Below are 72,089 nucleotides of genomic sequence, written 5' to 3'. Positions count from 1 at the left end.
TCCATACCTACATAACTACCTTAGCAAAAGTCATAAGAGACAACCGCCAGAAAGGAATAATGGAGCAAACAGTCCCCTTGGGATTTCCTATTCATAAAATTGAGCCTGGAGACCACGTGCTGATAAAAACGTGGAAAGAAACATCTCTAAACCCCCGCTGGGAAGGTCCGTTTCTTGTTCTTTTAACTACAGATACAGCCATCCGGACAGCGGAAAAGGGATGGACCCATGCTACTCGGGTTAAGGGACCGATCCACACTTCTCATTGAGAAGTGGCCAACAACTCAGAGGACTTGAAGGTTACTTTGAAAAGAAAGAACCAATGAGTAAACCTGTGACCATCAACTGTGTAAATCTAGATTATAATTGCTAACCATTTTTATGTTATAAGTGTATAGTGTGTCAGGGAAAGTGGTGGAATCATTGCCATTACGGGTATTCCCCCAGAGGGGTTTTGTCAGGAGTGTCACGATCAGGAAAAACAACTGACTAACAAGGCCTTACGCCTAAGGGTTTCCTTAGGGAAAAATTGAGAAGGATTCCACTGAGTGGTAAGAAATATTTGTCAAACTTTGACCTAACGTAACAATAATAACTGACATAAATTGTAGAAAACAGTTGTGGAAATGAGTTGCTACTTGTGTGGGGAAAAAAAAAAAAAAAAAAAAAAAAAAATTTGGAGCGCTTACAAAATAAGACAGGCCAAGCAGCCTAACAAGTGCTCCCCTGAAGAATACATTTGCTGCCGAGAAGATGATACCCCCCGTTGCTCGAAGCAACCGAGTAGACGGAGGAGGCAGAAATGTACTGCTGTGGGGACTGTTAATGACAAGCTGCTTTAAATATGAAGCTACAGACCAAAATAGTAAGCGCTACCAAGTTGAAAACACGCTAACGTTTCCCACTGACCCAACCTCACTCCACAATGACCTAAAGGATTTAAAAATTAAGGACACAAAAAGGCAAAGATCTTGGAGTATAAAAGAGACACCTTACGATGATATATTAAGTTGGGAAAATAATACCCACAATGGTCCATGGATACCACCACTTTTCCCTAAATGTTGGAATCAAGTTCTAGTGCTTTTGCTTTATACAATTTTAGACCCTAAAACTGTAAAATTATTAGTTTTGATATGGATGGGCTCAGTACAAGGGAAAAATCTCCACCAACCATACGAATGAACTCTGTCAAGATGGGGAGATTCCACAATGATCCAAAAGAAAATTACTGCAGGGTCCCCCAGTTTTACCGCCTCACTTTACACTCTAGCTCCCGTAAGTCCATGCTTAGACCTAAGACCCTTTTATTTTTGTCCTAGTTCTAATCCAGGGAAGGGGTATTGCAATACACCTAACCAATATTACTGTGCTTACTGGGACTGTGTTACTATTGCAAACGCTTGAACTCCCCCCACAAAAGACAAATTTTTGAAAGTAGAATGGGGACCGCACTCCTGTAAACCACCTAAGTACGACTGGAGTGGAGGATCAGTTAGTTATGGAGGATCAGTTGGTTACAGTAATTGTAGATATTTAGTCCTAAATGTCATGTTACCAGAAGACCCCGGGTGGTTACTGGGAAAAACTTGGGGAGTCAGGTATTGGGAACCTTGGCCTAGCACAGACAGAGGAGGGCTAATTCTTATTCAAAAAAAAAGAGATTCCGAATTCTCAAGCCATAGGCCCCAATAGAGTTATAAAAAGAACCGAATCAGAACCAAAGAAAGAGCCTAATGGAACTGTATCCAACTTATCCACCTTAGCTCCAGAACCTACCTTAGGGGATATCATTACCAAAGACAGTTATATTGAACCATTATGGAAGTTAGTCCAAGCAGCTTATCAAGCCCTGAACCATACGAACCCTAATGCTACTGTTGCTTGTTGGTTATGCTATGACGCTAAACCTCCTTTCTATGAAGCCATAGGAATAAACACCACTTATAACCTCATGAACCAAACCAACCCCCTACAGTGCCGGTGGGAAGAAAGAAGAATTGGCATTACTTTAAAACAAATAAGGGGAAAAGAAGTATGTTTAGGGAAAATCCCCCGTGAAAAGAAAAAAAGGCTTTGTAGCTCATGGATAGAGAATATAAACAACATGACAGATGATAAGTGGGTCATACCAGGTAAAGGAGGATGGTGGATTTGCTCCAAAACAGGCCTCACTCCATGTCTGTCCCTAAACGTTTTCAACAAAAAAAGAGAATACTGTATCCAAGTTACAGTTATCCCGAGAATACTTTACCATCAGGAAAGTAATCTGTATACCTATTGGGAAGGTAGAAAACATAAAATCAGGAAGAGAGAACCCATAACAGCCATTACTATAGCCACTCTTATTGGCTTAGGAGTAACCGGGGCGACAACAGGGATAACTTCCATTATACAACAAAATCAAGGGTTAACCTCTTTAAGAGCAGCAGTGGATGAGGACCTAGAACGAATTGAAAAGTCAATTTCATATTTAGAAAAATCCCTTACCTCCCTGTCTGAAGTAGTTTTACAAAATAGAAGAGGGTTAGATTTATTATTTTTCCAACAAGGAGGGTTGTGCGCCGCTCTAGGAAAAGAATGCTGTTTTTACACAGACCACACTGGGGTAGTTTGGAACTACCTGGCTAAAGTACGAAAAGGAATTGCCCAGAGGAAGCGAGAAAGAGAAGCCCAACAAGGATGGTTTGAATCATGGTTTAACCAATCACCCTGGATGACCACCCTAATTTCAACCTTGATGGGACCCTTAATAATATTATTACTAACCTTAACTTTTGGTCCATGTATTTTAAATACAGTTATAACCCTTGTTCAAAGTAGGATAGAGTCAATCCGGTTAATGGTATTAAGACAACAATGTAATAACTTAGATGAAGCAAGAGAAATTGAATCAGAATCAGAAATGACTCCAATTAAAAGGACTCTTATTAGATTGGAAACACGAATTAATGCTGGTACCAAAAAGGAAAACGGGGGACTGTAATAGACAGGGAACCAAATTGTTCCCTGACATTGTGTAATTCGTGTTGAATTAAAAAGAAGACAATAAAGCTTACATACCAGTTGGGAAGGGGGAAGACACACATCGTGATTGACTAGATAAGGGGGGAAAAGACCATGGACCAGATAAGGGGATTAACTCTACCAGGACTGCATTCCTCCACAACAAAAGACATTCCACAGACACTCGCCTTTTTGAGAAGATTGACCGAATCTACAAACCTGTGAAGAAAGAAGAAGCAAGACAAGACGGAAATTTACAAGAAAGGGGTGCATGAACTGTATAAAAGGAATGTAACTATAACAGAAAGTGCGAGCCGTTGGTGGAGCGCGGACTCCCCGGCTGCCCAGCGCTGCTTGATTGCTATTCTCAATAAATATATCAATTTTATATAGAATTGGCTCTGTTAGTTTATAACACCAGCGTACAAGGGCACAGCGTCCTTGTCTGCTCCTGCACTTTGTAAACTTATGCTTCGTTCCCACCTAACGGCTGGATTGCTCACATGCCCTCGCCCAGCCAAGAAATCCTCAACAATTCCCCCTTTTTGTTTTTGAGCAATCTAGGCTTGTGTAATAACTTGAGATGCCATTTTTTCTTAACAAGCTGAACAAGGTAAAATTATTACAATAGCTAAAATCACAATAACTACAATAATGCCCATAATTCCTTGAACCAACCCAATACCCCTAGTGACCCAGACCATGAGGACTATGAGGAAGATGAACCATCCATACATTCCTGTGCCATCTTGCTCTGTGAACTCAGCCCAGCAATCGGTAGGTGCCAGCTTTCCGTGGGCGTCCCCACAGAGGCAACGATGGCCTCACCGTACACCAGCCCGATGCTCTTCGGGAAATCCCGGTATCTATACATTTGCAGAGGAACGGATTTCAGCACACGTGGCCAGCGGGTGCCAAAAGTCCGCCTCGGTTGCAATCTATGACGCATGTGCTCGCTGGCCAGGCACGCTGCACGAGTCATAGCCATCTTGTCTATTGGTTCATGGGCTTTACGATACAGTTGCAATGCACAGAGAATCTTGACCTGTTATGTTAGCCAAAGTGACCTATACATTAGTTTTCGGCTGAGGTAGTATTCATATTGCCACATCATCTATGATGCTCCAGATGATGATGGTCATGTAAATCGAACAGGAGTCCGTCGTGGGCCTGTATCTGTCGAAACACAATCAACCTCGTTCCCAGGTTATCAATGGAAATAGACCTTACCCCTGATTTTGGCTTTAACTAACTTTACATTTACCCCACACTGTCTTCCCATAATCACACTATGTTTAATCAAATTATGCTTAACACAATTTTTACCTAAAGCAAGTTCTATATACAATAAGGCACACTGTTCTAAGTCCTCTACGAGCGATACTCTATTAGTCGGAATATGTCGGATCAGTGGCTCCAGCACCCGCCGGTGCCATGCCACTTGCCATTGGGACAATTCCGGGTCCAGCATCAGTGCGAAGCCATGGCTTTACCCACTTAGCCGGGATCTCCCAGTAAGTTTTACTTCTGCTGATCCGCACCATTTCCCGGATTCTGGGTCCTTATACATTACCATGATTCCCATACTTTGTTGCGTCCTTTCTGCCAGTAAAAGAACATGATGCACTACCATTGGTGGGTCTTTGTGATCACCTGTCAATCTAAGATAATTTAGCACAAATAAGGCTTTGGCCAATCGTTCCTCTGGGAGTAAGCCCTGGGTTCCCCCCTTTTGTTTTTGCAGCATGTTCTTTTAGGGTTTGGTTGGCCCATTCGACAATAGCCTGTCCTGTGGGAAGATGTGGAATACCGGTACCATGGTGAATTCCCCACAAATTACAAAATCGAGTAAATCGTGTAGAACCATAGGCTGGGCTGTTGTCCATCTTAATTTCTTTAGACACACCCAGCACTGCAAAAGAAGCGTGAAGATGTCATTCAATATGTAAGGCCTTTTCTCCAGTTCGCGCCGTGGCCCACATGGCAGCAGGATAGGTATCAATACACACATGTACAGAACGCTTTGCACCAAACCACATGACATGGGTGACATCCATTTGCCACGACTGCAATGGCAAAAGACCTCGTGTGTTAACCCCACAGCCCAAGCCCAGCCCTTCCTTTTGACAATCGGGGCATGCTTTAATGATACCTTGAGTGAGTGCCAGTGAGTGGTAAGTGAAATTGCTTTGCTAACATCCTAGCGGGTTGGTGCAAGAACGCATGTGATTGCAGTGCTTTGTTGAAAATGATTCCCTGGAGGAGGCTCCCATTCCGCTGCAACCAATTGGTCGAACTGTTCAGCGTCATCCGGGTGCAAGGGAATGGTGAAAAAAACCAAACTTTTAGATCTATAATTAACAAATCCCATTCTTCTGGAAGCATAACTGGAGATGGCAAACCTGGCTGCAGGGCTCCCATACTGTGCATCACCGCATTCACAGCTCTGAGATCATGTAACAGTCTCCATGTCACATTTTTCTTGGGAATGGTAAATATTGATGTATTCCATGGACTAGTAGAAGGAACAACATGTCCCGCTCTCAATTGGTCCTCAACTAACTCTTGTATTTCTAGCAGCCTTTCAGAGTTTAGCAGCTACTGATCAATCCAAACAGGCTCATCTGTTTTCCAGCTAATTTTCAGGATTGGCTGCCCCTCAGTGACCGCTCCTAAAAGCATGGGTCACTAACATTGCCTTCATTTGGCTCAATAAATCACGGCCTATGAGGCCAAACAATTCAGTTGGGGTAGTCATGACATACGGACGCATTATAATGTATTCACCGTCGGGGAACACAAATTGGTAATGGGTAGCTGACTCACTAAGGTGGCTTGTGTGCCCCCATCCCTGCAATGCCAAAATTTGGATTGATCAATGGCCATGATGGAGGCCAAATGCATCGTGAAATAATCGTAACATCAGATCCTGTATTGATTGTCATCGGTTTATTGATGATAACTCCATCAGGCCCTTCCAATTGCACTACCTTTTCTGGTTTACCTCTTGTGTCCATGGCAAAGTATACCTGTGGTTTCCCTGTGGAGCCGAATCCACCATCTCCACGTTGTACTTCACCTGGGTTCAGAACACACGACCTGAATGGAACTAATTGTGCTATTCTGGTACCTTTAGGAATAGAAACAGGAGGGATTAAAACATGAATCATAATTTTTTCACAGTCCCACAATAATCTGCATCAATAAGCCCTGGGACTACCAGAATTCCTCCTAGAGCTGTTGAAGATCGCCCCATTAAAAATGCACTAAGCCCAAACCCCAATGGTCCCTTTATGTTGAATGTGTACTGCGGTTTCCACATCCACTCCGGAGCTTCATGCGGTGGCGGATCTGGTGGTTGCGAGGCTGCCTGAGGGCTGGCAGCCCAAGCCCTTTGCATTCATGTCGTTGCGTAGGGGCCTTTGCGGTCGGTGTGAATTTTCCCTGCTTCCTGTATTCTTGGTGGTATGGTTATCTTTCTTACACTTGTTGCAGCACTTACTGTTAGCAGTAACTGTACATTTGCTCCTAATGTGACCACGTTTGCCACAGTTAAAACACTTGACCAAGGGTGTCTTACTAGCCTTCTGCTTCTTTGTAGCTCCTTGTAGAACTGTGGCAGCATAGGCTACTTTCTGTGAGTCCACTGATTGATCCATATATTCTATCATATCAACGACATCTGCATTTTTCGGCAAATTACACAATGCTTTGCGTATCTTTTCAGTAGCATTTTCAAAAGCGAGTATTTTGAACATGTTTTCTTTCATGCTCTCGTTCATGTCAGAGTGGTCATAGATTGCCCTATGCAGGCTATTAATAAACTGTGCAAAAGGTTCGTTATACTCCTGTTTGTCGTGGTTTAACCCCAGCCAGCAACTAAGCACCACGCAGCCGCTCACTCACTCCCCCCCATCCAGTGGGATGGGGGAGGAAATTGGGGAGAAAAGTAAAACTCCTAGGTTGAGATAAGAACGGTTTAATAGAACAGAAGAGAAGAAACTAATAATGATAATGATAACACTAATATAATGACAACAGTAGTAATAAAAGGATTGGAATGTACAAATGATGCGCAGGGCAATAGCTCACCACCCGCCGACCGACACCCCGCCAGTCCCTGAGCGGCGATTCACTGCCCCCCCACTTCCCGGTTCCTAAAATAGGTGGGACGTCACATGGTATGGAATACACCATTGGCCAGTTTGGGTCAGGTGCCTGGGTTGTGTCCTGTGCCAACTTCTTGTGCCCTGGCTGGTCATGAGAAGCTGAAAAATCCTTGACTATAGTGTAAACACTACTGAGCAACAACTGAAAACATCAGTGTTATCAACATTCTTCTTCGCATGCTGAACTCAAAACATAGCACTGTACCAGCTACTAGGAAGACAGTTAACTCTATCCCAGCTGAAACCAGGACACTGTTTCACCTGGGTAAAAGCATGGCTGCGCATATTGTCTGGTATGGTAAGAAACGCTTGATACGCCAAGATCTGTGATAGACGATGAACCTCAGTGACACATTGTAACTGAGCGTTCCCTGATGCGAAGGGTCCAGTACCCATCAGCATCTGTGTGGTTACTCCCCATTCAGGGATCTGTTTGTTGTTGTGGCATTGCTTGTACCCTATCACAGAACGTCTCCCACTGCCGGAAAAACACTAACATTTGGGTGGGTGTCAAAACCAACTGTGCTAGCTCTTTAATATCTTGAGGTATCAGCGTATCAGCAGAAAAAATGAATTGCAGTATTTGGTGTGTTAACACAGATTTGATTCCGTACTGACTCACAGCATTCCTTAATTTCTCAATGACCTTCCAGTCAAACGCCTCCCATTTTTTCTGTCCATTTGATGCAATAACTGGGAATGCTTGGAGCATAGTCCCTTCTATAATGGCATCTTTTATTACACCCCTCCAATGTCTCTGCCTTTCTTCTGCAGCGGCTATTACAAGCGGCTCCACGTCTATCGCGGGTGCGGTTGGTGTCACCGTCTCTGGCCCCGAGAGGCGGGATGGATGAACGGGCGGGGGCGGGGGCGCGGACGGTTCTGCCCGGGGGCCGGCCGCTCCATGGCCGGCTGACACGCGCCGCTGTAAACGGGCGGAGGGGTGGGCGGAGAGAGATGGGAGGAGGGAGGGGGCGGGAGGGGAGGGGCCGAGGGAGGGGGCGGTGGAGCGGGGGGAGGGAGTGGGACTGGTATACGGCCAGAATCTTCATTCTCTTGCCTTCTCGGTTCATCCTTTCGGGAGGATCCTTTCTCCCTCACTTCTGGCTCTCCCGACCGTACTGCCATTTTTTGTAATTGGTGCACCACCTCCCTTAGGAGCTCTTCCGACCGTGCTGTCAGTTTTTGTAATTGGTTCACCACCTCCCTCAGCTCTTCCATCGCACTACCCGATGGAGATGGTTCCCTCACCCCCGCAACCTGTTTATCCGCATTAGTCACCCGCGAATCTGTCGAGTTTGGATCTGTCGGGCAACAATCGGTCCCCCTAATTCCCCTGTTTCTTGTGTAGTAACAGATGGGGGAATTTTTTCGGCGCCAACGGCCTGGCTGGGTATAGGCAAAGGCTGTGTCTGTGCAGGCGTCTCAGCGTTAACAGAAATGGATGTCAGGGGGGGTGGAGATAGTTGTGTAGAGAATGTCCCCCCAACTCCAGCGGGGTAGGCTGACGCGGCAGCCCTGGAGGCAGCAGAGGGGGTCATGGCCGCGCGGGCAGCGGCGGCTACCTCCCGGTCCGCCCTCATTGCCTCCAGCATGTCTCGAATTACTTTCCCGAGTGCTGCGTATTTTTTCATCTCCTTCACCTTACCCCCCTTGCAGTTAGCAGCGTCCCACAGTGCCTTGCCTATATTATCCCAGGTCGCTTCTTCAAATGCGACATTTACATTCGGGATAAGTTCTTTCTCCCAGGCCCATAAAAGTAACCCCTTTAACACAGAATTATCAAATTTCAGTCCTCTCTCAGAGAGAAAATTACGAAGGAGCTTTAGGACTGCTTCCTGCCTTTTATCCAACCCCATCTCCTTCTCCGACCGCTCACCTAATCAGGGCGAGATTCAAGCTTCCGCGCGTCTCCTCGTTTTCCCAGCTCAGGGCGAGACTCAAACTTACGCGCGTCCCAACTCAGCTAAAGCTCACGTCGTGCTTCCCAGCTTGGCTGAAGCTTCTGCCGTCCTGCCGGGGCAGCAGGAACACTCTCGGCCAGCTCCTCCGCTTCCTTGTCAGTTCAGCTGCACCAGAAATTCCCATAGAGACAATAAAGTGCTGATCTGAGGGTCCCTGTTCGGGTGCCAAATGTTGCGGAGGATCCACAGGGGAAATCACGCACAGACCAATGTGATCAAGTGAAGCCCTTTTACTACAACTTTTAACACCGTTATATACCTTATGCGCTTGTGCACGCGCCTTATACAATACTCTAATTGGTCTAATACCCCGATTCGTGCGACACTGTCTTATACTCTATTGGCTGTGCAAGCTTCTTCACGAGGTGTCCAGCAGTTACTTATCTCATCCTTCGGCATCCAGGAGTTGTTCGTCGGGGTCTTCTTATCTTCCTTTTTCCCAGCGCACAAGGACACAACGTCCTTGTCTGCTCCTGCACTTTGTAAACTTATGCTTTGTTCCCACCTAACGGCTGGATTGCTCACATGCCCTCGCCCAGCCAAGAAATCCTCAACAGTGGAGGAGATGAGGGAATAGATCTCCCTCTCCCTACCAGGCTCTGATGTGAATGGTTTTATTATGCAGGCTCCCGAGGACCTTGTTCGCCCTTATCTGAGCTGTTCAATACTAATAATTAATACTGGTGGTATATTATGGGTATTGTGGAATCTGGTCTCGTCCTGGTATAAGAGAAGACACGTTCAGGTGAGGCAATACTGAAATGTGCCCTCAAGCGATCGGTCCCTGTGTGGCAGGGTATATGGAAGGATTTGGGCAGATTCCTAGGACGGTTATCACCTCCCATAATCTGGGACTTTACACCCAAACAGGCAAGTAACCCTGGTAAACTGACGTGCCACCTGATAGAAGGGTGCCTTGCCTATCCCAATGAAAACCAGCAGATTCTCACACTGTACTGGGGCCTGGCCTATGCCTATCGAGCCATAGTTCAACACCCTCAGAGGACTGTGCTTGAGGCAGGGACCCAGACTGCATCTGAGGACACCATGCTCAAGATAGGGACCCAAACAACAACAACTACAGTAATTGCCCCAGTAGCAAAAAGAAACAGTGGACAAGGAGATCAACAGCTCCATACCATTGATTAGTAAGGGAAGAAGAAGAGGAAAGGTTTAATGGAGAAGCCGGTCCTTTGACAAAGAAATTGGAGGAAGGAGTGAGAGAACTTACACAGGAAGCAGAAACTACCCGGTCCCTGACCTCCTCAGAACTTCGGGACATGCGGAAAGACTATAGCTGCCAGCCAGGTGAGCGGATTGCTGCCTGGCTGCTCCAATGCTTGAATAACCGGGCCAACAGTCAGCAACTGGAAGGCATGGAAGCCCAACAGCTGGGATCCCTCACTTGAAACAAGGGAATTGAAAGAGGAATTGGAAAAGAGGCAGCAATTTGCAGTCTCTGGAGCCGGCTCCTCTCAAGTGTGAGGGCAAAATATCCATTCAAGGAAGATCTTGTCAATTCCTCAGAGAAGTGGACTACTGCAGATGAAGGCATCCAGTACCTGAGAGAGTTAGCAGTGGTGGAAGTCATCTACAGTGATCTAGATGATGAGGAAGTCTCCAAAGATCCAGAGGATGTTCTGTGCACACAGGCCATGTGGAGGAAGGTGATTCAAGGTGCCCCAGTGTCATGTTCTAAAAGATTAGCAGTGATGTATTGCCCGGATATGGATACACCAACTGTGGAGAGAGTGTCTTCTTGGCTCCAAAACTTGGAAGAAAATCTCTGTATCTCCTCACCCCTACAGGACGATGCCTTGGCTGTCAGGGATGCTCCAAGAAATCAGTCCTCTCCTGCCTCGGTCAGAGGGAAAGGGAGCCCCAGGCATATGCCGCGTGGTGCACTCTGGTGCTTCCTGCATGACCAAGGGGAGGACATGAGGAAGTGGGATGGTGAAACCACCTTTAAGCTGGAAGCCCGCGTACGTGAACTGAGAGGGAAGAGAGCTGTTAAGAAGGGGTCACCCAAGAAGAAGGCTGTCAGCGTAGTTGCTGTAGAGACCAAAGGTGGAAATCAGTGATCTCCCAGGCACAGGTCTGAGATCACCTCCTTTGATCCTGGTGAGGGGACTTCTGGTCTGGCACCGCAAGGGTCAGACAGTGAATACTCCAATGAGGAACAGCAGTAGAGGGTCCCTGCCTTCACCTAGGAGGAGGAAAGGGATGACCAGATATACTGGACTGTTTGGATTCGATGGCCTGGCACATCAGGCCCACAGAAGTATAAGGTGTTGGTAGACACTGGTGCCATAAGGGTACAAGGGCACAGAACCCATCTGGATCTATGGAGTGACAGAAGCCCACTACACCCCGACTGAAAAAGAGATACTAGCAGCATACGAGGAGGTTCGAGCCGTTTCAGAAGTTGTTGGTACAGAAACATATCTCCTCTTGGCACCACAATTGCCCGTGCTACACTGGATGTTCAAAGGAAACATCCCCTCTCCACATCATGCAACCAGCGCTACATGGAATAAGTGGATAGCACTGATCACACAATGAGCTCAAACGGGGAAATCCAACCACCCAGGAATTCTGGAAGAGATCATGTATTGGCCAGAAGGCAGAGATGATGGAGCATCGCCTGAGGAGGTGGCTGGTGCCCAAGAGGCAACACCATATAATGAGTTATCAGAAGACAACAGGCATTATGCTTTGTTTACTGATGGATCCTGTTGTGTGGTAGGGAACCATCAGAAGTGGAAAGCTGCTCTGTGGAGTCCCACATGACAAGTCATTGAGGCCACTGAAGGAGAAGGCGAGTCAAGTCAGTTTGCAGAAGTGAAAGCCATCCAACTAGCTCTAGACATTGCTGAACGAGAAAAGTGGCCGGGACTCTATCTCTATACTGACCCCTGGATGGTGGCTAATGCCCTATGGGGGTGGCTACAGCAGTGGAAGAAGACCAATTGACAGCGCAGGGGTAAACCCATCTGGGCTGCTGCACTGTGGCAGGACATTGCTGCCCGTGTAGAACACATGGCTCTAAAGGTACATCATGTAGATGCTCATATGCCTAAAAGCCGCACCACTGAAGAACATCAAAACAATGAATATGTAGACAAGGCTGCCAAAATAGAAGTAGCTCAGGTGGACCTGGACTGGGAGCGTAAGAGTGAGCTATTTGTAGCTCTATGGGTCCACGAAACATCAGGACATCTAGGGAGATATGCGATATATAGATGGGTTCGTGGTCAAGGGGTGGACCTGACCATGGAGGCCATCACACAGGTCACTCATGAATGTGAAACATGTGCTGCAATCAAGTGATCCACATGAGTAAAGTGTCCCTGGAACAGATGGCAGTGGCTGGGTTTTCGATATGGCGAGGCCTGGCAAATTGACTACTTCAGACCACTGCCACGAACATGCGAAGGCAAGCGCTACATACTCACGATGGTGGAAGCAACTACTGGTGTTATGGATGCACAACTAACCAAATCCAACAGGTGTGAAAACTCAGATTTATTCTTCAGCAAAAGTTAGTTAGAAGTCCGGTAACATTTTATAAAACCACAGGCTCAATCATGTAAAGAGAATTAATACTACACGGCCGACTTAAGAATCCCCAAGATTTAAAGTGATGGCTCAAAATGCGCATATCGCTCACCTAAAAGCTGAGGGCTCTCTCCCTCGAGGAGTTACCTCAGGCGGTGCCCCGACCCGAGGGGGAGTTCCGGACTGCAGACCAGCTGCTCCAAGGAGGACTGCCAACATGTCCTCCAGCGGGACCCCGTTTATACCTGTCATGGTTTCAGCCCTGCCGGTAACAAAGGACCACGCAGCCGCTCGCTCACTCCTCCGCCCCCCTCCGGTGGGATGGGGAGGAGACGGAGGAGAGAAAAGAAAAAGAAACTGGAACCTCGAGGGTTGAGATAAAGGCAGTTTACTGGGACAAACACAAAGAAATTACAAGAACAACAATGGCACTAATGAAAAAAAGTATACAAAAAGAGTGATGCACAGTGCAACTGCTCACCACCCGGGACCCGACGCTCCGCCACTTCCCCCACCGAAAACAGAGACCACCCCCCGGCCCGCTCCCCATTTATATACTGAGCATGATGTCACATGGTATGGAATAGCTCCTTGGCTAGTTCAGGTCAGCTGCCCCGGCTATGCCCCCACCTCCCAGGTTCCTGTAAAAATTAACTCTATCCCATCTGAACCCAGGACAATACCCCTGTCAAATCTGACCTGTGGTCATTTAATTCTATTGGCTAGGAGAGTCACCTCAGTGTACCTGGCACATCTTGATTGGCCAGTTCAAATTTCAACCTGCAGCCTCCAGGATTTCCTTCCCTTCCTCCATTCCGGGAGAAGTTTTGTTTCCTGGTGGCAGGATTGGGGGTGTGTGGAATGTACTGCCACAACTGGTTGGCTAGAAACATATCCTGTAAACCATGCCACTGCCCAAAACACCATCTTAGGCCTTGAAAGGCAAATTTTATGGCGACATGGTACCCCAGAAAGAATTGAATCAGACAATGGGACTCATTTCTGAAATAACCTCATAAGCTCCTGGGCAAAGAAACATGGCATTGAGTGGGTGTACCACATACCCTATCACCTGCAAGCATCTGGAAAAATTGAGAGATATAATGGACTGTTAAAGACTATGTTGAGAGTGCTAGGCAATGGGGCATGGAAGCATTGAGGTACAAATTTAGTAGAAGCCACTTGGCTAGTTAACACCAGAGGATCTGCTAACTGTCCTGGTCCAGCCCAAACAAAACCCCTACATACTGTGGGAGGAGATAAGGTCCCTGTGGTGCACATTGGGAAGTGGCTGGGGAAGGCAGTGTGCATTGCACCTCCCATGGGAAGAGGCAAACCCATTCGTAGGATTGTCTTTGCTCAGGGACCTGGGTGTACTTGGTGGGTAATGCGGAAGAATGGGGAGACCCAGTGTGTGCCTCAAGGACATTTAACCTTGGGGGAAAAATAATCTGTGATGTGAGTTGTATGTTGCAGGAAGTAATGTAGCAGGAATGACCTGAACTGCAGAGGAGTGAACTTCGCAAGGAACCAGACAAGTGCAATGGTGACCCAAACCAAGCCGGTGTTGGTGCTCAACAATTGAACATACTGCTTCTCCTGTCCTGACCACTCATCTTTGACGGATGGGGCCCAAGACATAACCTGTGTGTGAACATCTGGAGGAGTGGAAGAAGCCCATACAACAGGAAAGTAATATCTATCTGTTAAAGTGATATAGAGAATGAACTGCTTATTGCTTAATGATTGTCTTTCTGTAAGTTTACATACCAAGGACTGGTGTTTGTCAAGGATTAAGCCTGTCAGAGACTGGTACTTGGGGGTGATGAGCAAGAAGGAGCCATGAGCAATCACAAAAACTTAATTAAATGTTTGATGAATTTACGATCTTGTTAAGAAGGCACAAGCAGACACCTTGCTTGAATAGATAGGGCCGGAAAAGATAAGAACTCCTGCCTTTATTCTCGTCCTTGTAGATAATTTAGCTTAAACTAACCATATGGTTTTACACCAATAATGAAAACTTAGATAAGAGCACTAACAAGCATTGATGTATCAAAACAAGTAAATGACCATACTGCGCAGAATCACCTGAGGAGGGTCAAGTAGCGGACAAGTGAGGAAGACTATGGAAGACCACCAGAGGACTCCTGAAGACTACCAGAGACCTTCAATGCGCCTGCATAAAGGACATTTGCATATGCTAATAGTTTCCCAGAAAACTAATGAATATGTATAACATTTCTTGGAAATCTAGTGAATATGTAGGTAGAACATGTACTTAACCTGCACAATTAGGCCTGACGGTGTGCACGATAGGTGGAGCAATCCCCCGTGCATCCAGCACTGCCAATAAAGAATACCTACTTAATAGTTAATCAAACTATTGTGTTAGTTTCTTTGAATCAATCGACAGAGCATAGTAGCTAATGAGAATGTATAAATCTATATGTTGGGTGTAAAGGTGGTTTAAGGATGTAGTTTCAGTTGTAAGTGTCAGTAAAAAGGGATTTCAGTAATGAGAATTAAATACAATGGCATGGTATAGAAGATATATGTGTATTAGATTATGTGGGACCTGAGCCTGACGCAAATGGTATGGAATAAGCGGGTAGAGCAGTGTATTGGGTCTGGCTGAGATGGAGTGAATTTTCCCCATAGCAGCCCTCATAGTGCCGTGCTCTGTATTGGTAGCTAGAAAGGTGTTGATAACACACCAGTGTATTGGCTACTGTTGAGCAGTTCTGGCACAGCATCAAGACTGTCTCTCCAACATTACCCCCCCATCTCACTGGCAGGCTGGGGCTGGGCAAGATCTGGGGAGGGGACATAACCAGGACAGCTGACCGAAACTGACCAAAGGGATATTCTATATTATATGACATCAGATCAGCAATAAGAGCTTAGTAAAGGGAGATGGAAGGGGGGGTGGGCATTCGTTATTATGAAATTTGTCTTCTGGAGCAACCACTACATGTACTGAAGCCCCGCTTCCCAGGAAGTGGCCAGACATTGCCTGCTGATGGGAAGTAGCGAATAAAATCTTTTGTTTTCCTTTGCTTTTGCTTGTGACCTTTGCTTTTTCTTTATTAAACTGTCCTTATCTCAACCCACAAGCCTTTCATTATATTTTCTGTCCCCTGTCCAGCCGAGGAGGGGGAGTGATAGAGCAGCTTTGGTGGGCACCTGGCATCCAGCCAGGGTCAACCCACCACGCCTTCCCCCATCAATTCTAGTTTAAAGCCCTCTCAGTCGGTCTCACCAGCTCACAAGCAGACATGTTTCTGTCATTGGGACAAGTGGATCCTGTCAGGCCCCAGCATACCTTGTGCCTCAAAGGCTCTTCCATGGTTATAAAAACCAAAGTTCTGGTGGAGGCATCAGTCCTGGAGCCAGGTATTGATATTTTGGGCTCACCTGTTTCTTCCAAAGTCTCTCCCCATTCTTGGGAGGATTGAGGAAAACACTACCTGTGCTCCTGAATTTGTTTTAGCATTCTTTCCAGGGCCCTGCAATCTCTGAGGCTTTTATTCCTGAGGACAGGGGATAGCAATTTACAATCCTGTCATGGTTTCAGCCCAGCTGGTAACAAAGTACCACGCAGCCGCTTGCTCACTCTTACCCCCTGGCCATGGTGAGATGAGGAGAAAATATAAAGGCAGGCTCCTGGGTCAAGATAAGGACTGGGAGGGATCACTCACCACTTATGGTCACGGGCAAAAGACAGGCTCACCTTGGGGAAGAAACAAAATCAATTTAATTTGCTACAAATCAAATCAAAACAAGGATATTAGGAAGTAAAACCAAACCTTAGAACACCTTCCCCCCACCCCTCCCTCCTTCCTGGCTCAACTCCACTCCCAGTTCTCTCTACCTCCTCCCCCCTGCAGCACAGGGGATGGGGGTTGGGGTCAGCTGACCACACATTGTCTCTGCTCCTCCTTCCACCTCAGGGGGAGGACTCCTCACTATTCCCCTGCTCTAGCCTGGGGTCCCTCCCACGGGAGACAGTCCTCCACAAACTTCTCCAACATGAGTCCTTTCCGTGGGCTGCAGACCCTCACAAACTTCCCTGGTATGGGTCCTTTCTGCAGGCTGATCCTCAGTCACAAACTGCTCCAGTGTGGGCTTTCCCATGGAGTCACAGCCATGTTCGGGGGCCTCTGCTCCACCATTCACCTCCATGGGCTGCAGGGGGACGGCCTGCCATCTCACCATGGGCTGCAGGGGCATCAACCTACTCAGGTGCCCCCCCTCCTCCTTCTTCACTGACCTCGGTATCTGCATAGATGTTCCTCTCACATTCCAATCCCCCTATTTGCTGCAGGTTCCCCTTCTTAAATATGTTATCCCAGAGGCACTACTGACGTGGGGAAACAGACTCCACAATCAGTGAGATTGTAAAGTAGGTATGTTCATTCAGCGCTGGGCAGCACGGGAGGGTAGTCCCACCAAAGTTGTGCGTGCCTGACTCGGCAGTTCGCTTCAAATTTATACAGTCAAGTGTTACATATACATAGAGTTTCACAATATGCCTATACATAGGCATGACCTATCCCCGCTTCATATTAAAATTAGCTTCAAGAAGTCATTTCCATAGTCCCTTCTCAACTGCGCTTGTGCAGTGCCTCCTTATGGTGGTTGTCTGGTGGTCGCAGAGATGAATATAGGTGACTCCTCTTCATCACCGCTAGTAACCTCTTTTCTTGTGCAGGCTCAGTGGTTTCTTGGTATTCACCCAAGCTGCAAGACCAGTCTTGGCTGGTTCTTGGGGCCAGCTCTTCTTATCAGGAACTGTCTCTACCTCAGCTAATTTCAACAATGTAAGCACTAAACATCATTTTTCACCCCCTTTATTATATCTACTGAGATTCTTTTGACTCCCCTTGTCTCACTACCACCATCAGTGATTGGGTTGGCCTGTGCCAGAGGTGGGTCCGACTTGGAGCCGGGGGAGCTTCTAGCAGCTTCTCACAGGAGCCACCCCTGCAGCCCCCTGCTCTGCTACCAAAAAACTGGGTCACACAAACCCATAACAAATCCAGAAAGGCAGATGAAAACATAAGGTTATGTGCTTGATTCTTGTTGAAATTCAGACCGTACTGAAATGTGCTATTGGGATTTTCAGTGATTTTCGTAAGCTGATATTATATTTTAACATGAACATGTCAACCTCAGGCTATTACATTTGGCCCTCACTGCGGGGAGTGTATGAGTCATAGGTTCAAATTGAGCTCTTGCCTCAACACTTCAACCTTACAGCCAAGGTTCAACTAACAGCAGATTAAAGTTGCATGGGCTTGCATTATTGTCGGAATCTGATATATTCTTTTATGAAACACTTAATTATTCTAGTCCAGCATGTCAACAAATACAATTTAAACATGGGCAAGAAGGAGCAGTGCTTCACTTTAAGTTGCTGAATTGATACAAGAATATAAAAATAGTGTTCTGGTTTTGTTTTTTTTACTTTTTCTAATTGATGCTTTTCTGTGTTTTTGCTGTAGAAATGAGGACCTAAAACAAATGTTGGAAAGCAGTAAAAATTCTGCAGTGTTGGATGCTATGAAAAGGATTGTTGGGGTATGTGATTTTTTTTTTTAAAGTATTATTATTATTTTTACTTCTTGGATGTGAATACTGTTTTCACTTTACAGATCCTGTACCAAGTCAGCATTTGATTCTCTAAATAGTGTTTAAAAGCTACTTTTGAAGTCATTAATTTGAATTTTTATATAGAAATTGCTATATTGAAATATATGCAATCATATACTTTTAAAATATTTATGTAACAGTGCCAATATGCCTGTAACTATTTTCAGCAGGGAGATGAGATATTAAATAGGAAATGGTTCCTTCAGAGAAGCTTCAATTGCTGTCTTAATTCAGCAGAATGGAAACAACAGAAATTTGCTGGAATGAAATGACAAATTGTGTTTACTGTTTTTATTTTTTTAGATTACATAAGGATTTCTTTAAATTGAGCATGTTGCCTATATATTTGACTAAGTATTCTGGGTAAACTGTGTACCTGTAGTGGTGATTAAAAGATGTTTTACACCATTGTGTGTTTAAACCTTGTAAGCTAAACATAATGAAGTTGATAAAGGCCCTTTGTTTCTTCTTAAAAGTATTAGAAGAGTGTGCTGTGGAAAGCTGTTCAGTGTCCACTTCACTTATTTTTCTGGGACTTCTGCATGCTTTCTCTCATTGTTCCTTCAGTCTTCTGTGGATGTGGGGTTGTTTTGTTTTGCTTGGTTTTTATGTGGGTTAATCCTTTCTAAGCATATACTAAAGTGAGTAGGTATAGGTTGTATCATGTGATCGTGTTCTTTCCTTTGACTGTAGAGCTAGTGATTTCTCCCTTCATTATCCTATAGTAATGAAGACTTTATTTAAGTTGGTTGTCTTCAGCTTTTGTCTTTATGATCCTAGTCCTGACAGAGACATCAATTACCCATTTTGATCTGGATAACCTATCAACTACCATTTCATACCATTGGCTTTTTTGGTGAAAGGTTTCTTGGTTAATCTTCACCACAGTGCAGGGTTCCTCAGAGTCTGACAAGTGAGAGTCCAGCATGCAGAGGTGCTGTTGCATGTAATCATAGCCTTTAGGAGGGCTGTGGTTTCAACCTATGGTAACTTACTTTCTTCTGCTTCCCTCAGGAAAGAGCTTTCTTTTGGCTATTACTGTGGACAGGAGGGTTGGGGGCAGTTGCCTGTTGCTCACTTAGTTTTCTTTTTCAAAAAAGGTGGCCAGATCTTTATCTGTATTTGGAAACCGTTGCAACTGAATGTGTGTATCTATGTATATGAGGGAATTGGAGACTGTTAAATTGGGTCAGCTTTAAATTTTAAAACAAGGCTTTACTAGATTGATTTTTTTTTTCTCTGCAAGCAATGCACTTTGCTCATTGCGCACTCATAAATGAGTGCGCAATGAGCAAATGCACTCATAAATCACTGCTGCTGCTACATATTCAAAGCAGTTCTTAACAACTGTATCTTTAATTATCTAGAAATATATGCTAACATGGAGCTGGTGACATGTAGTTAGCACTGATTGCTGCAGTCCTTGATGGTCTTAGGCTGAGGTGATCAGGCTCAAGAGCTCTTCAGCGAGGGAAGGCAGAACTGAATTGAGCGCATTCCTTCTTCTGTTGCCCCATTCCCAATTCCAGATTTTACCCTCTTGTAAGATGCTTGAGCTTTTAGACAGTTCCCAGTCCTTGGCTTCTGTCCCTGGTCTACACACTGTGCAATGCTGAAAGAACATTACTTTCCCAGATGGCAGCAGGCAACTTCTGTTTCTTGGTTATCTTTTTACTTGCTCAGCTGTTGCTTCATTTCTTAAAGTGAAAACAGTCTTCTAGCTCATAAGGTTGGCCATTATTTGACTGTCAGTTGTTTGAATTACTGGATCCTCTGTTTTCAATCTGTTCTATATTTTCAAGGTATTTGCTCTTATCCTGTGTTTAAACTGTCTCATAACAAGACACCTGGTACCAACCTCTGGTTCACATAACAAGCTGAAACAATGAGCTTTGCAGGCCAGGACTGGCACCTTGCACAATTAGCGTAAGGCCTGTAGCAGTGGTGATAATGTTCTTGCTGGGCACAAAGATGCTTGTGTGTTATCAGTTGTGTGCTTCTGTTTAGTGAGTTCTCGGGGATGAGATGTGTTTCCAGAGATAAAAGGCTTCCTCTAGCCTTATTAGAGGAGAAAGGAACTCCACTGTCATAGTATTGTTTAACGTGTCTCACCAGAACATTCATTTTCACTAATTTTAGGTGGGGGGGGGGGGGGGGAAAGCTGTGCAAACCAATACTTTTCTTTCTCTTTTAGCAGACTTCCAAGAGGCTGAACCTTCATTTGTCCATATAAGTGTAATGGAAAAGTACCAGGATAGCACTACTTATGGCTCCTTTTGCCGCTTCTTCCTCCTTTAAGGTGGTTTGCAAACTCTTTCCTGGGGAGAAGGAAATTCATTACAAATAAAAACAAGTCTGTCCTGCAGAGAATGACTGTTTTAACAATGTAATTTCAAGCATAGGAATAGCCCGTTTTTGATCTTTCCACTCCTGCTCTTATATGAAGGTGTCTAAGCCTACCTTCAGCTAAAATATGTATGTGTGGTTTTAATGATCAATGAAGTCTTTTTTTTTTTTTGTCAGTATGTTATTTTGTATGTTTCTTCCTTACATGCATACCATAAAATAATAGCAATATATGCAAGATTATGAGCAATACTGCTGGTTTAGAAATAAATTTGAAGTGTATACAGAACCAAGTTATATTCTACTGTAAGCGTGAAAACACAGTATCTGATATTTCTTTTAAAACATACACTGATATTACAATCACTGATATATTCTTGTTGCCAGGTGTTGAAACGTGACCTTTCTGCTCGTCTGAACTTCTCATCTGTAAAAAATCTCAGCAGAATTTCACTCTTGAAGATTTCGGAACATAAATTAAGGAAACAAATTCATGTGCCTGATTTCCCACAGAGAAATTAATGCATGTATGTGTCATTTAAAAAAAGAAAGTTTAGTACACCCTGTCTTATGCACAGCATCTATATTTTGTAGGGACAGAATGACACATAAACTTGTGGATTATGTAGAGCTTCTTCTAGAGTGAAAGTTTCTGTCTGTGCAGGAACTTCAGGTATATAAGACAACATAACTGGAGAATGTCTAGGCATGGCAGCAAAAGTGACATGATAGACCTTAGTCTTGGAAAGAACCATTATGTTCTTTCAGGTTAATGATCCATGGGCTACGGAGGAATTTTGCTAATGATTATGACTTCATGAGTCAAAATACACTCTTTTAAAGCACCCTCAATAAATATTTACATGGTACACTGGAGCTATTATACTTGGTCAGTTAAGTATTGCAAGTAATGCAGAGAGTCATACTGTTACAGCCTATCAGGAAAGCCTAACCTTAAGGCTCATTCTTATTTTTGAATAACATAATGTCATGGTTTAACCCCAGCCAGCAACTAAGCACAAGTCTGCTGCCAGAGGGATTGAGAAAAATGCATTAGCAATGTCAATTCTGGTGTACCACTTGGATTCCTTTGACTCCAATACATATTGAAGTTCTAGCATATCCAGCACAGCAGCTCTCAGTGGTGGCGTGATTCATTCAGGCCACGATAGTCTACTGTTAGTCTCCACTCCCCATTAGACTTTTGCACTGCCCATATGGGACTACTAAAGGGTGAACGAGTTTTGCTGATCACCCCTTAGCTCTCCAGTTGATGAATCAACTTGTGGATGGCAATCAGAGAGTCTCGGTTGGTGCGATATTGCCGCCGGTGCACCGTTGTGGTAGCAATTGGCACTTGTTGCTCTTCAACCCTCAGCAACCCCACAATCGAAGGGTCTTGAGAGAGACCAGGCAGGGTAGACAACTGTTCAGTGCCCTCCGTCTCCAAGGCAGCTATACCGAAAGCCCATCGATACCCCTTTGGGTCCTTAAAATACCCCCTCCTGAGATAGTCTATGCCAAGGATACACAGAGCCTCTGGACCAGTCACAATGGGGTGTTTCTGCCATTCATTTCCAGTTAGGCTTACTTCAGCTTCCAATACAGTTAACTCTTGGGATCCCCCTGTCACACCAGAAATACAAATGGGTTCTGCCCCTTTATAACTTGATGGCATTAGAGTGCACTGTGCGCCCGTGTCTACTAGAGTCTTATACTCTTGTGGGTCTAACGTGCCAGGCCATCGAATCCACGCAGTCCAATAGACCCAGTTATCCTCTTTCCTCCACCTGGCTGGAGGCAGGGCCCCTCTCATTCTGGTCAGAGTATCCAGTACTCACTTCTTGTAAAATTGGCTCAGAATTCCCTTCAAAAGGATCAGAAATAAAATCAGCCCTTCTACTCTGTTTGGAAACTGGAGTGGCTTTTTTCCTGGTAGAATCCCCTTTTGTGGTGGTTTTCCCTTGCAACTCATGTACCCGTGCATTTAGGACCGAGGTAGGTTTTCCATCCCATTTCCTCATGTCCTCTCCGTAATCACATGGGTAAAACCACAGGGCACCTCGCGGTGTGTACCTTCTATATTCTTTCTCTTGGGCAAAGGAACACTCACTCTTAATAGCTGAGACATTGGTCCTTACAGGTGGGGAGTAGGACATATCCTCTCTGAATTGCTGGAAATCCTTGGACAGCTTTGCCACAGCTGAAATGCAAGCTTGTAGGGAAGAAAAGAGATTTTCTTCGTATTGATGGAGTTGGCGAGCCACTTCATCCACTGTTGGTGCCTCTTCGTCTTTCCAGGTCATTATCGCCAGTGAGTTGGCATAGGACGATGGTGCGCTCCGTACAAACTTCCACCACATGGGTCATGTGCATTGGACTTTGTCTGGATCTTTGAGTAATTGTGGGTTGTCCGGGTCACAATGAATCATCTCTAGCACAGCTAATTCCCTCAGATATTGAATACCTCTTTCCATGGTGGTCCACTTGCTTGATTGACATATAACATCTTCCTTAAAGGGGTACCTTTCCTTCACACTTGACAGGAGTCACCTCCAGAGGCTGAGGGCTTGTGTCCCTTTTCCAACTGCCTTGTTAATGCCACCTTCCCTGGCAAGCGATCCCAGCTGCTTGGCTTCCCTACCTTCTAATTCCAAGCTATTAGCCCCATTGTCCCAGCATCGGAGGAGCCAGGTGATAATATGCTCACCTATAAGGAGGCCAAAATCTTTTCGCATATCCTGCAGCTCACTCAGGGATAGGGATTGGGTGATTACCTCTGATTCTGCCTCTTCCTCCTCGTCCCATGATGACCCTGGTTCACCTTCATCCTTTGCTAAGTGAACTGATTTTTTTGTATATTTCTTTTTCTGTACAGGGGCAACTGATACTGGCACGGGTTGGTTCGCTGGTTTAGCTGCAGTGCATATCGCGGGGTTTGGGTAACCGCAGTGCCTGTTGTGTCTGGAGGGGCCACAGTGCCTGTTGCCTTGTTGTTAGATCCAGAGACCTTCTCTTCCCCTTGACTGTCCTGAATGGTGTTGAACAGGGCTTGATACGCATGGGCCAGGCCCCAGCACGTTGCAGTGATTTGTGTCTCTCTGGAGCTGCCTGGGTGACAGCATACCTTTTCCAAATATTTTACTACTTCTTCCGGATTCTGCACTTGTTCAGGGGTAAAGTTCCAAAACATTGGAGGTGCCCACTGTGCTAGGTACTTGCCCATACTCTGCCACTCATCATTATCCAGCCTTGGGGCAGTTCTCTGGGTGATCTTCTTTAATAATTGTTTAACCTGAAACAAGAGCTGAACCACATTCAGGAACATGCTAGTTCCTAGCAAGAGGACCATGCTAGTTTCAACATCCCAAGGGTATTCAAATTTTTCAGTATTCTCAAATTCCATTGTAACTAGACTGGGGGAGAAGGGAAAGGGGAAGAAAGGTGTCTCGCCCATAGATTGGCTCTCAGAGGAGAAAAGGTAAAGGGTGTAAATATTAATACTTTCCCACAGATGGCTCCCGAAGTATATAGGTGACAACAATGCTGAGTGCAAATACCAGATTAGTCCCATGACTGATAATTTTATCATACCATAAACCAGTGTTATACAATACATCCAAGTGAAAACCTTAATCCACCTCCCACGGATGATAAGCAGCAGCACAGGGACAACATACAGTGAGTGAGGTGATACATAACAGAACTCTTAAAACGAACACTGCCACCACTCTAAGAGCCAATAAATCGACATTGTGTTCAGTGACTACTAGACCAATATAATGAATGCTTCTAACAAATTCGTTTTAACAAGCTCTGGTCAAATCTGTCATTATCTCAACCCTTCGTGCCCCAGGTTGTGTGCCAAAATGGACTGTTGTGGTTTAACCCCAGCCAGCAACTAAGCACCATGCAGCCCCTCACTCACTTCCCCCACTCCCCAGTGGGATGGGGGAGAGAATTGGGGAAAAAGAAGTAAAACTCGTGGGCTGAGATAAGAATGGTTTAATAGAACAGAAAAGAAGAAACTAATAATGATAATGATAACATTAATAAAGTGACAATACTAATAATAAAAGGATTGGAATATACAAGTGATGCACAATGCAATCGCTCACCACCTGCTGACCAACGCCCAGTTAGTCCATGAGCAGCGATTCCCCCCAGCCCCACTCCCCCCGGTTTATATATTAGATGTGACATCACATGTAACAGAATATCCCTTTGGCCAGTCTAGGTCAGCTGCCCTGGCTGTGTCCTGTGCCAACTTCTTGTGCCCCTCCAGTCTTCTTGCTGGCTGGGCATGAGAAGCTGAAAAATCCTTGACTTTAGACTAAACACTACTTAGGAACAACTGAAAACATCAGTGTTATCAACATTCTTCTCATACCGAACTCAAAACATAGCACTGTACCAGCTTCTAGCAAGACAATTAACTCTATCCCAGCCGAAACCAGGATACATAACTTCTGTTGCATCAAGATGAGATGATTGATAATATTTTATTCTCTGATACTTCTCTGCAGCACATCTTGCTACTAAGTTCTGCTTGACTGCAGTCGTTCTGAATCTGACATTTATTACAATGACCTCCCAGTCCTGATAGCAGTGGTTTAATTTAGATTCTTAGTTAAAAACCCTTGAAACCCATACAATGTGATTAATTTTTTGTTTGTAACTTCCTGTGCTTAAATACATCTGCAAAAATAGTTGAATATGTTAGGTTGGTGTAGGGTTTGGCCTTCGGAAGATCTCGCGATGTCACTGAAAGATGGAGGGTTAGTCGCAGCCCTATGATGCATCTGTAATCCCACCTACCCTTGTTAGTATAAAAGGAATTAACTGCACAATAAAAGGCGGAAGTTGGCGCTCACACTGTGTGTGTTATCTGTCTCTTTCCCTGGTTCAGGCTGACCAGTGATCTAATCGCGGCACCTTGATATGTAGCAAATGCTACATAGCGGTGACCCTGACGTGATCGGTTGCACAGGTGACGATGGAACTTGCGCAAGTGATTAAGGTATTGAAAGTGTTAGCTGATGAGGTGCGTGTCCGCGGTTCGATTAGGAAGGGCCCCACGGGCGAATACATCCTATAAATGCTGCGCCGGGGAGACATTGGGTCTCCTAGAGAAGTTTTGAGCCCTCCCAAATGGGGAGAGATTCGGGAGTCTTTGCTCCAATCTGCGCTCGCGGGCGAGCGTGGAGCTGCTGAATGATTGCCAAGTTGGTGAAAAGTGGAGAAGCTGATCACGGAAGGACGGAAGGCTGGGGCGTGCTGGTTGGCGATGTGAGCTGCTATGTTTGCGGATGAAGCGCCGCCTCAGGAACAGCGGGAGATAGTGCCCCCAGGGACAGTAAGTCAGACTCAGACGGAGTGGGCGGCCTTGGAGCGCGGTTCACAGAGTGTTCCATCTCTGATTGAGGGCATGGACATGGAGGGTAGAGCAGAGACGGAGGTTTTTCCTGTAGGGGCGGCACCAGTGGGGATGGATGTGCCCCCCCCCGCCGCCCACTTGCAGCGGTGCGTGTCAGCCGGCCATGGAATGGCCACCGCCAGCCACGGCTGGCCCCCGGGCAGAACCATCCGCACCCCCACACCGTCCTTTAATCCATCCCGCCTCTCGGAACCAGAGACGGTGAAACCAACTGCGCCCGCGATAGACGCGGAGCCGCCTGCAGTAGCCGCTGCAGCAGAGAGGGAGAGGCATTGGAGGGGAGTAATAAAAAATGCCCTTGTGGATGGGACTATGCTCCAAGCATTCCCAGTTGTACAAAATAATGGACAAAAAAGATTGGAGGCGTTTGACTGGAAAGTCCTTGAGAAATTAAAGACTGCTGTGAGTCAATACGGAATCTGCTTATTGATAAAGCCAGTAAGAAACCCTCGGTCAAGTGTTTTAATTGTGGTAAACTTGGACACATCAAGAGCCAATGTAGAGTTTCTGCTAACAAACCGATGGTGCAACAGTTGTAAGAAAGATAACCATACCACCAAGAATACAGGAAGAAGGGAAACTTTACACCGACCGCAAAGGCCCCTCATGCAACAACACAAATGCAAGGTGCTTGGGCTGCTGGCCCTCAGGCAGCCTTGCAACTACCAGATCCGCCACTGCAGGAAGCTCCAGAGTGGACGTGGAAACCGCAGTACACATTCAACATAAAGGGACCATTGGGGTTTGGGCTTAGTGCATTTTTAATGGGACGATCTTCAACAGCTCTAGGAGGAATTCTGGTAGTCCCAGGGCTTATTGATGCAGATTATTGTGGGACTGTAAAAATTATGATTCATGTTTTAATCCCTCCTGTTTCTATTCCTAAAGGTACCAGAATAGCACAATTAGTTCCATTCAGGTCGTGTGTTCCGAACCCAGGTGAAGTACAACGTGGAGATGGTGGATTCGGCTCCACAGGGAAACCACAGGTATACCTTGCCATGGACATAACAAGAGGTAAACCAGAAAAGGTAGTGCAATTGGAAGGGCCTGACAGAGTTATCGTCAAGAAACCGATGACAATCAATACAGGAGCTGATGTTACGATTATTTCACGATGCATTTGGCCTCCATCGTGGCCATTGATCAATCCAAATTTTGGTATTGCAGGGATAGGGGGCACACAAGCCACCTTAGTAAGTCAGCTACCTATTACCCATTTGTCTTCCCCGACGGTGAACACGTTACGATGCATCCGTATGTCATGACTACCCCAACTGAATTGTTTGGCCCCATAGGCTGTGATTTATTGAGCCAAATGAAGGCAATGTTAGTGACCCATCCTTTTTAGGAGCGGTCACTGAGGGGCAGCCAATCCTGAAAATTAGCTGGAAAACAGATGAGCCTGTTTGGATTGATCAGTAGCTGCTAAAATCTGAAAGGCTGCTAAAAATACAAAAGTTAGTTGAGGACCAATTGAGAGCGGGACAAGTTGTTCCTTCTACTAGTCCATGGAATACACCAATATTTACCATTCCCAAGAAAAGTGGGAAATGGAGACTGTTACATGATCTCAGAGCTGTGAACGTGGTGATGCACAGTATGGGAGCCCTGCAGCCAGGTTTGCCATCTCCAGTTATGCTTCCAGAAGAATGGGATTTGTTAATTATAGATCTAAAGGATTGTTTTTTCACCATTCCCTTGCACCCAGATGATGCTGAACGGTTCGCCTTTTCGGTACCATCGATTAACAAGGCGGAGCCCTATAAGAGATACCATTGGGTCGTGTTACCGCAATGAATGCGCAATTCCCCCACGATGTGTCAGGTCTATGTGGCCTGGGCATTAAAGCCTCTAAGGAAGCAGTTTCCTCAGTCAATTATTTATCATTATATGGATGACGTTTTGATAGCAGGAAGGAATTTGCCACAGGATGAAATTTTAACTCAATTGCAGGACATCTTAAGCCATCGCGGAGTAATAATCGCTCCTGAAAAGGTGCAAAAGGCAGCACCTTGGAAGTATTTGGGGTGGCACATAGATGCTAGCAATGTTAAACCCCAGAAGGTTCAAATAACATGAGAAATTTCAACGTTACATAATGTCCAGAAGCTTGTGGGAGATATCCAGTGGGTGTGGAATCTTTGCGGTATCACTAATGACGATATGGCCCCTCTGGTAGAACTCTTGGGTACGAGCGCACGTGCAGATGAGAAAGGGGAAATGACAGAGCTGACCAATTGGTTGCAGCGGCATGGGAGCCTCCTCCAGGGAATCGTTTTCAACAAGCACGGCAATCACATGCATTCTTGCACCAACCCACTAGGATGTTAGCAAAGCAATTTGACTTACCACTTACTGATGCCCAAGGTATCGTCAAAGCATGCCCCGATTGTCAAAAGGAAGGGCTGGGCTTGGGCTGTAGGGTTAACCCACGAGGTCTTTTGCCATTGCAGTTGTGGAAAATGGATGTCACCCATGTCATGTGGTTTGGTGCAAAGCGTTCTGTGCATGTGTGTATTGATACCTATCCTGCTGCCATGTGGGCCACGGCACGAACTGGAGAAAAGGCCTTACATATTGAATGACATCTTCACACTTCTTTTGCAGTGCTGGGTGTGCCTAAAGAAATTAAGATGGACAACGGCCTGGCTTATGGTTCTACACGATTTGCTCGATTTTGTAATTTGTGGGGAATTCACCATGGTACCGGTATTCCACATCTTCCCACAGGACAGGCTATTGTCGAACGCACCAACCAAAACCTAAAGAACATGCTGCAAAAGCAAAAGGGGGGAACCCAGGGCTTACTCCCAGAGGAACGATTGGCCAAAACCTTATTTGTGCTAAATTATCTTAGATTGACAGGTGATCACAAAGCCCCACTGATGGTAGTGCATCATGCTCTTTTACAGGCAGAAAGGACGCAACAAAGTACAGGAATCATGGTAATGTATAAGGACCCAGAATCTGGGAAATGGTGCAGATCAGCAGAAGTAAAACTTACTGGGAGATCCCAGCTAAGTGGGTCAAGCCATGGCTTCGCACTGATGCTGGACCCGGAATCATCCCAATGGCAAGTGGCACGGCACCGGCGGGTGCTGGAGCCACTGATCTGACAGATTCTGACTAATAGAGTATTACAGTTTAGAGGACTAGCGGACATTGAGTCCTTCAGAGAGTTTTTTAGAACAGCATGCCTTATTGTATATAGAACTTGCTTTAGGTAAAAATTGTGTTAAGCATAATTTGATTAAACATAGTGTGATTACGGTAAGACAGTGTGGGGTAAATGTAAAAATTAGTTAAAGCCAAAATTAGGGGTAAGGTCTATTTCCATTAATAACCTGGGAACGAGGTTGATTGTGTTTCCACAGATACAGGCCCACGACGGACTTCTGTTGAATTTGCACGACCATCATCATCTGGAACATCCTAGATGGTGCGGCAATATGAATACCACCTCAGTCAAAAACTAACGTATAGCTCACCTTGGCTAACATAACAGGTCAAGATTCTCTGTGCATCGCAACTGTATCGTAAAGCCCACGAACCAATAGACAAGATGGCTATGACTCGTGCAGCGTGCCTGGCCAGCGAGCGCATGCGTCATAGGTTGCAACTGAGGCGGATTTTGGCACCTGCTGGCCACGTGTGCTGAAATCCGTTCCTCTGCAAATGTATAGATACCGGGATTTTCCAAAGGGCATCGGGCTGGTGTACGGTAAGGCCATCATTGCCTCTGTGGGGACGCCCACGGAAAGCTGGTACCTACCGATTGCTGGGCTGAGTTCGTGGAGCAAGATGGCACAAGAATGTATGGATGGTTCATCTTCCTCATAGTCCTCATGGTTCGGGTCATTACGGGTAACGGGTTGGCTCAAGGAATTATGGGCATTATTGTAGTTATTGTGATTTTAGCTATTGTAATAATTTTACCTTGTTCAGCTTGTTAAGGAAACATGGCATCCCTTATAATAGCACCGCCCAGGCCATTGTAGAACAAGCACATTGAACCTTAAAGACCCTGCTCAATCCACTTAGGGAGGGGGAGCAGGTGGAGCCCTCCTGGTTATTGGATAACGCACCTGTTCTCCATACACTGCATCTTCTGTTAACTGTGTTATCTTCATTAAATCAGACAGTTTGAGGGGACCTGGAGCAGACAGTGGCGCAATGACATTTTACGAGCACGGAAGAGAAAGGCCCCTACCCGTTGGTCCGCATGCGTGACCCTCTGACACGCCAATGGGATGGGCCGTTTGAGCTGCGTTGTCTTGGGCGAGGGTATGCCTGTGTACAGATGCCTGAAGGGCTACTGAAATGGGTCCCTAGTCGTATGGTTCGTCCTGCCCTAACCTCGTAGTGTTTGAGTGTTTTTTCCTTACAGATCGCTGTCATCCTTTCCTGGCTTGTGACACCTTGGGTATCTGCTACAAATTTCTGGCAGTGGATGCAAAATCAATTGGGGGGCCCGATGTGTATCTGGATGACATCCCTCTCAGAGCCCATCAATACGTGTCCTTATGGGATCCGGCTGCCAGAGACGGAGCTGAAAACTGTGTACGAACAGGTGTCAACAGAAAAGTCAGAATCGCTCACAGCCGGGAATCTGGATGCCCCAGACAGTAAGCCTTAACATCAGCATACCAACGATAAACTTTATAAAGTAATAGAAGTAATTCTTTCCCAGCCTTAACTTTCCATTTACCACTTGTATGAATTCTCTGTGAAGGAGCTTCTTGCTCTGCAAGGTAAATGGGACATTTATGTGTGTTTAAGATACAGTGTTTCAACTTATTTGTAGAAATATGCTTATGCTCATAGTACTTTACACAGTTATTTCTTTGCGTAGAACTGTTCATAACCATAGAAGTTAGCTAGTCATAGGGAGGGGGAGATGTAGGGTTTGGCATTCGGAAGATCTCGCGATGTCACGGAAAGATGGAGGGTTAGTCGCAGCCCTATGACACATCTGTAATCCCACCTACCCTTGTTAGTATAAAAGGAATTAACTGCGCAATAAAAGGCGGAAGTTGGCGCTCACACCGTGTGTGTTATCTGTCTCTTTCCCTGGTCCGGGCCGACCAGTGATCTAATCACGGCACCTTGATATGTAGCGAACGCTACAAGTTGGTTAAAAGAAAGTGTTATGCTGGACAGCTGCTATTAAACCCTTTTGAAAGGTTCGTTCAGTGACAGCTTGAACTTCAACTACCTTCTTTCTTCTAGCTTCTTTCTTCTAACCTTCTCCAAACATACATTTTGTCAAGGTATTGCCTGGTTTCAGTTTTTCTTGCTTTTTTTGCATGAGACCCTAGTTCTTTATGCCCTTAATGTGTTTTATCCATGAAATACAGATCTGTGAGTTAGGAATGAGAGGTTTAATCAACTGTATAATGTTGAGCAGTGGTGGGAATGACATGGTTATCAAAAGCAGTAACTGCAGTGGCAAAACTCATGTTCCTGTGTTGGATCACTGCATATTTGATTGTCTTAGTGAACTCTTGTCCTTTCCAATTAGCTTGATGTTTGGCTGACTGGATCCTGCCCTTGCCCGTAGCTGGGGGGTGCTCTGTTCTGAGCGAGTCTGTATTTGGCACACAGTAACTTGAAGATGTGTAACATGTTCATGAAGTTCCAGGTTTTCCAACCTGGACATGAATTAAATCTAAGATATGGGAGAGCTTTACAGCTGAAGTGTATGTTGAAGGATTTTGTTCCTTCTAATGTACTTGGTTTTTATAAATAACTTCTTCCTGAAGCTGTTCATACAAGGACTGAAGCTAAACTGACAGATTTGTTTACTACATGCTCTAGTTTCAGATTTCTCTGAGATCAAATATGAAAACTTTCTTGCTTTAAAAAAAAAAAAAAATCACAGTGGGTTGACTGATCTTGCTTTTACCTTTGTTCTTTTTTGTTCTGTATAAACACTCTAAGGCTTTTTGTGTTTAACTTGCTATGGAAAACAACCTTGCTTTGTTTTTAGAGTGTGATGTCTATTTGATTTTTTTTTTCCCCCTCTTCTCCTTGGTTCTATTGCACACCAAAATTGTTCCTGGGAAAAGGAATAGGACTTAAACTTGTATAACTTCTCCTGATTTATTTTTTTTTATAGCAGCTCCCAAAAGGTAACTCTGTAAAGCTTTTCAGATTAGCAAGAAATAAAGTTTGAAATACAGATCTGGAATAAATGTCTGTCTCCTCTTTTTAAAGAAAAAAACAAAAAGCCCTAATAAATGATATTATTACATCATTTTATCTAATTGTATCTGACTTTGACATAAACCATAAAATATCTCTAATTTTTTTACTAGAATTTTTCAGGGTTTAATTTCAATGACAGCATTATGGAAATAGTTTAATGTGTAAATAAAGGAAACCTACTGCATGATTGGGAGGAGAATAATAACTATTTACACTTAAATCGCTTGATTAGAGAGTTTGTGGAAGCATATGGTGGTAATTACATTCTTCTGAAAAAAGGTACTATTGTTTGAGTGGGGATTGTGCTACACTATTTGAAAACATGGATTGCGGATCAAGGCTGAGAGGTAAGGGTTGGGTAAAAAAAAATTCACTGTGTTAGTCATGTAGTATATTTATAAAAATGGAGTCTCAGCATTAAGATTGTAGAGTGAGATCACTAACTCAATTAAACAAGTCTCTGTAGGAATTAATGATTAGATAAAATGTTATGTTACTAATAAAGTGTGTTTAAAATAATCTTTTGTTCCACAATACTTAAATTTTGGTTATTTTGATAATTTAGTTTAGAGTTGGGGTTTTTTTTAATGCTTTATTAATATGAATGCCTGTGATTCCAGAAGATTACAGAAAAGTAGGTTTCAAATATCAGAATCTTTCAGAAAGATGTGGCTATTGGAGGGGGGAAATAGGTCCCATCTTGAGCAGAGAATAAATTTTTGCTAATATGCAGTGTAATTCCAAATCTTTGGGTTACTTTTATTTATGTTTTACAAGATATGGAGACTTTAAACCAAGATCATACATGCATCTTGGGAATATACCCTTACTTATTTATTTTGTATTAAAAATTGTGGAAGGAAATACATGAAGGGGCAGACAAGAACAATTTAAACTTCCTGTAAAAGCAGCTGATGAAGAAGCTGAGTCAGCATCATCTGTGATAGGAGTTAATTTCTTGAGACAAGTTGCTTGACTAAATTTATTCAACTTGCAATGAATTGTGTCATTTTGGATTAATTAAAAGAAGTCTTATTTAATAAGCATTTTCAGTACTTCCATAGATAAAAACAATAGCAGAAATATAAGTTTTCTTTCTGGATGTTTACCATCCGTTTTGTTTTAGCAGCATATGTATCTGGTTTTGCCACAATATCAGGTGTTAGACACAAAGTAGCTTGCTTCTGTATCTTTTTTCCAAATAAGCAAGCAAGAAAAAAATCCATCTTGGACTAGTGATAATAATAATAATATTCCAGGAAGTTAAAAAACAGAGATTGACTGCCTTCAACTATGTGTTTAAATTCATAAGATTACTGTGTGGCTCGAGGAAATCTAAAGCAGCATCTGCACTAGAAAGTTGTACAATCAGAGGCTTCATAAATAAAATGTTACTCTGATGCTCACTGACAGTACTATGCATACACTATCAGCTCTAGTGCAGAGGTGTCAGAGTTATAGATGATTTGACAAATGAAACTTGGTTCAAAATAACATCTGTAAGTTTGCAGCTCCAGATAGTATAGTGACCATCAAGCATCAGTTTGACAATAGCAGAGCAAGCATGCAATGGTATTAGCTAATTCTTACTGCACAGGATCCTAATTCTGGGAAAACGCAAGAAATAATTGTTGGAAAAACTGGGTTTTAAGAAAAGTCAATTGAATGCACGTTCCAGTTCTTCCCTCCTGTCCTGTCCTGGTTTCAGCTGGGATAGAGTTAATTGTCTTCCTAGCAGCTGGTACAGTGCTATGTTTTTTAGTTCGGTATGAGAAGAATGTTGATAACACTGATGTTTTCAGTTGTTACTAAGTAATGTTTAGTCTAATGTCAAGGATTTTTCAGCTTCTCTTGCCCAGCGAACAGGAAGGCTGGAGGGGCACAAGAAGTTGGGAGGGGACACAGCCAGGGCACCTGACCCAAAGTGGCCAACGGGGTATTTCATACCATGTGACGTCACATCTAGTATATAAACTGAGGGGAGTGGAGGCAGGGGAGATCGCTGCTCGGGGTCTAACTGGGCGTCAATCAGCTGGTGGTGAGCAATTGCATTGTGCATAATTTGTATATTCCAATCCTTTTATTAGTACTGCTTTCATTTTATTATTGTTATCATTATCACTATTAGTTTCTTCTTTTCTGTTTTATTAAACTGTTCTTACCTCAACCAATGAGTTTTACTTCTCCTGATTCTCTCCCACGTCCCACTGGGTGGGGGGGAAAGTGAGTGAGCGGCTGTGTGGTGCTTAGTTGCTGGCTGGGGTTAGACCAGAACACCCTTTAATAATCCCATATGTCCAGTGCTAAAGTCTAATGGAGAGTTAAGACTAGCCGTAGGCTTTCGTGGCCTGAATGCCACTGATGAGTGCTGCCGTGCCAGATATGCTAGAACTTCAATACGAGCTAGAGTCAAAGGCAGACAAGTGGTACGCCACAACTGACATTGCTAATGTGTTTTTCTCAATCCCTCTGGCAGCAGAGTGTCGTCCACAATTTGCCTTTACTTGGAGGGGTGTCCAGTACACTTGGAATCGATTACCCTAGGGGTGGAAACACAGCCCCACCATTTTCCATGGACTAATCCAGACTGCACTGGAAAAAGGTGAAGCTCCGGAACACCTGCAATACATTGATGACATCATCGTATGGGGGAACACGGCAGAAGAAGTCTTTGAGAAAGGGAAGAAAATAATCCAAATCCTTCTGAAAGCTGGTTTTGCCATAAAAGAAAGTAAGGTCAAGGGATCTGCACAGGAGATCCAGTTGTTGGGAATAAAATGGCAAGATGGACGTCGTCAGATCCCAATGGACCTGATCAACAAAATAGCAGCTATGTCTCCCCCAACTAATAAAAAGGACACACAGGCCTTCTTAGGTGTCTTGGGGGTTTTGGAGAATGCATATTCCGAATTACAGTTTGATTGTAAGCCCTCTTTATCAAGTGACCAGGAAGAAGAATGATTTTAAATGGGGCCCTGAACAACATCAAGCCTTTGAACAAATTAAATGGGAGATTGTTCATGCAGTAGCCCTTGGACCAGTCTGGACAGGACAAGATGTTAAGAATGTGCTCTACACTGCAGCTGGGGAGAATGGCCCTACCTGGAGCCTTTGGCAGAAAGCACCTGGGGAGACCCGAGGCCGACCCCTGGGGTTCTGGAGTCGAGAATATTGAGGATCGGAGGCTCGATATACTCCCACTGAAAAAGAGATATTGGCAGCATATGAAGGAGTTTGAGCTGCCTCAAAAGTGGTTGGTACTGAAACACAGCTCCTCTTAGCACCCTGCTATGGTTGAAGTTGCTCAGGTGGATCTGGTCTGGCAACATAAGGGTGAGCTATTTATGGCTTGGTGGGCCCATAATACCTCAGGCCATCAGGGAAGAGATGCAACATATAGATGGGCTTGTGATCAAGGGGTGGGCCTGACCATGGACACTATCGCGCAGGTTATCCATGAATGTGAAACATGTGCTGCAATTAAGCAAGCCAAGCGGTTAAAGCCCCTGTGGTATGGAAGGCGATGGCTGAAATATAAATATGGGGAAGCCTGGGAGATTGACTATATCTCACTCAGACAAACCTGCCAAGGCAAGCACCATGTGCTTACAATGGTGGAAACAACCAATGTGTGGCTGGAAACATTTTCTCTGCCCCACGCCACTGCCCACAACACTCTCCTGGGCCTTGAAGCAGGTCTTCTGGTGACACGGCACCCCAGAAAGAATCGAGTCAGACAACGGGACTCATTTCCGAAACAACCTCATAGACACCTGGGCCAAAGAGCATGGCATTGAGTGGGTGTATCATATTCCCTATCATGCACCAGCCTCTGGGAAAATTGAGCGATACAATGGACTGTTAAAGACTACATTGAAAGCAATGGGGGGTGGAACTTTCAAACATTGGGATACACATTTAGCAAAAGCCACCTGGCTAGTCAACACAAGAGGATCTTCCAGTCGGGGTGGCCCTGCCTAATCAGAATTTTTACATACTGTAGAAGGGGATAAAGTCCCTGTAGTGCACATGACAAATATGTTAGGGAAGACAGTCTGGGTTACTCCTGCCTCAGGCAAAGGCAAACCCATTCATGGGAGTTCTTTTGCTCAAGGGCCTGGGTGCACTTGGCGGGTGATGCAAAAGAATGGGAGGTCCAATGTGTGCCTCAAGGGGATTTGATTTTTAGGTGAAAATAGCCAATTAATTTAAACTGTATGATAGTAGTTGCTATATAACCCTGCTACTGTATGTTATCATTACTATGATTGTTATATGCTATATCAGTTGTATTACAGCAAGAATCACTTAGATCAAGCAAGAATGAACTGTGATCAAACTGCGCGAAGTGCAGTAGTGATGGAACCAGAACTGACTCCAGCATGCAACAATCCAACATTACATACATTCCTCCTGCTGAGTCCAATGTCACCCACTCACCGCACCGCACTGAACCGCAGTCTTGCTCTGCCGACTGAAAGGACTTTGCACCATCCCTCCTGCCCAGAAAGACTGGTATCACAGATGGAGCCCAAAGTCGGGGACTAAATGAATTCAACGAACATTTTATGAACATGACCCATAAACTAAGGGAGTGATATCTGTGTGTGTATATATATATCAAAGGACAGGAAAGTTGATGGTGATTAATTGTGATGTACTGGAAAGTATAGGACCTGAACATGACGTCAATGGTATAGAACAGGGGGTGGATACTGTCCTGGTTTCAGCTGGTATAGATTTAATTTTCTTCCTGGTAGCTGGTACAGTGCTATGTTTTGAGTTCAGTATGCCAAGAATGTTGATAACACTGATGTTTTCAGTTGTTGCTAAGTAGCATTTAGACTAAGTCAAGGATTTTTCAGCTTCTCATGCCCAGCCAGCAAGAAGACTGGAGGGGCACAAGAAGTTGGGAGGGGACACAGCCAGGGCAGCTCACCCAAAGTGGCCAACAGGGTATTCCATACCATGTGACGTCATGCCTAGTATATAAACTGGGGGGAGTTGGCCTGGACGGGATTGCTGCTCAGGAACAAACTGGGCATCAGTCAGTGAGTGGTGAGCAATTGCATTGTGCATCACTTGTTTTGTGTATTCCATTTTTTTAATTATTACTATTATAATTTTCTTCCTTTCTGTCCTATTAAACTGTCTTTATCTCATCCATCTAGTTTTACTTTTTTTCCCCGAATTCTCTTCCCCATCCCACTGGGTGGGGTGATGTGAGCAAGGGGCTGTGTGGTGCCTAGTTGCTGGTTGGGGTTAAACCACAAGGGGAGCATTGTCAACTAGAAAATAATTTCTCATTAAGAAAGCATTAGGAAATTTTCTCAGGTAAATATTCTTGTTACTAATGCATTTTGAATGTGTTTTACATTCTGACAATATTCCCCCCCAAAAAAAATGAAAAGCTTAATTTTGGAAAATGCAATAATGGGGAGAGGGGCATGGTCTTAAGCAGTCTTGTGATGTGTGGCAATTCCTGTATTAACTTGTAAATCTGAGGACTCACCACAGGAATAAAATTCTTGTTCATCCTATGCACCTCTTGCATTTCATAATGTATTTTAAAATTTTTCTTAGTATATTTTAAGCATTCACAAGTGACAGCATTCTCAGTGGAAGCTTGAGTAGGTAACTGATGTGAATTGAAATAAGTAATTATTTAGAATTCCTGTATTTCAATATCACTATTTCTTTGTATCGACTTGTTTTACTCACAGTAACTGAACTTTTAAAATGAGAGATGCTCAATTTTAAAAGATCTAAACTAGTTTTATATGTATTATATTATGTCAGCTTTCAAACTGTATCATATCCAAATGAAAGAGAAATGCAGCAAAATGTGTGTGCAGTACTAGTAGTAGTAAAAGGCAAAGGTATCCACTCCAGAATTATAGTTGTACACCAGCATCTGTATTGTCCTTCACCTACAAACCTAAATCGGTATTTTTAAATATTAGGCTGCAACTATTCTTATAGTCATAAATATCTCTCCCTCCCCTCCCCCCCCCCCCCCTTCCCTCCCTCTTTTTCTCCACTTGTATGTCAAACCTGTCAAGGGACCCTATACTGTCTTGTTGTGTGAAAGAGTAGGTGTATTGGGTCTGGCTGAGATGGAGTTAACACTCCCCATAGCAGCCCTCATAGCACTGTGCTCTGCATCAGTAGCTAGAAAGGTGTTGATAGCACACCAGTGTTTTGGCTGCTGCTGAGCAGTGCTGGCACAGCATCAAGGCTGTCTCTCCAACATTTTTGCCCCCCCTCAACGGCAGGCTGGGGCAGGGCAAGATCTTGGGAGGGGACATAACCAGGACAGCTGACCTAAACTAACCAAACAGATATTCCATACCATATGACGTCAGCTCAGATATAAAAGCTAAGTGAAGGGAGATGGAAGGCGGGAATTTTTGTCTTCTGGAGCAACCACTACACGTACTGAAGCCCTGCTTCTCGGGAAGTGGCTAGACATCGCCTGCTGATGGGAAGTAGAGAATAACATCATTTGTTTTTCTTTGCTTTTGCATGCGACCTTTGCTTTCACTTTATTAAACTGTCCTTATCTTGACCCAGGAGCCTTTTGTTATATTTTCTCCCCCTGTCCAGCTGAGAAGGGGGAGTGATAGAGTGGCTTTGGTGGGCACCTGGCATCCAGCCAGGGTCAAACCACCACAGTCCTTTTTGGCACCCAACGTGGGTCTTGACAATGGCAGTTTTGCATTAAGCATGCTATAGCTATTTATTAAGTGGCAAACTCCTGTGCAGGTCACGAAGCTTGTTGGCTGCTTGATTCTATCTATGTTGCTGAGTTTGGGAACATGGTAATGCAAATAATGGTTGTGTGCTTTGTCCTGGCACTGATGGCTTTGCTGTTTTTTGGGAGCTATCTTGTGGAGGAGATGAGGGAACACATCTCCCTCTCCCTACCAGGCATTGATGTGAATGGTTTTATTATGCAAGCTCCCGAGGTCCTTGTTCACCCTTATCTGAGCTGTTCAATACTAATAATTAATACTGGTGGTATATTATGGGTATTGTGGAATCTGGTCTCGTCCTGGTATAAGAGAAGACACGTTTCAGGTGAGGCAATACTGAAATGTGCCCTCAAGCGACCGGTCCCTGGGTGGCAGGGTATATGGAAGGATTTGGGCAGATTCCTAGGATGGATATCACTTCCCATAATCTGGGACTTTACACCCAAACAGGCAAGTAACCCTGGCAAACTGACGTGCCACCTGATAGAAGGGTGCCATGCCTATCCCAATGAAAACCAGCAGCTTCTTGCACTGTACTGGGGGCTGGCCTATGCCTATCGAGCCATAGTTCAACACCCTCAGAGGACTGTGCTTGAGGCAGGGACCCAGACTGCATCTGAGGACACCATGCTTGAGATAGGGACCCAAACAACAACTACAGTAATTGCCCCAGTAGCAAAAAGAAACAGTGGACAAGGAGATCAACGGGTCCATACCATCGATTAATGAGGGAAGAAGAAGAAGAGGAAACGCTTGATCTAGAAGCTGGTCCTTTGATAAAGAAATTGGAGGAAGGAGTGAGGGAACTTACACAGGAAGCAGAAACTACCCGGTCCCTGACGTCCTCAGAACTTCCGGACATGCGGAAAGATTACAGCCGCCAGCCAGGTGAGCGGATTGCTGCCTGGCTGCTCTGATGCTGGGATAATGGGGCTGATAGTCAGCAACTGGAAGGCATGGAAGCCCAACAGCTGGGATCCCTTGCTAGAAACCAGGGAATTGAAAGAGGGATTGGAAAAGAGGCAGCAATTTGCAGTCTCTGGAGCCAGCTCCTATCAAGTGTGAGGGCAAAATATCCATTCAAGGAAGATCTTGTCAATTCCTCAGAGAAGTGGACTACTGCAGATGAAGGCATCCAGTACCTGAGAGAATTAGCAGTGGTGGAAGTCATCTACAGTGATCTAGATGATGATGAGGGCTCCAAAGACCCAGAGGATGTCCTGTGCACACGGGCCATGTGGAGGAAGGTGATCCAAGGTGCCCCAGCGTCGTATTCTAACAGCTTGGCAGCAATGTATAGCCCAGATATGGAAACACCAACTGTGAAGAAAGTGTCTTCTTGGCTCCAAAACTTGGAAGAAAATCTCTGTGTCTCCTCACCCATACAGGACAGTGCCTTGGCTGTTAGGGATGCTCCAAGAAATCAGTCCTCTCCTGCCCTGGTCAGAGTGAAAGGGTGCCCAAGGCATATGCCATGTGGTACACTCTGGTTCTTCCTGCGTGACCAAGGGGAGGACATGAGGAAGTGGGATGGTGAACCCACCTTTAAGCTGGAAGCCCATGTACGTGAACTGAGAGGGAAGACAGCTGTTAAGAAGGGGTCGCCCAAGAAGGCGGCTGTCAGCGTAGTTGCTGTAGAGGCCCAAGAAGGTACTCAGCGATCCTCCAGGCATAGGAGAACTGAAACCACCTCCCTTGATTCTGGTGAGGGGACTTCTGGTCTGGCACCGCAAGGGTCAGACAGTGAATATTCTGATGAGGAACAGCAATAGAGGGTCCCTGCCTTCGGCTAGGAGGAAGGAAGGGATGATCGGATATACTGGACTGTGTGGATTCGATGGCCTGGCACATCAGACCCACAGAAGTATAAGGCTTTGGTAGCCACTGGTGCACAGTGTACGCTGGTGCCATCAGGATACAGGGACACAGAACCCATCTGGATCTCTGGGGTGACAGGGGGATGCCAAGAATTGACTATACTGGAGGCTGAGGTGAGCTTGACAGGGGACAAGTGGGAAAAGCACCCCATTGTGACTGGCCCAGAGGCCCCTTGTATCCTTGGCATAGACTACCTCAGGAGAGGGTACTTCATGGACCCAAAGGGGTACTGGTGGGCTTTTGGTGTAGCCACTGTAAATGCAGAGAAGATCAAACAGCTATCTACCCTGCCTGGCCTCTCGGAAGATCCCTTCACTGTGGGATTGCTGCAAGTTGAAGAACAGCAGGTGCCAATCGCTACCAGGACGGTGCACCGTCGGCAATATGGGACAAACCGAGACTCCCTGGCTCCCATCCATGAGCTGATTCATCACCTAGAGAGCCAAGGAGTCATCAGCAAGACTCATTCACCTTTTAATAGTCCTATATGGCCAGTGCAGAAGTCTGATGGAGGATGGAGGTTAACAGTACATTATCGCGGCCTGAACAAAGTGACACCACCACTAAGTGTTAGAGCTTCAATATGAACTGGCATCAAAGGCAGCCACATGGTATGCTACAATTGATATTGCCAATGCCTTTTTCTCCATTCCTTTGGCAGCAGAGTGTAGGCCACAGCTTGCTTTCACGTGGAGAGGTGTCCAATACACCTGGAATCAACTGCCCCAGGGGTGGAAGCACAGCCCTACCATTTGTCACGGATTAATCCAAATGGCACTGGAACAAGGCGATGCCCCTGAACATTTACAATACATAGATGACATCATCGTGTGGGGCAACAAGGCAGAAGAAGTGTTTGAGAAGGGAAAAAGAATAATTCAGATTCTTCTGAAAGCTGGTTTCGCCATAAAGAAAAGTAAGGTCAAGGGACCTGCACAGGAGATTCAGTTCTTGGGAATAAAATGGCAGGATGGTCGCCGTCATGTCCCTATGGATGTGGTTAACAAGATAGCAACTATGTCTCCACCAGCTAACAAGAAAGAAACACAAGCTTTCTGAGGCCTTGTGGGGTTCTGGAGAATGCATATTCCAGGTTATAGTCAGCTTGTGAGCTCTCTCTATCGAGTAACGCGGAAAAAGAACTATTTTGAATGGGGCCCTGAACAACAACAAGCCTTTGAGCATATCAGACAGGAAATAGCTCGTGCAGTAGCTCTTGGGCCTGTCCGGACAGGACCAGATGTACAAAATGTACTCTACACTGCAGCTGGGGAACATGGTCTCACCTGGAGCCTCTGGCAGAAAACACCAGGAGAAACCCGAGGTCGACCATTAGGGTTTTGGAGTCGGGGGTACCGAGGATCAGAAGCTCACTACACCCCGACTGAATAAGAGATACTAGCAGCATATGAGGGGGTTCGAGCCGCTTCAGAAGTTGTTGGTACAGAAACATATCTCCTCTTGGCACCATGATTGCCCGTGCTACACTGGATGTTCAAAGGAAACATCCCCTCTACACATCATGCAACCAGCGCTACATGGAGTAAGTGGATAGCATTGATCACGCAACGGGCTCGACTGGGGAAATCCAACCGCCCAGGAATTCTGGAAGAGATCATGGAATGGCCAGAAGGCAGAGGTTTTGGAGCATCACCTGAGGAGGTGGCTGGTGCCCAAGAGGCACCACCATATAATGAGTTATCAGAAGACAACAGGCATTATGCTTTGTTTACTGATGGATCCTGTCGTGTGGTAGGGAACCATCGGAAGTGGAAAGCTGCTGTGTGGAGTCCCACACGACAAGTCGTTGAGGCCACTGAAGGAGAAGGCGAGTCAAGTCAGTTTGCAGAAGTGAAAGCCATCCAACTAGCCCTAGACATTGCTGAACGAGAAAAGTGGCCGGGACTCTATCTCTATACTGACCCCTGGATGGTGGCTAATGCCCTATGCGGGTGGCTACAGCAGTGGAAGAAGACCAATTGGCAACGCAAGGGTAAACCCATCTGGGCAGCAGCATTGTGGCAGGACATTGCTGCCCGTGTAGAACACATGACTCTAAAGGTACGTCATGTAGATGCTCACGTGCCCAAAAGCCGTGCTACTGAAGAACATCGAAATAATGAACAGGTATACAAGGCTGCCAAAATAGAAGTAGCTCAGGTGGACCTGGACTGGGAGCGTAAGGGTGAGCTATTTGTAGCTCGGTGGGCCCATGAGACATCAGGACATCTAGGGAGAGATGCAACATATAGGTGGGCTCATGATCGAGGGGTGGACCTGACCATGGAGGCCATCACACAGGTCACTCATGAATGTGAAACATGTGCTGCAATCAAACGAGCCACCAGAGTAAAGTGTCCCTGGAACAGAGGGCGGTGGCTGGGCCTTTGATATGGCGAGGCTTGGCAAATTGACTACATTGGACCAATGCCACGAACATGCCAAAGCAAGCGCTACGTACTCACCATGGTGGAAGCAACTACTGGTTGGCTAGAAACATATCCTGTAAACCATGCCACTGCCCAAAACACCATCTTAGGCCTTGAAAGGCAAATTTTATGGCGACACAGTACCCCAGAAAGAATTGAATCAGACAATGGGACTCATTTCTGAAATAACCTCATAAGCTCCTGGGCAAGGAAACATGGCATTGAGTGGGTGTACCACATAACCTATCACCTGCAAGCATCTGGAAAAATTGAGATATATAATGGACTGTTAAAGACTATGTTGAGAGCACTAGGCAATGGGGCATGGAAGCATTGGTATACAAATTTAGCAGAAGCTACTTGGCTAGTTAACTCTAGAGGATCTGCTAACTGTCGTGGTCCTGCCCAAACAAAACCCCTACATACTGTGGGAGGAGATAAGGTCCCCGTAGTGCACATGGGGAAGTGGCTGGGGAAGGCAGTGTGGATTGCACCTCCCATGGGAAAAGGCAAACCTATTCGTGGGATTGTCTTTGCTCAGGGACCTGGGTGACTTGGTGGGTAATGCGGAAGGATGGGGAGACCCAGTGTGTGCCTCAAGGACATTTAACCTTGGGGGAAAAATAATCTGTGATGTGAGTTGTATGTTGCAGGAAGTAATGTAGCAGGAATGACCTGAACTGCAGAGGAGTGAACTTTGCAAGGAACCAGACAAGTGCATGGGTGACCCAAACCAAGCCGGTGTTGGTACCCAACGATCGAACATACTGCTTCTCCTGTCCTGACCACTCATCTTTTACGGATGGGGCCCAAGACATAACCTGTGTGTGAACATCTGGAGGAGTGGAAGAAGCCCATGGAATATCTATCTTTTAAAGGACAGGGGATAGTAGTTAATAAGAATGTATAAATCTGTACGTTGGTTATAAAAGTGGTTTAAGTATGTAGTTTCAGTTGTAAGTGTTGGTAAGAAAGGATTTCAGTAATGAGAATTAAATACAATAGTATGGTTAGAAGATATCTGTATTAAATTATGTGGGACCTGAGCAGGACGCAAATGGTATGGAATAAGGGGTGGAGATTGTATTGGGTCTGGCTGAGATGGAGTTAATACTCCCCATAGCAGCCCTCATAGCACTGTGCTCTGCATCAGTAGCTAGAAAGGTGTTGATAACACACCAGTGTTTTGGCTACTGCTGAGCAGTGCTGGCACAGCATCAAGGCTGTCTCTCCAACATTTTTGCCCTCTCCTCAATGGCAGGCTGGGGCAGGGCAGGATCTTGGGAGGGGACATAACCAGGACAGCCGACCTAAACTAACCAAAGAGATATTCCATACCACATGACGTCAGCTCAGATATAAAAGCTAAGTGAAGGGAGACGGAAGGGGGGCATTTTGTCTTCCAGAGCAACCACTACGCGTACTGAAGCCCTGCGTCCCAAGAAGCAGCTAGACATCGCCTGCTGATGGGAAGTAGAGAATAACATCTTTTTTTTTTTCTTTGCTTTCGCGCGCGACCTTTGCTATCATTTTATTAAACTGTCCTTATCTTGACCCACGAGCCTTTTGTTATATTTTCTCTCCCCCTTCCAGCTGAGGAGGGGGAGTGATAGAGCGGCTTTGGTGGGCACCTAGCATCCAACCAGGGTCAACCCACCACAGTCTTAAACAGAAATTGTAGTTGTTGAAAGTGTTGTTGTCATTACGAAACTGCTGCAAACCCAGCCAGCACACCATGGTGAAATTATTAAACATATGGCCAAACTCTTGGATAATATTACAGTGAATAGTTGTGTACAATGTCTTATTTTCCTTGTTGACTGATGAAAATCACACCATTTCCTTTGAATTTGGACCATAAATGGGAATAGATATATTAGAGAAGTACAACGTAATTTTTGATTTTTGATTTTTTTGTAAATATAATTTTTCATGATTTTAAGGAAGAGGAAATAGAAGTTATCAGATGACATCAATTTGTGCCTCAAATCTGGGAAGCTATTTTGAAAGAGATACCCAGAAATGTTGAGTATTGCTAGTATCATTAGGCCAAGATAAAAATGGAGGTTTAGCCTGTAGAATGTGGAGTGGGTAAGTTGAAATGAAAATAAAGGCAAAGCAGCACTTAACTTGAGGATTTTCAACCTGTTGTCTTAGTGATCTGGAGTGGAGTTTAAAAAAACTTTATTCTAAATCTTTTTCTTTACCACCAAATCACCTGACCTTTCCATGTTACCAGACACGCTGCTGTGAGTGTGTTGCAATGTTCCTTGAAGTCATATTTTTATCTTCTGGATATTTAAGATTCTGTTGCATTTAACAGTAAAATTTGCATTATTGTCTATTACCTAAACTTCAATTTAATATAAGGATAGATATGTCAACATTTACTACCCAAATTCTCCTCACACTCCCAGTTGTTGATAAAACATTTAGTGGTCTATCCTAAATTATAGTGTAGGGCTGAAGACCATTAGCTACAGATAAAATCATACCCCAAAGGTGACAGAATTTGATCTGTCAATAACTATTCTTCTGTAGATGCTATAAATAAGACTGTTCAGTTTCATATAATTACACATTTATTGATGATGGAACAGTAAATAGTTTCTAAATCATTGAATCTTCTATTTTCCATAGTTTACTTTGGCCAAGTTTGGAATATTAAAAGAAATGTGGTCTTTTCCGTCCATGCTTACTGAACAGATTAAACAAATAGGTCTTTGGCCCCTAAGAGCTGATGATCAAACTTCATAACTGATGTAAAGAAAATATAATTCTACTGGATTGTTCATAACCAGAATCTAAAGAAGCTATGAGATACTGCTGCTAATTACATATCAAATAAGTATTACCTATTTTGTAATAATCAATCACCTGTGTTTTCAGAAAATTTGTGCAATGTTTTAATTGATAATTACAATCTCATGGATTGTATATAATCTTATTGTACACATCTTCTGGCACTTCTCCAAATGAGTTTGTCATCTTATTTCCAAACATTTATTATACAAGAGAAAATAGTTGTTTTATAAATTTTCTGTCTAGCACTTAAAAGAGTTTTGTAGCTATTTCATACAAGTAATACTTCTGAGTAAATATTTCAAGTTTTAAATACAGACAACTTTTTTTTTAAAGAAAATCCTTTTTTTAAGTTGGATAAGGGAAAAAATAAGACATGCACTACTTGAACTACTGTCATGTACTAACATTCTACAATAATGAGGTTGTACAGAAGATGGTAGGTAGTAGAACAGCCCGTGGAACAGAACAGTCATAAGACTAAACTAAAAATCAAAATCTGAATCTGAATCCTGCTTTATTCAAGAAGAATCCGTGATAATGATGCTGTAGGCTCTTCAGGATGGGTGTTGTACATCTTGTTTTACATTTTTCCCTATAATTTTTGAATAACAACTTCCAGAAATTTATCTTCCTTGGTACATTTAGGACTTTGGATTAAAGAATAAATTTCAAAGAAGTTCATGTTTATAATTTTTGAATAGCCTTCCTGTTGCCATATCACTATCCTGAAATAACTCACACCTCTTGTCTTTAAAAATGGATGTATTCCTTCAGAGACTTCTGAAAAGGATAAGCATATTTTTCCATATACTTAGGAAAGTGATATTTGGATTATATAATTACTGAAGATATGAGTTTAAAATTTTGACACTTAATAAAGCATTACTGGAATTCCCGAGATCTGCACATGTATTTTAAACATTGATCTCACTGTGCAAGAATGGGTTGTGAGTTCACATAACACAGTTGCCTTGGTTTTTGTCTTCTATAAGATGTAGAGACACAAAGCAAGGATTTCTGACCCTTATTTACTGTATTGGTTTTGTTTGGCAAGGTTTTGGTAGCGGGGGGGGGGGGGGGGGGGGGGCGTTACAGGGGTGGCTTCTGTAAGAAACTGCTGGAAGCTTCCCCTGTGTTCGAGAGAGAGCGAGCCCATATTAGCCGGCTCTGAGACGGACCCGCCGCCGGCCAAGGCCGAGCCAATCAGTGATAGTGGTAACACCTCTGTGATAATATTTTTAAGAAGGAAAAAAAGTTGGGACGGAGAGAAACTGCCGCCGGAGTGAGGAGTGAGAACATGTAAGAGAAACAAGCCTGCGGACACCAAGGTCAGTGAAGAAGGAGGGGGAGGAGATGCTCTAGGCGCCAGAGCGAAGATTCCCCTGCAGCCCGTGGTGAAGACCCTGGTGAGGCAGGCTGTCCCCCTGCAGTCCAGGGAGGTCCACGGTGGAGCAGATATCCACCTGTAGCCCGTGGAGGACCCCACGCCGGAGCAGGTGGGGTCCCGAAGGAGGCTGTGACCCCGTGGGAACCCCACGCTGGAGCAGGCTCCTGGCAGGACCTGCGGATCTGTGGAGAGAGGAGCCCACGGAGCAGGCTTTCTGGCAGGACTTGTGACCCCGTGGGGGACCCGCGCTGGAGCAGTGTGCTCCTGAAGGACTGCACACCGTGGAATGGACCCATGCTGGAGCAGTTCGTGAAGAACTGCAGCCCGTGGGAATGGCCCACGTTGGAGGAGTTCGTGGAGGACTGTCTCCCGTGGGTGGGACCCCACGCTGGAGCAGGGGAAGAGTGTGATCAGCCCTCGTCCTGAGGAGGTGAAGCGGCAGAAAATAACGTGTGATGACCATAAACCCCATCCCTGTCCCCCTGTGCCGCTGGGGGGGCTTGGTGGTGAAATCCGGGAGGGTAGTTGTGCCCGGGAAGAAGGGAGGGGTGGTGGGAAGGTGTTCTGAGATTTCATTTTACTTCTCATTACCTTGCTCTGGTTGATTTGTAATAAATTGAGTATGTTTTGCAAATTGAGTCTGTTTTGCCCGTGACGGTAATAGTGAATGATCTCTCCTGTCCTTATCTCGACCCGTGAGCCTTTTGTTATATTTTCTCTCCCCTATCCAGCTGAGGATGGGGGAGTGATAGAACGGCTTTGGTGGGCACCTGGTGTTCAGCCAGGGTTAACCCATCACATTTACATAGACATACAATATACATACATACACACTTTTGTACACAAACATTTTACACTGATTTTTCTTTTTTCTGACCTCTTCTGTTGGGGAAAGTTTTTCTGGGCTCATTTTTAAATTGGGATTGAAATTTAGGGGACCTACCCTATTCCTCTATGCAAAAGCATACCACTGTCTTTAAAGGATTCTTGCATTTGGACATAGGAGAAGCAGCCAAATTATATGATCTTGAATGAACTTGAAAATAACTGGAAGGGTGGGGGAGTATGGGGAGAGAAATTCTTTGGTGCTTCTTAGAATTGAATTTAAATTAATAATATGTAAAACACAGCAGAAAACATGAACAGAAATAAATACAATTAAATAGAAAAGCACTGTGGTGGTGCATTCCACCCCTCCTGGGCCGCTCTACAATCTCAGGAATTCCCGTTAGGCCTTAGCATTTATGTAATGATTTGGGCGGTTAAGTGTCCCTTGACCATACCAGGAACTCTTGCATGGCTAAGGTGGGGAGTGGCACTGACTGTACCAAGGACTCCTGTTGCTTGGCAGAGGCGGGAACGGGAGCAGGAATAATTAGTCATTCCCTGACAGCCTTGGAGCATTCCTTATCTGAATCCTAGCTTGTGTGAAATGGTACCAGTGTTACTGGAATTCCAGTAATTTGCTGATGACTAAAGCCAATCATCTTCCGAATCTATAAACAATGCTACTAAGTGAGGCCCTTTGAGCTCTCCTGGACTGCAGGGGGCTGTGATCAGCATCTATCTCCCTCTGAGGGAGGCACCTCTCAGAGCTCAGTAACTCTTCAGTTTGCAAAAATTGGAGGACTGTTGCTGAAAGCTGATGACAGGACCTGGGCTGATACCCTTCACTCTGCGAGGCTCAACCCTTCGCCCATTGAGAAAATGCCAAGACATTTGACGTGAATATTTCACTGAACTTGAGGGGAATTTTTAACAGGTATACCTTTGTTTTTATATATATATCAGCATCTGTGTGCATGCATGTGTGAATTGACCTGGGTATCCTATAGCAAGTATAGTATAAATATTGCCCTTTCTAAATCTTGTGATTCACCTCAAACTGTGAATGAACCTCAGACTGCTACACACATAATCCCTTTAGACATAAACCGTTGACCAAGTCTGGGACTAGGAGTGGATCCAGCTGCACCTAAGCTCCATCAGGAGTTTAGAAAGCAAGGGGATCTTCTCTGAACCTCGTGACTCAACAGGAGGGTCTCCCCTACCTTTTTACATCCCCGATCTCTGTGCAAATCATAGAAAATAAATTCTAATTTGATTTTTCCTTTGCATGTTTCTCTCTTACCCTTTTGCATCTTTGGTCTCTGTATAAATAATTCTAGTTTGATTCTAACTTGATTTTCCTTTGTACGTTTCGTCCATGTATTAAGTAATAGAGTGAACCTTGCCATCGAACTTTGTGAAGTCACGCTTTTTATAAATTCCTATTGAATCACTTTTGTTAATACCCTTGACAGTGATTCTTTAAGTGGTCCAAACCACTCCCTTTTGCAACAAGCACTTAAGGTAAAACTGAAGTTTTTGATTGTTCCGCCATGTTTTAGTTTACGTAAATGGTGAACACTTGGCTACTAAAATAAACAAAATTGGTGTAAACTGGATGGAATGACATTTTGGGTTGGTGCCTGAATTTGTTGCATTCATGTTGTTATAAATTTCACTTGCATTAGCCTGAGATTGTGATTGTCAATGATAAGGTGTCTAAAAATCTTTCATAGCACTGTTTCTTTCAGATATCCAATCTGAAATTTACTCATTCTTGTCTTCATCTTCTGCATCTTCAGAAGCCATTTAGAAAGTGATAGGATGGATAGTAAGATAAATATATCTGACCAGCTATAAGAAATATTAGAAAGCTCAATTAACAACTACTGAGCTCTTGTAGACCACTGACTCTTATTTACAATAAATCTTAGGACTAGGTCTGTTTCAGTTTGTCCTCTAATTGATGTTTCTTATGTATCTGAAGAGAATGCTTATTTTTCTTCCTTCATGTTTGTACCTTAAACTTATCTTGGGTGTGCCCAGGCAAAGATCTATGAGATCTACTTTGTGTCTGATATTTGCTGAGTACCTAGACGTGTACATAGTACAACTCAATCTAGCTGTATTCCAGCTCCTTTCCCCCACATACTTCAAAAGCTATAACTGAAAAATGCAGGTTTGTTGGTGTTCTGAAGAAGATATTAAATAAGAGAATAATTGAATCTCTTTAAACTTCTGTTTTTAAAAAATCATAAAAATGTTCCCATTTGGCTGTTAAAGCGTTAATATGTCATCATGCTTTACAATGTAATGACTTAGTAAATTGTGGGCCAGAGATCTAAACAGTGCTAGTTTGTGCTAGGTGTTCACTCGGAGGTAGGCATAATTAGATTTGTCTATATAGTTTTTAGAGTGACAGGAGTTGAAAAAAATATATATGTAGGAAAGGGGCATTTAAAGAAGGATGATACTGGTTGAGTCCAGAAGTCCACCCTCCAGAAGTGGGGTGAGCAGAAGTGCACATAGTAGTCAGAGTATGAAGGAGACATTTTATGCAGTGAGATAATGATATTTGTTTTGTATTTTTTCTCTTATTTTCCTGGGGCTGTCTGCCTTTTGACTTCTGCAGAACATAGACTTAAAAATTCTACAATTCTCTGAAAATATTCATGATCCCAGTATGTGTAGAACTGTTTTTTCTGAACTCCTGTTATTAATGTTTCAAGGCCAGCTGCATCACTTCTGCTGAATTTTTAAGTATCACTAATAGACTTTGTCTCCTGCCTAGATAGTCCTCTTCTAGGTTACTTGCAAATCTGTTGAGCAGCATGTTTCCCCCTATAGATCCCTGTGGGACATCTGATGATTGCCATCCATTGTTAACTGTTTTTCTGTCTTTTCTATTTTCTAATCCTTTTTTATTCATGAGAGTGCCTTTTCACTCTGTAAAGAATGACTTTTTTCAAAGATGTTGATAAGAGGCTTTTTCAAAAGTAGATTATATGACATATATTTGATGAGAGAATATTCTAAAAGAATTCTAAAAGAATATTCTCTCATCAAATGTGTCATATAGTTGTATAGTCTACTCTTTTTTAGAAAATATCTCTCCTTAAAAATACCTATGTTCCAGAATTTGTCTAAGTGCAAATACTTGCAGATTTAATCTGAATTAAGTTTTAAAGTGGATTGATTAGACTACATTGATTAAACTGGATTAACACGAGACACTTCTTTTCCATTCAAAGTATGTGTAATTGATTTATCTTAATTAATTTTAAGAATGAATAAAGCTAAAACAACCTAACAAGAAGTAGCTCTGAGTCTCGATGTTCTCCATTTGTGTATTTCCTCATATAAACAAGCTGCATAGTCTCCAATTTAGTTTCTCTCTTTTTCTTTTTAGAAAAATAATTTATGATGGTACCTTGTACCCTGTAGTGATTGCTTTCTGGGTGATGGGAATCTTTTGTAGTTCTGGTGTGACTTTTCTCCAGACTTTTTCTTTATACTTTATACTTTTTCTTTTGATAGCTAGTGAATTCTGCCATCCTTGATTTTTGTTACAGACTTATTCCTAGTTCCTTCTAGAATATGAGTGAGAATATGAGAGAAGTCTGAAGTGTTTTCTAATCTGGAGATGGGGAGGAACACTTCCTGATGTGATAAAAACAGGATAAAGAGCTGCAAATTTAGGGGAAAAATAAGATAGATGCATGTAGCTTTGGAGAGCTTAATATTTGGGGAAAAACATGTCACTTATGGAAGCAATTAAGAATTATTAATTACTGGGAAGATGATAGCTGGGTTGAGATTCTTATTACTAGAGTAGGTGACTGGGAGTTTTTGATGCTTTTTGCTCTGTCCGTTCATCCAACAAGAACTTAAGTTCCTCTGCAGTATTCCTACATAAATACTGCTTATTACTGTGCTTCTCATATGGCTTCACATCAGAGGCAGCTTGCTTTCTTTAAGTTCTCTTTTCCCTTGATGTTGGGAAGGTGTCAAAAGGTATGACATTTTCTTAAATATTTCAGTTCTGCAAGCTTCAGATTCTAGCCACATTTTTGTTCCTAGGAAACACTTTAATAATGTATTTTTAAACTTTTATGTAAGTAATGCCTTAATGAATGTGGCGGGTTGACCCTGGCTGAAAGCCAGGTGCCCACCAAAGCCGTTCTATCACTCCCCCCTCCTAAGGTGGACAGGGGAGAGAAAAATATAACAAAGAGCTTGCGGGTCGAGATAAGGACAGGAGAGATCACTCACCAATTACCATCACGGGAAAAACAGACTCAACTTGGGGAAAAGTAACTCAATTTATTACCAATCAACCAGAGTAGGTGTGAGATACTGAAAGAGTTAATGTCTCAAACATTGTGGTGGGGCAAGTTCTGCTTAAAGACAAACCCTGCACAGCAAGGAACCAAGGTGATAAGCCCATCAGCTCAGACATCAGCAACAGGAAGGGGAGGGTGTGCTGGAGGGTGTGCAGCTCCCTGTTCTCATAAGCTGTTCTGATACAAAGATCAAACAATGCCCGTGTCTGCAGGGAAGGAGAAGTTACTCCACAAAGGACCCCCAAACCCAAAGGCTCACAAACTGCTCATTAACCTGATGAGTTCAGGTACCCACCCGAAGGAGGGGCAAGGATGATAAAAGGACACAAACTGAAGCCCCGGGTGCACAAGTCCACCGGGACTGGACTCCTCGGCTGACTGGACCAACGCTGGACCCAGGACCGGTGAAATCTCTCTCTCTTCCTTTTTCTCTCTCTGTCTTCTTCTCTCTTTCCTTTTCCACAATCCCTACACCTCATCCGTTTCAAGATATAAACCGTTGACCAAGTCTGAGACTAAGAGTGGATCCAGCTGCCCCTAGACCCTTGTCTGAGGAGGAGTCTGGAAAGCAAGGGGGTCTGCTCTGAACCTCGTGACTCAACGGGAGGGATCTCCTTATTCCCTGAATCAATGTATATGGTTACCCTGGGTTACACGGTTTACAGAAGTAGTCTTATGCCAATTCCTGTTGTGAGAAAACCCTGCCACCTACTAGCATGCCTCCCCAGTTCAGTTTGCTTCTGTCATGAATAAAATCTTTAACTGATCGTTTGGTGTCCTTTCACCTTAATTTAGCCCGAGGGAATTTCGAATTAAACACAACTCCCTGGTCTGTCCAGTCTGGGTTGTGACAGTAGGGTAATGAGAAATAAAACCAAATCTCAGAACACCTTCCCTCCACCCCTCCCTTCTTCCCAGGCACAACTTCACTCCCAGATTCTCTACCTACCCCCCACAGCAGCACAGGGGCATGGGTAATGGGGTTTTCGGTCAGTTCATCACACATTGTCTCTGCCGCTTCATCATCCTCAGGGGCAGGACTCATCACACTCTTCCCCTGCTGCAGCGTGGGGTCCTTCCCACAGGAGACAGTCCTCCATGAACTTCTCCAACATGAGTCCTTCCTACAGGCTGCAGTTCTTCATGAACTGCTCCAGCATGGGTCCCTTCCATGGTGTGCAGTCCTTCAGGAGCACACTGCTCCAGCGTGGGTCCCCCACAGGGTCACAAGTCCTGCCAGAAAACCTGCTCCACATGGGCTCCTCTCTCCACAGATCCGCAGGTCCTGCCAGGAACCTGCTCCAGCGCGGGGTTCCCATGGGGTCACAGCCTCCTTTGGGCACCCACCTGCTCCGGCGTGCGGTCCTCCACGGGCTGCAGGTGGATATCTGCTCCACCATGGACCTCCATGGGCTGCAGGGGGACAGCCTGCCTCACCAGGGTCTTCACCACAGGCTGCAGGGGAATCTCTGCTCTGGTGCCTGGAGCATCTCCTCCCCCTCCTTCTTCACTGACCTTGGTGTCTGCAGGGCTTTTTCTCTTACATATTCTCACTACTCTCTCTGGCTGCAGTTTCTGTGCCGCAGCAACTTTTTTTCCTTCTTAAATATGTTATCACAGAAGCACTACCACTGTAACCGATTAGTTTGGCCTTGTGTCGTGGTTTAACCCCAGCCAGCAACTAAGCACCACGCAGCCACTTACTCACTCCCCCCACACCCAGTGGGATGGGAGACAAAAATCAGGAAAAGAAGTAAAACTCGTGGGTTGAGATAAGAACGGTTTAATAGAACAGAAAAGAAGAAACTAATAATGATAATGATAACACTAATAAAATGACAACAGTAGTAATAAAAGGATTGGAATGTACAAATAATGCGCAGGGCAATTGCCCACCACCTGCTGACCAACACCCAGCTAGTCCCCGAGTGGTGATTCCCTCCCCCCCTTCCCTGTTCCCATACTAGATGGGACATCACATGGTATGGAATACCCTGTTGGCCAGTTTGGGTCAGCTGCCCTGGCTGTGTCCTGTGCCAACTTCTTGTGCCCCTCCAGCTTTCTTGCTGGCTGGGCATCAGAAGCTGAAAAATCCTTGACTTTAGTCTAAACACTACTTAGGAACAACTGAAAACATCAGTGTTATCAACATTCTTCACATACTGAACTCAAAACATAGCACTGTACCAGCTACTAGGAAGACAGTTAACTCTATCCCAGCTGAAACCAGGACACCTTGGCCAGTGATGTGTCCGTCTTGGAGCCGGCTGGCATTGGCTCTGTTGGACATAAGGGAAGCTTCTAGCAGCTTCTCACAGAAGCCACCCCTGTAACCCCCTCCCCCAAACCTTGCCACACAAACCCAATACAGCAGTCTTTCAAAACAGTATGCACAGGAAGATAATTTTAAGATTTATAACATACAGCTACATAAAAGTATTTCAGGACCTTCAGACCTTTCTCTCTGTCCCAGCAACTTTTTTTCCTTCTTAAATATGTTATCACAGAGGCGCTACCACTATCGCTGATTGGCTCAGCCTTGGCTGGCAGCAGGTCCATCTTGGAGCCGGCTGGTATTGGCTCTCTCGAACACAGGGGAAGCTTCCAGTAGCGTCTCACAGAAGCCACCCATGTAACCACCCCCCTGATACCAAAACCTTGCCACACAAAGCCAATACAATGAAGAATTCTTTTAGTTTGATCGGTTTTTTTCTTCCTCTAATATCTATGTAATGTTTTAGCATTTGGGAGGAATACATGGACTTTGGGACATTGTGATCAGGGACACTGTACACTGAACTTGAAAAATACTCAGATTGAATAAAACACAATTAAAAAAACCTTGTACACTATATAGGACATGGCAGTCATCAGTGGAGAGACTTTTTAAAGGAATTTTTTGGGTAGAGGTTCAAATAATGGAGGAGTCCTTGAAGTTCTACCATTTAAAAACATAAAAACCCCAACACTTGTCTTTTACTCCTATTCTTTCTTGTATAGCTTTTCTTCTTGTTGCCAGTCTGACATTTCACATCAACATCATTCCTTTTTCCATTTCTGATACCAAGTAAAATTTTAAACCTTGCTAGGTGTCCTGGTTTCAGCTGGGATATTAATTTTCTTTCTAGTAGCTGGTATAGTGTTATGTTTTGGCTTCAGTGTAAGATAAGAATGTTGATAACACTCTGATGTTTTCAGTTGTTGCTAAGTAGTGTTTAGACTCAAGTCAAGGATTTTTCAGCTTCTCATGCCCAACCAGTGAGAAGGCTGGAGGGGCACAAGAAATTGGGAGGGGACACAGCCAGGACAGCTGACCCAAAGTGGCCAAAGTAATATTCCATACCATGTGACATCTTGCCTAGTATACAAACTGGGGGGAGTGGGGCTGGGGGGAACTGACTGGGCATCAGTCAACAAGTAGTGAGCAATTGTATTGTGCATCACTTGGCTTGTATATTGCAATCCTTTTATTATTATTGTCATATTATTATTCTTATTATTATCATTATTAGTTTCTTCCTATCTGTCCTGTTAAACTGTTCTTATCTCAACCCACGAGTTTTACCTTTTTCCTTCTGATTCTCTCCCCCATCCCACTGGGTGTGGGGGGAGTGAGTGAGCGGCTGTGTGGTGCTTAGTTGCTGGCTGGGGTTAAACCACAACACTAGCCATTCAGGTATTTTTCTGGATTCAGAGAATTAGAGCTAATTTGCAATTTGAATATCTCCTTGTTTTCTGAACTAAAACAGCTTTTGAATTGTGCTGTTTAGAGTGATCTGTAAAATCTTTATAGATGTCTTTAACTGCTGTAAGGAACCAGAATCTTGCTTTGAACACAGAGGTTCTGGCTTGGTTTATTTTTTAACTATTTATTTTCCTCCAGACAGGTAATGGATTAAAATGGCAGTAGAAACTGCCTTCTTGTACTAAGGCTTAAAAAGTGCCCTTAACCACTTGCTCAGGGCATATAGAATAAAATATCAGGCAAAGAAATTTACAGCCTTGTTTGCCTTTGAGGATAATGCAGTGCAGGGCTGAATAATGAAAGTATTATTTCCCACATTTTTGTCAGTTCAAGGTCCCTACTTAAGCTATACTGGAAAAGGCAATAAAGGTCTAGAAGTGACTTCATTTCTTGTTTGCTGTTTTGAATGCCCTGGAAACAATGGCTGCAGGATCATGCACTTGGTATTATGTGGTTGAGGACTGGTAGACTTAAACAGGGGGAAAAAGTCTGAAAATAGTGTGATTTTTGACCCCAAATGAATCCAATGACACAGAAACATTGAGTTCATCAGTTCCATGTATACTCTTCATTAAAAATGGCTTCTACTCAGGTTTGTTTCAAAAAGTCTCTAATTGATATTGATTCTTGTTGCACAAAATTGTTTAACTATATAGTATTTACGTAGCAAGCTAACCACCTGGTTAAAAGGCAGTCTCACGAGATATTTCATCTGTCTTCCATTGTCACTGTTTTTAAAATTAAGCTTTGTTTCATTTATTCATTTTACATTCTAAAACTAGTTTTTTACTCTAAGAATTACATTTTACAAACTGGTTTAATACAAGGGAAAAAAACTTTAAAGAATAAAACAGTGTACGTTAAAATATTTCATTGTGGTTTTAAAGTGTAGTCCAGGATTTGACTATGAAAAGTATAATACTGATGTTTGTCTTTCATAATTAATGCTATTTTTTAAAATTGGTCTGCTCTGCAAGCTACTTTTGCTTTATTAAAAGACACTAATAGGAAAAAGAATGTTTCTAACAAGCTTCTGCCCAACCTGTGGTAGTTGGTGATCTCTTGTAGAATTCTGACTTTTTAACAAGTCTGTAATGAAGTATATAAGAAAAATAAATCTAGCATAAGAATATATGGGCAACTCCAGATTTCAGTTATTTTGAGGTATCTGTCTGTACAGCAGGCAACTTGAACTGCTCCAGTACTGGAAAATTTAATGTACCACTCAATTACTATTCTTTAGCCCAATGTAAAATAATAGATTGGAATAATAGTTGATTCCCATTGTAATTCTGACACACAGATATTCAGATAGGAATTACCAACTGTCGTGGTTTCAGCCCAGCCGGTAACAAAGCACCACACAGCAGCTTGCTCACTCCCCCTGCCCCGGCCCTGGTGGGATGAGGAGGAGAAAATATAAAGAAAGGCTCATGGGTCGACACAAGGACAGGGAAGGATCACTCACCACTTATGGTCATGGGCAAAAGACAGGCTCAAATTGGGAAAGAAACAAAAGCAATTTAATTTACTACAAGTCAAATCAAAACAAGGATATTAGGAAGTAAACCCAAACATGAGAACACCTTCCCCCCAACCCTCCCTCCTTCCCGGCTCAACTCCACTCCCACTTCTCTCTACCTCCTTCCCCCAGAGGTGCAGGGGAACAGGGAATGGGGGTTGGGGTCAGCTCGCCACACATTGTCTCTGCCGCTCCTTCCTCCTCAGGGGAAGGACTCCTCACTCTTCCCCTGCTCCACCGTGGGGTCCCTCCCACGGGAGACAGTCCTTCATGAACATCTCCAACGTGAGTCCTTTCCATGGACTGTAGTTCCTCACAAACTTCCCTGGCGCGGGTCCTTTCCGCAGGCCGATCTTCGGGTCCTTTCTGTGGGTCAATCTTCAGTCACACACTGCTCCACTGTGGGCTTTCCCATGGAGTCACGGCCATCTTCAGGGGCCTCTGCTTCACTGTTCACCTCCATGGGCTGCAGGGGCATCAACCTCCTCAGGCACCCCCGTTCCCCTTCCTGTTCCCGTTCCCCTTCCCCTTCCCCACTGACCTCAGTATCTGCTTAGGTGTTCCTCTCACACTCCAATCCCCCTACTTACTGCAGGTTCCACTTCTTAAATATGTTATCCCAGAGGCACTACCACCGTCACTGATTGGGTCAGCCTGGGCCAGAGGTAGGTCCGACTTGGAGCCAGGGGAGCTTCTAGCAGCTTCTCACAGGAGCCACCCCTTGCGGCCCCCTCCCCTACTACCAAAAAAACACACCACAGAAACCCATAAAACCAACATATGCTGGAAAAGTAATTAAAATGTATCTGTAAGATGGTAAGAATTAGTGCTTTGAGAACCATAATGCTGAATTTCTCAAGCTTGTCTTTTCCTATGAATCTTACCTAAGGCAGAACTCTCACTGACTTAAGTGTAAGCTTATTAAAAAATACCACTGTATAGTGTAGGGAGTAATGGAAAGTGTTAGTAGAAATGTTTTTTACTTTTAAAAAAAAGCAGCAAAATTAGCTGAAATTGCAATTACAGTTGGAAGCTTTCCTTTGACTTTATTTTTTTCTAAACTATAGTCAGTCATTTGACAGGATAGAACAGTGTATTGGTTTTGATTGGCAAGGTTTTGGTAGCGGGGGGGGGGGGGGGTTACAGGGGTGGCTTCTGTAAGAAACTGCTGGAAGCTTCCCCTGTGTTTGAGAGAGAGAGAGCCCATATTAGCCGGCTCTGAGACGGACCCGCCGCCAGCCAAGGCCGAGCCAATCAGTGATAGTGGTAACGCCTCTGTGATAACATTTTTAAGAAGGAAAAAAAGTTGGGACGGAGAGAAACTGCCGCCGGAGTGAGGAGTGAGAACATGTAAGAGAAACAAGCCTGCGGACACCAAGGTCAGTGAAGAAGGAGGGAGAGGAGATGCTCTAGGCGCCAGAGCGAAGATTCCCCTGCAGCCCGTGGTGAAGACCCTGGTGAGGCAGGCTGTCCCCCTGCAGTCCAGGGAGGTCCACGGTGGAGCAATGTATTGGTTTTGTTTGGCAAGGTTTTGGTAGTGTGGGGGGGTTACAGGGGTGGCTTCTGTAAGAAACTGCTGGAAGCTTCCCCTGTGTTTGAGAGAGAGAGAGCCCATATTAGCCGGCTCTGAGACGGACCCGCCGCCGGCCAAGGCCGAGCCAATCAGTGATAGTGGTAACGCCTCTGTGATAACATTTTTAAGAAGGAAAAAAAGTTGGGACGGAGAGAAACTGCCGCCGGAGTGAGGAGTGAGAACATGTAAGAGAAACAAGCCTGCGGACACCAAGGTCAGTGAAGAAGGAGGGGGAGGAGATGCTCTAGGCGCCAGAGCGAAGATTCCCCTGCAGCCCGTGGTGAAGACCCTGGTGAGGCAGGCTGTCCCCCTGCAGTCCAGGGAGGTCCACGGTGGAGCAGATATCCACCTGTAGCCCGTGGAGGACCCCACGTCGGAGCAGGTGGGTTCCCGAAGGAGGCTGTGACCCCGTGGGAACCCCGCGCTGGAGCAGGCTCCTGGCAGGACCTGCGGATCTGTGGAGAGAGGAGCCCACGGAGCAGGTTTTCTGGCAGGACTTGTGACCCCGTGGGGGACCCACGCTGGAGCAGTGTGCTCCTGAAGGACTGCACACTTGGAATGGACCCATGCTGGAGCAGTTCGTGAAGAACTGCAGCCCGTGGGAATGGCCCACGTTGGAGGAGTTCGTGGAGGACTGTCTCCCGTGGGTGGGACCCCACGCTGGAGCAGGGGAAGAGTGTGATGAGCCCTCCCCCTGAGGAGGTGAAGCGGCAGAAAATAACGTGTGATGACCATAAACCCCCATCCCTGTCCCCCTGTGCCGCTGGGGGGGCTTGGTGGTGAAATCCGGGAGTGTAGTTGTGCCCGGGAAGAAGGGAGGGGTGGAGGGAAGGTGTTCTGAGATTTCATTTTACTTCTCATTACCTTGCTCTGGTTGATTTGTAATAAATTGAGTTAATTTTGCAAATTGAGTCTGTTTTGCCCGTGACGGTAATAGTGAATGATCTCTCCTGTCCTTATCTCGACCCGCGAGCCTTCTGTTATATTTTCTCTCCCCTATCCAGCTGAGGATGGGGGAATGATAGAATGGCTTTGGTGGGCACCTGGTGTTCAGCCAGGGTTAACCCATCACAGTCTTTTTTGGTGGAGAATGCGGGCATGTGAGGAATTTGAGATAAGGATAGTAACTGAGAGAGGTAACGGGCAAAACATGGACTGGGCAAAACATGGACTGAACGCAGCTAGAGAGTTAAGAGCTGCTTGATGAGTGGGGAATCTTTATTGTTGTAATTGTGGTGAAGGGATGAGGGGTGGATTGTGTGTCTAAATTGTCCACTTTTGTCAGTTTTGTGATGATATTATTTTGATTTTGGTGTGGGGAATTATTTTTTGTTGATGTGAGTGAAGACTTTGTGTGATGAATGTGGATTTTAATGATAGTTCTTAAAAATGTGATGCACAGAGGCGAGGGGTGCAAATTGAGTCTGTTTTGCCCGTGACGGTAATAGTGAATGATCTCTCCTGTCCTTATCTCGACCCGCAAGCCTTTTGTTATATTTTCTCTCCCCTATCCAGCTGAGGATGGGGGAGTGATAGAACGGCTTTGGTGGGCACCTGGTGTTCAGCCAGGGTCGACCCGTCACAACTGTACACCAGCCCAATGCTCTTCGGAAAATCCCAGTATCTATACATTTGAAGAGGAACGGATTTCAGCACACGTGGCCAGCGGGTGCCAAAAGTCCGCCTCGGTTGCAATCTATGACGCATGTGCTTGCTGGCCAGGCGCGCTGCACGAGTCATAGCCATCTTGTCTATTGGTTCGTGGGCTTTACGATACAGTTGCGATGCACAGAGAATCTTGACCTGTTATGTTAGCCAAGGTGACCTATACATTAGTTTTCGGCTGAGGTAGTATTCATATTGCCACATCATCTATGATGCTCCAGATGATGATGGTCGTGTAAATTGAACAGGAGTCCGTCGTGGGCCTGTATCTGTGGAAACACAATCAAACTCGTTCCCAGGTTGTTAATGGAAATAGACCTTACCCCTAATTTTGGCTTTAACTAACTTTTACATTTACCCCACACTGTCTTCCCGTAATCACACTATGTTTAATGAAATTATGCTTAACACAATTTTTACCTAAAGCAAGTTCTATATACAATAAGGCACGCTGTTCTAAAAACCTCTCTGAAGGACTCAGTGTCCGCTAGTAATACTCTATTAGTTAGAATGTGTCAGATCAGTGGCTCCAGCACCCGCCGGTGCCGTGCCACTTGCCATTGGGACAGTTCCGGGTGCAGCATCAGTGCGAAGCCATGTCTTGACCCACTTAGCCGGGATCTCCCAGTAAGTTTTACTTCTGCTGATCCGCACCATTTCCCGGATTCTGGGTCCTTATACATTACCATGATTCCTGTACTTTGTTGCGTCCTTTCTGCCAGTAAAAGAACATGATGCACTACCATTGGTGGGTCTTTGTGATCACCTGTCAATCTAAGATAATTTAGCACAAATAAGGCTTTGGCCAATCGTTCCTCTGGGAGTAAGCCCTGGGTTCTCCCTTTTTGTTTTTGCAGCATGTTCATTTAGGGTTTGGTTGGCCCATTTGACAATAGCCTGTCCTGTGGGAAGATGTGGAATACCGGTACCATGGTGAATTCCCCACAAATTACAAAATTGAGCAAATCGTGTAGAACCATAGGCTGGGCCGTTGTCCGTTTTAATCTCTTTAGGCACACCCACTACTGCAAGAGAAGCGTGAAGATGTCATTCAATATGTAAGGCCTTTTCTCCAGTTCGTGCCGTGGCCCACATGGCAGCAGGATAGGTATCAATACACACATGCACAGAACGCTTTGCACCAAACCACATGACATGGGTGACAACCATTTGCCACAACTGCAATGGCAAAAGACCTCGTGGGTTAACCCCACAGCCCAAGCCGAGCCCCTCCTTTTGACAATCAGGGCATGCTTTAACGATACCTTGGGCATCAGTAAGTGGTAAGTCAAATTGCTTTGTTAACATCCTAGCGGGTTGGTGCAAGAACGCATATGATTGCCGTGCTTTGTTGAAAATGATTCCCTGGAGGAGGCTCCCATGCCGCTGCAACCAATTGGTCAGCTCTGTCATTTCCTGTTTCTCATCTGCACAGTGTTCTCATACCCAGGAGTTCTACCAGAGGGGTCATATCGCCATTAGTGATACCGCAAAAATTCCGCACCCACTGGATATCTCCCACAAGCTTCTGGACATCATGTAACGTTGAAATTTCTCATGTTATTTGAACCTTCTGAGGTTTAACATTGCTAGCATCTATGTGCCACCCCAAATACTTCCAAGGTGCTGCCTTTTGCACCTTTTCAGGAGTGATTATTACTCCGCGATGGCTTAAGATGTCCTGCAATTGAGTTAAAATTTCATCCTGTGGCAAGTTCCTTCCCGTTATCAAAATGTCATCCATATAATGATAAATAATTGACTGAGGAATCTGCTTTCTTACAGGCTCTGATGCCCAGGCCACATACACCTGACACATCGTGGGGGAATTGCGCATTCATTGAGGTAACACAACCCAATGGTATCTCTTATAGGGTTCTGCCTTGTTAATCGATGGTACTGAAAAGGCGAACCATTCAGCGCCATCTGGGTGCAATCTTTTAGATTTATAATTAACAAATTCCATTCTTCTGGAAGCATAACTGGAGATGGCAAACCTGGCTGCAGGGCTCCCATACTGTGCATCACCGCATTCACAGCTCTGAGATCATGTAACAGTCTCCACTTCAAACATTTCTTGGGAATGGTAAATATTGATGTATTCCATGGACTAGTAGAAGGAACAACATGTCCCGCTCTCAATTGGTCCTCAACTAACCCTTGTATTTTTAGCAGCATTTCAGAATTTAGCAGGTACTCATCAATCCAAACAGGGTCATCTGTTTTCCAGCTAATTTTCAGAATTGGCTATCCCTCAGTGACCGCAACTAAAAAGGATGGGTCACTAACATTGCCTTCATTTGGCTCAATAAATCACGGCCTACGAGGCCAAACAATTCAGTTGGGGTAGTCATGACATACGGACACGTCGTAATGTGTTCACCGTCGGGGAACACAAATGGGTAATGGGTAGCTGACTTACTAAGGTGGCTTGTGTGCCCCCTATCCCAGCAATACCAAAATTTGGATTGATCAATGGCCATGATGGAGGCCAAATGCATCGTAAAATAATTGTAACATCAGCTCCTGTATTGATTGTCATCGGTTTCTTGACGACAACTCCATCAAGCCCTTCCAATTGCACTACCTTTTCTGGTTTACCTCTTGTTGTGTCCATGGCAAAGTATACCTGCGGTTTCCCTGTGGAGCCGAATCCACCATCTCCACGTTGTACTTCACCTGGGTTCGGAACACACGACCTGAATGAAACTAATTGTGCTATTCTGGTACCTTTAGGAATAGAAACAGGAGGGATTAAAACATGAATCATAATTTTCACAGTCCCACAATAATCTGCATCAATAAGCCCTGGGAGCACCAGAATTCCTTCTAGAGCTGTTGAAGATTGCCCCATTAAAAATGCACTAAGTCCAAACCCCAATGGTCCCTTTATGTTGACTGCGGTTTCCACATCCACTCCGGAGCTTCCTGCGGTGGCGGATCTGGTGGTTGCGAGGCTGCCTGAGGCCTGGCAGCTCAAGCCCCTTGCATTCGTGTCGTCGCGCGAGGGGCCTTCGCGGTCAGTGTAAAGTTTCCCTTCTTCCTAAATTCTTGATGGTATGGTTATCTTTCTTACACTTGTTGCAGCACTTACTGTTAACAGTACCTGTACGTTTGCTCCTAATGTGTCCACGTTTGCCACAGTTGGAACACTTGACCAAGGGTGTCTTACTGGCCTTGTGTTTCTTTGTAGCTCCTTGGAGAGCTGTGGCAGCATAGGCTACTTTCTGTGAGTCCACTGATCGATCCGTGTATTCTATCATATCAACGATGTCTGCATTTTTCGACAAATTACACAATGCTTTGCGTGTCTTTTCAGTAGCATTTTCAAAAGCGAGTATTTTGAACATGTTTTCTTTCATGCCCTCGTTCATGTCAGGGTGGTCATAAATTGTATTCTCCTGTTTCACCTGGGTAAAAGCATGGCTGTACATATTGTCTGGTATGGTAAAAAAGCTTGATACGCCACGATCTGTGATAGATGCTGAACCTCAGTGATACATTGTAACTGAGCGTTCCCTGATGCGAAGGGTCCAGTACCCATCGGCATCTGCATGGTTACTCCCCATAGGGGATTTGTTTGTTGTCGTGATGTTGCTTGTTGCCTATCACAGAACTTCTCCCACTGCTGGAAAAACACTAACATTCGGGCGGGTGTCAAAATCAACTGTGCTAGCTGTTTATTATCTTGAGGTATCAGCGTATCAGCAGAAAAAATGAATTGCTGTATTTGGTGAGTTAACGCAGATTTGATTCTGTACTGACTTACAGCATTCCTTAATTTCTCAATGACCTTCCAGTCAAACGCCTCCCATTTTTTCTGTCCATTTGATGCAATAACTGGGAATGCTTGGAGCATAGTCCCTTCTATAATGGCCTCTTTTATTACACCCCTCCAATGTCTCTGCCTTTCTTCTGCAGCGGCTATTACAAGCGGCTCTGCATCTATCACGGGTGCGGTTGGTTTTCCCGTCTCTTTTCTGCATTTCCTTTAACAATTCTATCATTGTCTCTTTTTGTTCTATTATTAGAGTAGTCAAGTCCTTGTTTGCATTATTTGAATCAGGGTATATGCTGGGTATAATTTGTTCATGTTGAACGGTGGTATCTGGGGGCTGTTTTTTCGTAGGCAGATTTTTACTCACTCCCTGATTCTGTAGGGTTTCCTTTAATTGTACGGTTAGGGAGGCTTGGGAACTGTCGGATGGCTGATTAATATCGGCAGTCCCAGGGAGTGGAGCAGAAGTCAAGGGCACAAGAGCAGGCGAACAAGCTCCAAAAAGTCTCTCTCGCTGCATTATGTTTTTCACCCCGCTTTTCCCTTTCGCTTGCGGTTGGAGAGAGAGAGCAGCAAAAGCAGACGCAGACGCTTTACGATCTGCTTTCATTTCTTACGGAGGTGTCTTATTCAATTTCCATAAAGTTGCGAGACCTTTAACTTCTTTAGACCCGTCACTAATTTCATCCCATAGGGAGGTTCCGATAGCTTTCCAGGTACTAAGCTCAAAAGCTGCACCCACACTAATTGAAAGGTTTCTGTCCTTGCTTCATTAGATTTTTAGCTGATTTATCATCGTCAATTACCATATCCCATAATACGTCTCCTAATCTACGCCATTCACTCTCCTTAAATAATAAATCCGGATTCTTAAAGCATCCCTTAACACGACCTAAAGCAACTAATCCCAAAACTTGCTTAACGCAATTTACCCCCCGCTTTTCTAAAAAGCACTGTAATAATTTTAGGGCGACCTCTTGATCCATTGCTGGCCGGCTTCTTGATACTCCTTGGTGCTTCCTTGATTAAGGCACCTCGGTTAAAAAGTCTTTGCAACCTTTTTCCAGTAGCCCTCACTGACGGCGAACCCCTTTTGGACGGTCCAGGCACGAGAGTTAACACACCAACCAAGACGATCAGCGTTCGGTTAATCTTTTGCTCCCCGGTCGCTGCTACCGGTGCTTCTCAGTGTCCGTCGCTCCAATTCCCCTTTCTTCGGTCCCCGTTCGGGCGCCATTTGTTGGAGCGGCGGAGGAATGCACATAAGTCGACCCAATATGAGTGATAGAAGTGATTCAACTTTATTTGCACGGATAGCTCATATTTATACAGTTTGCGATAATTATGCCTACTAGTCCTAATATGATTGGTACATTGCTAATGTTTATTCATTACTAAAACACACCCACTTGTGGCTGGCAGCTATGCGTGTTCAGTAACTTTCTCATGGGAACTTCTTCAAAAGTTACTTATGAAGTTATGCCAAGGTCACACCGTCCCTGTCTTTCTCCTGATAACAGCGAGACCAGCTGTTGTTTTTCTCCCGATATCAGCAAAGCCAGCCATTTTCGGCCAAGGCCTAATCTTGCTGCTCAAACTGACATTCCTTCACACACAACTCTTCTCGCACAACTTTTCCATAGACCCATGTCCTTTCTCATCAAGCCAATTCCCAACACATAACAGAACTTTAAAAACCAGAGTAACAACTCTGAGAACACATAAATCAACATAATGAATGCTTAGAACAAATTTGTTTTAACAAGCTCTGGTCAGGTTTGTCATTATCTCAACCCTTCTTGCCCCACGTTGGGCACCAAAATGGACTGTCGTGGTTTAACCCCAGCCAGCAACTAAGCACCACGCAGCCGCTCACTCACTCCCCCCCATCCAGTGGAATGGGGGACAAAATCGTGAAAAAGAAGTAAAACTCGTGGGTTGAGATAAGAACGGTTTAATAGAACAGAAAAGAAGAAACTAATAATGATAATGATAACACTAATAAAATGACAACAGCAATAATAAAGGGATTGGAATGTACAAATGATGCGCAGTGCAATTGCTCACCACCCGCCGACCAACACCTAGCTAGTCCCCGAGCGGCAATTCCCTGCCCCCACTTCCCAGTTCCTATAGTAGACGGGCGACCCACGGTATGGCATACACCGTTGGCCACTTTGGGTCAGCTGCCCTGGCTGTGTCCTGTGCCAACTTCTTGTGCCCCTCCAGCTTTCTTGCTGGCTGGGCATGAGAAGCTGAAAAACACTTGACTTTAGTCTAAATATTACTTAGCAACAGCTGAAAACATCAGTGTTATCAACATTCTTTGCATACTGAACTCAAAACATAGCACTGTACCAGCTACTAGGAAGACAGTTAACTATCCCAGCTGAAACCAGGACAACAGTAGACATAGAAATGTTTAGAGTTTTTGATAGATTATTACAGAAGCTGGATCTTTGAAGTTAAAAGAAAATAGAGAAGTGAATGGACTTTAAAACCAGTAATTGAGAACAGGAGTGTCAGAGAAACTCCAGACTATTTATTTGCATAGAGAGATAATTTTGAAGGTTCTTTATTTGGCCACCATTATTGGCTACTTCAAAGTTAAGAAATGACTGTAGTTTAATGCTTGCATTTAGAATGTTATCTGGTTTCCTTCTTTACAAAGCTGTTTCTATTTGATATGTTTACTTATCAGTCAGAAATTTTAAAGGAAACCTCTAAGAATAGGTGATTAGGGCCTTACTTTGCAATGTATTGTTACATTTATACATGTACTACCCATGTCCTTGGCACTGCAGAACATGGGACAGCGTGAAAGCATTAATTATACTAACTAATGCAACTGGAGCACACATATAGTTACAAATAGGATGCTAAAGTCAGAGTGTATCTAATATATATTAATTTAGAAAACTAACATTTTTCAGATGTTAAGAAAAATCACATACAATGAGTGGGGTAATGTAAAGGGAAACTTTTAAGTTAGTGTTTTCTAAAAATACAATATAATTTTAAGGTTGTTTAAAGAAATTGGCTAAAATAAGCAACTGCAAAAGAGTAAACAGAAATAAATCTTTAATGGCAAAGTTTGAATCAGTCATCTATGTGGCCAGCATATATAGCTATAATATAAAAGTCAGCCTGAAGGTTTTCAGTACAGCACAGTATTAAATTTATCAATATAACAGTTGCTGTCATTGTAGTTGGCATACTATCTTATTAGACACACTGTTGATCGAGTGTTATTACAACAACAACAAAAAAAACCCCCAACAATACTACACAGGGTCTTCATGTTTAAGTACCACAATTAATAACAGAGAAATGCAGTTTATTCATTACAGAACCTTTTCATGAAGTTGATTTTTTTCTAATTCTTATTGCAATTGCATTGTTCTAATCCTGCATTATAAAGGCAGCTGCTTGCCTATCATTTGTACTTTCCTCCTTAATGCTGACTCAGTGAATTAACCTTTTAATTACAGATGTTAAAATTGAAATCAGCCTCTTGTCTGGCTGGAGCTGCCCCCTTCCAGTGCATGAGACTGATGGAAATTTTTGGGGTCAATGAATATGTTCTATGTCATGTCTGATAGATGCTAAAGATGTGAGGAGGTAAATGTTACCTTAGAAAGATGTGGTTGAAATTTTTAAGAGCTAGGTTTTATTGACAGAATAATAAAAAAATACGGCTTAGGTTATCTCTCTCTTCTGATTTACATAGCATAACACACATACAGACACACTCTGTTTTACATACATTACCACACTTCATATTTAAAGAATAACTTATGGAATCATCATCATGCATTACACAGGCTTGTTTTTAAACACCTAGCACCAACTCTGTTTACAGCAGTCATATTTTAAGGAGCATAATATATGTATTTTTCATGTTGGAAAGAAAAACAAGCATTACTTTAAATTCTCTCATAGGTCTAAGCATCTAATTCTCAGAAAAGTTGGATTCGTTTTAAGGAAAGTACTGACTTTTAAAAGGCGGCAAAAAAAGGTCAAGGGTGTCTTCACAGTAACTTATCTAAAGGAATTTCTTTTTTGCACACACTCCCCAAATTTAATTTCTATTTTATAAATAGGATTTTAATATTCTAATTGCACTTTAGTTTGCAATTATAGTACTTTTCTTTTTAAATACAATATTAGAATGTTGTTTTAATCTTTTTTACTCCGAGTGGCATTGAATCTGGAGCATTACTGTTAATCAAAGACCTGGTTAATCAAAACACAGTTTAAGTAATAAACAAGTTGCTAACTAATTATACATTATATAAATATTTTATAACATATATATAATTTATATAATGTATATATTATATATATATTTATAAAAGCATAAATAAAATACCCAATCTGGAGAATATCTAGTACTAAAATACACAGTAATCAACTAAATCAATGAGATTATACATAGTAATAATATAATATGCCTCACAGACTGGGCATATTATTTGGGCTAGTGTCTTGTATCAGGAATTTGTTTCTGACTCAGAAGATCAATTGTGTTTGAACTTCCAAATTAAATTCTCTAATTTATTTGAAAGAAAAGAAGTTGAAGATTCTTAATTCTTAAATGTAGAGCTTGTTAAGTGTTAATGCATTTAATAAACGAGAGGTATTTTTAAGGCTTGAACACTAATAAATATTACAAATATTGATAAATGGATTTCTAATTAAAGAATAAAGGTGAAATGACACTAAAAATAGTGGGATTATTTTCAAGCCATTATTTTTTAAAGTATGTGGAAGCAATTTCTGAAAGGACATTATAATTTTCAAATATTTGATGTAACACATATACTATGTTACCAATTTAAGAACACCCTCTTATACAGCAATTTTATATAAACACAGAAAAATAAAATTAAAAGTATGCAGAAGGTCTTTGTTTAATTTCTTCTTCTGTCTTGGCAATGGTTAATATCTACATTCATTTGTAGATCTCCAAGTGCTTTCCCAAGGTGAGTAAGTATCATTATCCTCATTAAACTAAAAGTTTAAGTTACTCCCTCCAGATCACACAGCAAGTAGTAAGCCAAAAATAGAACTCATTTTCCATATGTAACACCCAGTTCTATAGCCACTGGACCATGCTGCCTTCCCACAAGCATCAGTCACACCTAATCAGCTGTGTAGCTGAATTTTGGGGAGCACTAAGAGAAAGTTGTTTTTTAACTCTTAAATTTAAGACTATACCTTTTCACTTGTTTCACAGGTACAAACTTTTCCAGGCACCCTACTAACATATGATATCTGTAAAAAGGGGTTTCAATTAGGCCTTATGGTAGTTATAAAGCTTGTAGAGCACAGAGTAGAGGAAAATGGAGGCAATGCAGACACTTTAAACTGTTCCACATGGAAAAAGCACCATCTTAAGAAATAAAGCTGAGGCAAGAACTGTGCAGAACTCCAAAACCACCTCTGCTCAATGTACAAGTGTGGTCAACAATGCAACAAGTTATAAGCATGCACAGGGATAGGATACATGTAGAATATCTTGTGGCATACTTCCCCCTTCACCTCCCCCCAAACCTTCCCAATTCCAATATTCATATAAAAAGGTGGGCTTCAGAAAAAGTGTAATTGAAAACATTTAAGGCATAAGAAAAAGCCCTCCTGTGATGAGACACCAAAAGGATAAGACATTTCTTATAGGAAGGTGAAAAACAAGAGGGCAAATAGTAAACTATATAAAATAATAAAATGGTATCAAGGATACCATAAGCCTGTGTTATCCTAACACAAAACCACAAAAACATCTGATAAAAGAGAAGATGTAGCTAACATTCAAAACATTTAAAAGAAACATCTTTTGTCTGAGTAAAAAATTTTAGAAGCATCCTAAGAGGGACTGGATATATTTGAAGAAATATAAAACTAGGCACTTAAAACAATGGTAGTTAATCAAAATCTCTCCAAGAACACAGGGCAGAATAGCAAGAATCTAGTCGAACCATCACATAGTCTGCTGCTGTCACAAGTGATTTCACTACATCTCTTTAATGACATTAACAAGTTAATGTTTCTTCTGATATAGCTATTCCTGAGGTAAGAACTTAGACCAGAGCTTATATGAATGATAAATATACCCACCTATAGAATAATTAGTGCTAACAAAGCTTTGAAAAAAATAAAACTCATGAAGTTGAGTGCACGCCAATAACTATTCGGAAGAACTACTATTCATTTCTCTACTGTAGCATTTTTCAAATTCTTAAGCACTTCATGCTAACCTTTCCTGCAGGCTGCATACCAGGCTAGAGCAATGATATAATCCATTATTGCAATTCCTGTGTTCCCAGTACTTCTAAGAAGACATCCTTTACACAAGAAAAGAATATACTTCAGAGTCAGTCTTAACATTTGCTGTAGTGGAATTAGAAACAGCCTGAATGGACAAAGTAACCTAAACAATAAGAAAGTTTTCCCCTGTAAAGATTACCTCTACAACCAAGAAATTAAAACACTATTTAAGGTATGTTCCTATTCTGAAAATATCTCTAATTGAATTTTGAGGGAAATCATATTTACTATTTTTCAAGTAATTCCCTAAGTGTGCTCAATTTGAAATTAAATGTATTTATCACCTGGTTTGACAGGTCTGCAGTGTGATCTTGACTTTTGTCAAAAGCTATTATTTCTGCTCTATGCATCACCACTCTAAAGAAGTTCTTAAAGTGGACCTTAGTCAAAAGTTCTGTAGAAGACATGGGACAGAAAACAAGATAATTTACTCTCTTCTGTTGTGGTTTAACCTGGCAGGCAGCTAAACACCACACAGCCATTCACTTGCTCCCCCCACAGTGGGAGGGGGGAGAGAATCAGAAAAAAGGTAAAACTCATGGGTTGAGATAAAGACAGTTTAATAGGACAGTAAAGGAAGGGAAAATAATAATAATGATAAAAGAATATACAAAACAAGTGATGCACAATGCAATTGCTCACCACCTGCTCACCGATGCCCAGCCAGTCCCCAAGCAGCAGGCCGCCACCCCTCAAGCCAACTCCCCCC

This window comes from Accipiter gentilis, chromosome W, assembly GCF_929443795.1.
Source record: "Accipiter gentilis chromosome W, bAccGen1.1, whole genome shotgun sequence".
Taxonomy (NCBI): Eukaryota; Metazoa; Chordata; class Aves; order Accipitriformes; family Accipitridae; genus Astur; species Astur gentilis.
The sequence above is the reverse complement of the archived record's forward strand: the minus strand, read 5'-3'. Positions refer to the sequence as shown.